This window comes from Vicia villosa, unplaced genomic scaffold, assembly GCF_029867415.1.
Source record: "Vicia villosa cultivar HV-30 ecotype Madison, WI unplaced genomic scaffold, Vvil1.0 ctg.000359F_1_1, whole genome shotgun sequence".
Classification (NCBI taxonomy): Eukaryota; Viridiplantae; Streptophyta; class Magnoliopsida; order Fabales; family Fabaceae; genus Vicia; species Vicia villosa.
In genome coordinates this window covers 811319-883407 of record NW_026705162.1, presented here as the reverse complement: position 1 = coordinate 883407, position 72089 = coordinate 811319, and the positions used below count along the sequence as shown (strand labels likewise).

At 34.2% G+C, this 72089-nt stretch overlaps 3 protein-coding genes across 6 annotated transcripts; all 3 read right to left on the bottom strand.

The window, feature by feature from the left end:
- Positions 1-17100: 17100 nt before the first annotated feature.
- LOC131627353 (uncharacterized) lies at positions 17101-19309 on the bottom strand. Its single transcript, XM_058898197.1, has 3 exons — positions 18175-19309; positions 17565-17793; positions 17101-17466 (listed from the first exon to the last, which is right to left on the bottom strand). Exons 1-3 carry the CDS (start codon positions 19068-19070, stop codon positions 17302-17304), a joined length of 1290 nt encoding a protein of 429 aa, XP_058754180.1. The 5' UTR covers positions 19071-19309; the 3' UTR covers positions 17101-17301.
- Positions 19310-37862: 18553 nt separating this feature from the next.
- On the bottom strand, positions 37863-53366 carry LOC131627388 (uncharacterized). 4 transcript variants are annotated; one of them, XR_009291436.1, is made up of 3 exons: positions 53211-53366; positions 51347-52603; positions 40574-46448 (listed from the first exon to the last, which is right to left on the bottom strand). XR_009291436.1 is itself a non-coding variant. In XM_058898245.1 (2 exons), the coding sequence occupies exons 1-2, from the start codon at positions 53247-53249 to the stop codon at positions 38285-38287; spliced, it is 1188 nt and encodes a 395-aa protein (XP_058754228.1). In that variant the 5' UTR covers positions 53250-53349; the 3' UTR covers positions 37863-38284. The 4 variants fall into 4 exon arrangements, 3 of the variants coding, with proteins under 3 accessions (XP_058754228.1, XP_058754226.1, XP_058754227.1); XM_058898245.1 differs by lacking the exons at positions 40574-46448; positions 51347-52603 and adding an exon at positions 37863-39433 and having other exon boundaries at positions 53211-53349; XM_058898243.1 differs by lacking the exons at positions 40574-46448; positions 51347-52603; positions 53211-53366 and adding exons at positions 37863-39433; positions 39810-40065.
- A 14969-nt stretch (positions 53367-68335) lies between these two features.
- Positions 68336-70142, bottom strand: LOC131627352 (protein NODULATION SIGNALING PATHWAY 2-like). The gene has a single exon (XM_058898196.1). The coding sequence runs from the start codon at positions 70061-70063 to the stop codon at positions 68528-68530; it is 1536 nt and encodes a 511-aa protein (XP_058754179.1). The 5' UTR covers positions 70064-70142; the 3' UTR covers positions 68336-68527.
- Between the last annotated feature and the right edge of the window lie 1947 nt (positions 70143-72089).

The following is a 72089-nucleotide window of genomic DNA, read 5'->3' as shown; positions in this document are numbered from 1 at the left end:
CCATTGAATCTTAGGTTGAGATTTTTTAACTTCAGATTAGGTTTATATTGTTGTCGGAACCCTTATTTAAGGAGTTTCAATCTCATACCTCTCGAGGTAGTCTTTACTAAATCTCTGGCCAGTGGTTTAGTAAATGGATAAGCCAAATTATAGATCAATCATATATATGTGAGTGAAATGATTATATCTTTAATCCATTTTCTCACGAAAGAATGTCTAAGTCTTATGTGCCTAGACTTTCCATTTACATTTATCTGAATTCTCTAGCTAAATTAGCCTGACTACCACATTGTGTTAACACCTTTGAAACATTGTCTTTAGCCAATGGAACTTCCAACAGAAGGTCCCTCAACCATTCATCTCCTTTGACCAATGGAAGCGAGATCCACACACTCTGGCTCCATGGTCTAGAGAGTCATTCATGTTTGTTTCTTGCTTTTCCAAGAAATCTCACCCATAGCTAGTGTAAATATCCACTCAGTTGTAAATTTATGATCTTCAACACTCGATATCCAACTCATATTAGTATATCCTTCTAATATGGTAGGATACCTACCATGATTGAGGTCAAGATGTTATTTTCTTTTAAAGATAATCGAAAATTCTTGTGATGGCCTTCCAATGCACACTATTTGGATTGCTAGTAAATTTGCTCATTTATTAAGTGCAAATGCTATGTTGGGTCTAGTACATTACATTAGACAATCAATTACACTCATATATTCTAATTTATCCACAACTCTTCCATCATTATTTTGACACTAAGATCAAATTGAATATTCATTTTCTTGAAACGTGACTTTTTGAACTTATAAAGAACTTTCTCAATAAAGTGTGTTTGACTAAGTTCATAACCCACACTATTTTGCATTACTTTGATCCCAAAATGGTGACAATTATTCCAAGATCTTTTATTTTGAATGTAGAAGTTAGAAACCTCTTTGTTTCTAAAATCCATTCATCTCATTGTTAATGATCAACATATCATACACATAGAGACAAAGGAATGTCACAATTTTTCTCACACACCTTTATGTGAAAACACTTGTCACAAGAATTAGGAAACAAATTCGTTTGAAATGAGTATTAGTTTAGAATTGAATCTTGAAGCATTGCAATGAGTTACACACATTTTGGCTTTTAACACCGACATTCAAATACCACCTTATTATAGTCGATTACAACTTTTTTCAAAAATCAATTTTGCAACTTTTATACATGGTATTCAAACACCACATTGCTTTCATCCCTTAAAAATATATTTTTAATGGAAAGGATTCATGTATGTTTATGCATGATGATGCAAGAAGATTTTGGATGAAGTGAGAGATGAAATTATGAGCAATTTAAAGTAGTATAGTATAAATTGCATTGAGTACCTTGGTTATGTTCACTTCTTTCAAATCTTCACTTGAATTTCTATGTTTTACCTTCTTGATCAACTTCATCATTGATGTGCATGACACTTTTGATTCTTTTCTTCTTTGATAATGTTTGTCTTCATCCAAACTAGATATAAGATGTATTCTTCACAATATCCCCCTTTTTGATGATGACAAAATCTTTGAATTCATGTTTTGATAATTATTAAAAGTCCCCCCCCTAAGTAATGTGTTTCACCTTAATTGGTGAATCTTGTAAACACAAAGTCAAATTTTTAATATCATAGTTTCGGTGCTTGTTTTAATCTATACATAGGATTTAACAAGCTTGCACACCTTTTGTTCATTACTAGGGAGCACATAACCTTTCAATTGTTTCATGTAAATCTCCTCATCGAGATTTCCATTTAGGAAATAAGTTTTGACATCTATTTGATGAACTATAAGGTTTTGCAAAGTAACTATTGCAAATAATACTTCTAATTGTCGTCGTCCTTGCTTGAGGTGCATATGTGTTAAAATAATCAACACATTCATTTTGTCTAAAACCCTTGTTTACTAATTTATCCTTACAAGTTTTTAGTGTACCATTACTATGATACTTCATTCTAAACACCCACTTGCATCCAACGGGTCTTGATCCTATAGGTAGATCGACAAGTTCCCAGGTATGGTTTGACATTATCGAATTCATTTCGTCTTGGATAATATCATGCCAAAAGGATAAGTTTTTTGAAGTTATTCCTTGTAAATCTTAGGATCATCTTTCCCTTGAAAAATAATAGTAATATTACGAACAAAGCTCTCACTATTTCCTTTTACACAAGATATATAGGCCGAAAAGTGATTTTGTTCGGTCCTAGATCCTTAGAGTTCTGGACTCTCTAGCTTGTCCTTAGTTCAGATATGTTTCAACAATCCGTGAAGAACTTTAAATTTATGTTTTAACCATACGTGGAGAACCTTCCTCACGAGGTTCTTCATTTGTGGAAAACTCGAATTCCTTATCCTCCGCAACAAAGTTCTCAAAATTCTACATCTCAGGATTCAATAGTTACATTATACTCCAAATTTAGAGATGAATCATGATCAATCTTCGATTGATCTTTATATACCTTATAATAAGTCTTATTCAACACAAATACTATTTTTACAGCATCAGAAACATACTTCAATCGCATATTTGTGGAACTATGAGAGATCCAAATAGAAATTAATATAAATGTTAAGGAGAAATTAACAAGCAAATGCATAAGCAATTATGTTTCCATTTATATATTATATTGCTTCTGCGTCTTACTGCAGTTTTCATAGAATGTATGTAAACAATTTTTTTTTAGATAAAACTTTCTGGCCTTTTATGAATTCAATTAAGTTCTGCTGCCATTATGATTTCAATTATATAAAGGTATTGAAAATTATAATTTTATTAGGATATAATATATGGCATAATTTATTTTGACAAATTCAGTCCTGACAATCTTTTTCAAATCAATAGATGTCAAATACATTGTTCAACACTGTTTGTTAGTATAATTCGTTAACATTCTACTACTACTACTACTACCGTTTCAACTATATATATATATATATATATATATATATATATATATATATATATATATATATATAATTCCTCTCACACATAAACCACGTCACCTAATTGTATTTAATATATTACCGTTAGTTTTCAATATATTAAACAGTGTAGGAGAGGATGTTATATATTGAAAACTAACGGTAATATATTAAATACAATTAGGTGACGTGGTTTATGTGTGAGAGGATTTATATATATATATATATATATATATATATATATATATATTCTGGCTTTTAATGCCTTGATTAATGAGAGATATTATTTCCATTCTAGAATGTGTGGCATTAGCATTTCCACATTATGATGGTATCAGATGCATATCTCTGATATTCAATTTCTTTTATGTTTTTCAATACCCTTATCTCCCATTTTCTCTATGCTTTATCTCTCTCCTTGTGTCAAATTGTTTTCCACATGTTACTTACTTGGAGCCTTTCCCAGATTTCCTTCAGAAACTTGTCTTTCACAAGAAACACAAAAACTCCCATATTACTTCAATTTTTCGTTATTTTCTTTCTCTACACATTCTTGCTTCATCGTTTTTCTTCTTCCAAGAATCACAAAATTCTTGCTATTATCCTGAAATTTCCATCAACACACCAGATTCATCGTTCTCCAAATCACCAATCTTCAACACAATCTACAATCTTCAACATAAATTCAAAAATTCAACAATTTTAATCTTCATCAACCTCTGTCAAATTCAAATCAACAAGATTCTACAAATTCAAACCCTCGTTTTTTTTCTCTTCACCGTCTCTCCCCTTTTATATACCTTCAATCCTTGCTCTCAAAACCCTAAAACTATGGCGGACACAAATTTCACCGATTTTTCAACCAATCCTTCAAACCCGTACTATATTCATCCTAATGAAAACCCTACACTGATTCTTGTTACTCCTCCTCTTGACAACAAGAATTATATCTCTTGGGCTCGATCAATGAAAGTGGCTCTTATTTCCAAAAAAAAATTACGCTTCATTGATGGTACTTTTCCCAAACCTCCCAACAATAATCTTCTTCATGATATGTGGATTCGCTGCAACAATTTAGTGTTATCTTGGTTACAGAGATCGCTTTCTGATTCAATTGCTCAGTCTATTCTATGGATCGACAACACTCACACTGTATGGGAAAATTTGCGCACTCGTTTCTCTGAGGGAGATATCTTCCGCATCTCTGATTTACAAGATAATTTGGTTCGTCTCCAGCAAGGTACACTGGATGTCGCCAATTAATTTACACAATTAACATCTATTTGGGAGCAAATAGACACCTTTCGACCAACAAGGGACTGCACTTGTGCCATCCCATGCACCTGCGGCGCCGTCTCCGACCTTCGAAAATTTCGTGAACAAGATAAGGTTTTAAAATTCTTGAAAGGTCTGAATGAGCAATACTGTCATATTCGATCTCAAATCATGATCCTTGAACCCTTGCTTAACATAGAAAAGGCTTTTTCCCTTGTTCTCGGTCAAGAGAAGCAACTTACCCTTCCAAACCCCACCACTGAACACCAACCCCTTGTCTCTCAAGTCTAATCATATCATGGGGGTGCTCGCGGTTTCCAACAAACTTCTTCCAGAGGACGTGGTCGGAACCAAAATAGCACGGGTCGTGGACACTCTCAAGTTTCTCGTCGAGTCTGCACACAATGTGGCAGAACAAATCATACCGATGAACACTGCTTTGTCAAACATGGTTACCCTCCTGGATTCCAACAACGTCCCAAATATCCCTCTGCTAATTCCATTTTTGTAGAGACATCTTCTAATCAAACTCCCTCCAATAACTGCACCAATGGGAATCTTCAGGATCAGTATCATCAACTTATCAATCTCCTTTAACAACACTTAACAACAAACAATCCTCAAGCTTCCACACCACTTGACTCTGAGATCAATTTCGTCATATCTTCGGCTGGTAATGTCAATACCATTTCTTCTCCTTTAGGTAAGTCTTCTATACCTTGGATCATAGATAATGGTGCAACGCACCATATAACTTACTCTCTATCTAATTTTATTCACTATAAGAATATTCCACCTTTTTCCATGAATATTGTAACACCCTTCTAAACCCCGCGGCAATTTAAATAATTATATCAGAGTAACATGAAACAAGGGTGCCACAATTCAAATTGAAAAATAAACGTAGTATGTCATTTTCATGCATTCATCGAGGAAAATTCATCGTAATTCATAATATCTCATATTCGTACAACGGAATTTAACTCATATAGATAAGCTCAACATCCTTGAAGCTATATCCCACAAATAATTCAAAACAACAAACAGAATTATAAACTTAAAACTTAAAACTCGCGTCCCCCAGTGTTACAATATTAGAGCATGACACCTGACGCTAACTAACACACCGACTCATGAGCTAATCCTCACCTAGTCGAAAGCCGCTATCCTCAATCTGAAAATGACGACATGTAAGGGTGAGTTTCATTCACGATTAACAAATATTATAGTATCATAAACAATAACACCTCATAGTTATATTATCCACCCAATTTCATCATATTCAGATTATCAGGAAACATCCATCATTTACACAAACGTCAACAGAATACATCATTCAAACATACAATCATACTCATCATACAAGTCACACTAATCATGCATATGTATGAACTGACACTATGCATGTGGTACCAATCCTCATCAATGGGAATAACCCACCGACCGATCTATCATCATCCAGATACGGCCCTGCCAGCACAAATTCCGCACAATGGGAATTATGCCCTTCACTGAATCCACACCTCATTCGTATTCAGCCCGCAAACATATGATTATGAATGAATGCAAACATAGATGAAACATACTTATATCATCGTCAAGTCTATGAGTAATCTCATCTAATACTCAAATCATCATCATCATCACCATTATCATCAAGCATGTTAACATATGTTAACATCATTCAAATACCATCCAATCATCTTCATACAACACACAGATCATCACATGATTATCGCTTCAAACATAGCATGTATTAACACATCTCATCACATATATGTACAATACATCCTTCAACAAGCAATTAAATCATAATTTAAAATAATTAAGTTACACCTCATTTCATCATCTAAAAAGATAGATTATTTCACAAGGTGCGTCACACTTGAAACGGCACTAAAAACGGGTTTACAGTTTGAAAATTATGCATCTTTAAAATTTTTCCAAAACAGCTATCACTAACAGCACGCGGTGCAAACAAGGTTCGCGGCGCGAACTGAGCGAATCAAATTTCCTTGACCTTTCTGTCAAGCAGTTCGCGACGCCAACCCTTGGACGCGGCGTAAACTGGCGATTTCACAACACCCCCAATCGCATAAAACAGCATACGAATTTTATCCCAATTCCACCAAACCCTGACCAAACTGATTCCAATCGACAAGATTTTACATACAGCCACACAACACATATTATAACACACATTTAGTATACAATTTGCATCTATTATCATCATAGCATCATCAAGTCATGCAAGTTTATCAAATCATACAATTTTCATAAAACCATCCCCCAAACCCCAATCTAACCTATGATCAATTGACCTAAACAATGCATCTAATCAGCCCTATTATCTATAACATGATAAGAGATACTAACTGGAAGAATCCACCCTTACCTTATCCAAAAGTTCTTGATAGGTCTCTTCCTCTTCTGTTCCTCTTTCACGTTCCTTGAGTTCCTAACTTCTCAGCTCTCCTTTGACGTTCTGGACTTCCTTCTCTAATTCCTTATTATTTTATTAAAAATAAAATTATAATTAGTAATGAGCTTACTAACATAACACCCCCTTCTTACTAACACCACATTTGGCTCAATGCCATAATCCATCAGTTTCCAATTATTTTCATAAAACCAAAATAATTCTAATTATTAATTCAATTTCCAATTAAATTAAAAATTAAAATATACGGGTGTTACAAATATGCCCAACGGCACTGCCTCCAATGCCACCATTTCTGGCACTGTGATTGTTTCTTACCATATAACCTTAGATAATGTTTATTACATACCTACCTTTAATGTAAATTTAATTTATGTCACCCAATTAATTGTGGCTTCCTCCTATTTTTTTTTGTTTTTCACAATGATAAATGTCTTATATTGCAGAATTTTTCCCAGCAAATGATTGGTTTAGCTGAAAGATTTGGTGACCTATATGTTTTACATGCCCAACCTCAATCCTGTTTTTCCCTTCCTGATTCTACTTGTAACACTACCTTTAGTTTAGAAAATAATGCCAAGTATGGCACCATTAGGTTAAGTCATATTTCTGATCATATTCACAAATGTATCTCTATTAAATTCCCCTTTATACCTTTTAATAAAAATGGGCCTTGTGATATTTGCCATTTTTCAAAGCATAAAAATCTTCCTTACCCTGTTAGTACTACTTTATCTTCTAAAATATTTGATCTTGTTCATGCTGACATTTGGGGTCCCTATTCTATCCCTTCTATTGATGGTCATAAATATTTTCTTACACTTGTAGATGATTATAGTAGATTTACTTGGATAATATTAATGAAAATGAAAAGTGAAACAAGGAAACACATCTCTACTTTCATATCCTTCATTGAAAACCAATTTTGTATGTCTTTGAAATATCTAAGAAGTAATAACTGCCCTGAATTTTTAATGAATGATTTATTTAACTCAAAAGGAATTTTGCATCAACGTTCTTGCGTTGAATGCCCTCAACAAAATGGCTTGGTTGAACGAAAACATCAGCACATTTTAAATGTTGCTAGAGCTCTTTCCTTTCAAGCTCACATCCCTAAATTTTTTTGGCATTTTTTCTATTCAGCATGTTGTGCATCTTATAAACCGTATTCCCTCTCCCTTATTAAAGAATAGGTCCCCATTTCAACATCTTTACAACAAACCTCCCACATTATTGCATTTAAAATGTTTTGGTTGTCTTACTTTTGCCTCTACTATCCATGCTCATAGAACTAAGTTTGACCCTCGTGCTAGAAAAAGTGTTTTTTTAGGATACAGGCATGGCACTAAAGGGTACTTATTATATGACTTACAATATCATGAATTTTATGTTTCTAGAAATGCAGTATTTTATGAAAATGTTTTCCCCTTTAACAAACCTATCACTAATAAGACCAATACCTCACACCTCCCCCCTGAAACCTATGAATCAGATTTAGAACCACTTCAATCTTTACAACCCATTACACCATATATACCACCACAGTCCCCTCCTCCATCCACTCCCCCTTCCTCTGCCTTTGAAACTTTCATACCACCTAATACTTCCCTACACCCTAATCCTTCCCCATCCACACCTCCCCCTCTTCCTTTACGGTAGTCCACCCGGACTAGCCGACCTCCAAGTTACCTAAATGATTATCATTGCAACCTTCTTCAGCAACATCCTACCACCAATGTTACTTCTCACGGTACTCCCTTTCTTTTATCTTTCGTCTTACAATATGATAGTTGTTCTCCTAAATATAAAGATTTTTGCCTTTCCATCTCTTCTCAAACTGAACCAACCACTTATAATCAAGCTTGTAAACTTGAATGTTGGAATAATGCTATGAAAATTGAATTAGATGCTTTAATTTCCACTAACACATGGTCCATAGTTGATTTACCCAATAATAAGAAGCCCAAAGGTTGTAAATGGGTGTACAAAATAAAATACAATGCAGATGGTTCTATTGAGTGTTACAAAGCTCGTCTTGTGGCCAAAGGATACACTCAAATTGAAGGTATTGATTATTTTGACATGTTCTCTCTCGTTGTCAAACTCGCCACGGTAAGATCTCTCCTTGCTTTAGCTTCTATAAAAGGTTGGTTTTTAGAACAATTAGACGTTAATAATGCGTTTTTACATGGTGATTTACATGAAGAGGTATACATGACTTTACCCAAAGGGTTACTTCTTAATGATTTGGTTTCTTCTACTACCAAAGTTTGCAAGCTTCAAAAGTCCATTTATGGACTTAAACAAGCTAGCAGACAATGGTACTCCAAACTTTCTGATTCTTTAATTTCCATTGGATATAAACATTCTCTTACTGATTACTCTTTATTTACTAAACATACCACATCTTCTTTTACTGCCTTATTGATATACGTTGATGATATTGTTTTATCTGGAAATAATATTGATGAAATTAAATTTATGAAAACCTTTCTCCATGATTGTTTTAAATTTAAGGACTTGGGAAATCTTCAATTATTTCTAGGCATCTAGGTAGCCAGATCTTCAAAAGGGATAATCATTAATCAAAGAAAGTACACTTTAGAACTTTTGGAAGATTCTGGCCACCTTGCTACCAAGCCCTCTAAAACACCTTATGATCCCTCCATTAAGCTCGACTCTCCTGATTCTCCTCCCTTTGAGGATGCATCTCAATATAGGAGACTTATTGGGTGACTTCTTTATTTAAATACTACTCGACCAGATATAACCTTTGTTGTCCAACAACTTAGTCAATATATTTCTAATCCGAAACTGGTTCATTTTAAAGCTGCTATTCGTGTGCTGTAATATTTAAAATCTGCCCCTGGTACAGGTTTATTTTATTCTGCCACTACTAATATGATGTTATTTGGTTTTGCAAATTCCGATTGGGCTACTTGCCCCACTTCGAGGAAATCTGTGACAGGATATGCAGTATTTCTCGGAACTTCCTTAATCTCATGGAAATCCAAGAAGCAAAGTACAGTCTCTAGGAGCAGCTCGGAGGCGGAATACCGAGCATTAGCAACTTTAGCTTGTGAACTCCAATGGCTTCATTACCTTTTTCAAGATCTTGACAGCCCTCTTTCAAATCCTACTTCAGTATACTGCGACAATAACTCAACAATTTATCTAGCACACAATCCATCTTTTCATGAAAGATCAAAACATATTGAGATCGATTGCCATGTTATCCGTGAGAAGATTGAATCCGGCCTCATTAAACTTTTTCCCATCAACACTCAAACTCAAATAGCAGACTTTTTAACAAAGCAGTTATACAAACCTGCCTTTGATTTTCATATTTCCAAGCTTGGACTTTTCAACATATACAGTCCAGCTTGCGGGGGGTCTCACACATAGACCACATCACCTAATTGTATTTAATATATTACCGTTAGTTTTCAATATATAACATCCTCTCCTATTATTTAGGCATAGTCTTTATACATTGTATATATATATTCTGGCTTTTAATGCCTTGATTAATGAGAGATATTATTTCCATTCTAGAATGTGTGGCATTAGCATTTCCACATTATGAATTCCTTTTCCATTCATGAATTATATATTTATTTCATTTTTATTAATTCCAATCAGAAATTTTTTTACTTTTTCTAATAGGCAGTGAGACTAACAAGGAAGTATAAGGGATACTCCGCCCGAAATACAACGCGGAAAGCTTCTACTATTCAAAACAAGGGAGAGGTAGAATATTTCAAACATGAAAATTACTAGAGTCTTATAAAATCTGCAACTTAATTATTAGTAAAATTGTATGTTTGTATCTTTTGATATTATTGCACTCTATTTTTTATGAAAAACAATAAAATGTACCCGAATATGTGATGTCGATTTTTAGAAAGTACTTGATGTGTTCACGGTATAATAATTCATCATTTAATTCTTGAAACGGAAACCTCGGTTGCTACTTTTGAAATACTATAAGATTGTTATAAAAATTAATTTAAATCTATGATTGCATGTATCTCGCAATTTATTTCTCGCTCTTATATAGTATTTGGTTCAATGACCTAAGTTCTTTATAGAAACGACTCTTCTAGTTTATTTTGATAAACATCAATTTATTAACTAATTTTAATTCATCGTCATCACTGTCATCATAATAATCATCAGTGTCATTTAAAATAATAATGATGAATCCGAATTAGTCAATAAATTAATGCTTTTCAAAATAAACTAGAAAAAAAAGAATCGTTTCTATGAAAAACTTAGGTCATTGAACCAAATTATATATGTTAATGAGCGAGAGATGAATTACGAGATACATGTAATTCGAAAAATAGTGGTTCGTTTAAGTGATTTTTCAAGAATATTTATCAGATTATTATATCTTCCACATCAATTTGAATGGTTGTATATGTTTAGTGAGCGGTAGGGAAAAACGAGCAATCTGCATATTTTATAATAAACTCTTGTATACATACCACAACGGTTATCTTTTATAACTGTGGTGAGATATTAATTTTATTCTAATTATATTACTTCTGATGAGTTTTGAATTCATGACCTTTATATGTATCACAATAGTTGTTTAAGATAACTGTTGTAATAGGTAGCACGCTACCTAGTTTATCATCACAGTCACACGTCCATCTTGAAAAGCAACATACTTACAATCACACGTTACTTAACAACAGACATATAGATTCTACACTAATTCTATTGGAGCATTAACGTGGAATACACGACATAAAACACCCACTCCAAAAATCTTCAATGATTACTTGACTGCCTGAATTCCGAAGCTAGTAGTGTCTTTCTAATATAGTAATTCTTCTGAGCTTTTCTTCATGGATTATAGATGTGATTTCGTTCAGATATATTGCAAATTCTGTTAGATATTTGATTTGATCATTGAATATCTTCAACAAAAAGATATGATTGAGTTTGTTACAAATTCAAATTTAAATCTCTTTATATTTGATTTGATCTTCACAGTTGTCCAACAAATCATATAGTCATATTGTTAACTTAAGAATTATAAAATCTAATCCAATCTTCGATAAGAGATTCTTCCAAAACGCAGTAGCTAAAGTCAGATGATGGAAATATATATATCAAATTTCCTACATTTTTTTTGATAATATATATATATATATATATATATATATATATATATATATATATATATATATATATATATATATATATATAAAACAGAGTACAAATAGTACTCAATTCAGTTACAGTATGAGGACTTTTCATCCAAACCAACAACCCAAGACAAATAAACTTACATGAAATCTAAAGGTCTATGATTTCATTCATAGAAATTACAAGACACTTTATGTTTTGTGCCCATAGCTAACCACCATCAAGAATACATCTTCACACTATGGACTATTTCCTCAATATCTCCTACAATATTATTGAAAATAATTCCATTGCGTTATTTCCAAATGCTCCAGCATGTGGCCACCCACACGGCAGCAACCCTCCTTGGTGAACAAAAGCTCCTCATAGTTTCCATCATCTGCATAAAATGGGCGCAATAGTTTGTACCAGATAAAGATTCAATACCTAGTCAAACCATGATTTTCTCCCACACCCCTCTTAATATTGGACAATTTAGAAACAGATGCTTAGAATCTTCAATTTGCCCACAGCCAAAGACACATAAACTCATATCATTATTCTCTATAATGCCTCTTTTGACCAACTGTTCTTTCGTTGCTAATCTATCCTTCAACAGTCTCCAGCTGAAGATTTTCACTTTTGATGGCATCGACGAACGTCAGAACTTTCAAAGCTTCCTTTTTCAGCGGGTTGTCCCTCCTTCACATTACTCTCCATTAATAGTTTAATATAGTACTCACTCACCACAAACACCCCCGCACCACCAACTGGTCAAGAAAACCTATCCAAACCATTCCTATTTGGTGTTACTTCTGATAAGATACACTGAAGCTCTTCTAACTCCCCACCTGCCTCTTGATCCTAAATTGTACATGTCGAGCAACATGCTGGGACATCATGTCCAACATGAGTATCTTTTGCACCTCCATACAACTTTAGCAACATAGATTAACTTAAATACTTTGAACACTTTTTCCATGTTATTTGTAAAATGCAGTCAATCCAAAAGATCATTTTAAAAAATAAAACTTCAGTGTCTACTAAATTGAAATCACTCTATTTCTTTTTCACCATTCATCGATTTATTTAATTTTTTTTAATTTAATAAGTGAACTCGAATGTTGAATAATCAACTTTGAATAAAATAAAATGAATACTTTAACCAATACGAGTCGTTTTATTTGGATTTGCTAATATCCAAACATGAAAATTTCAAATAATTTAATTGAATTGTATATCTTGTCCATAGTCAATAGTTTGAATTTTACCCTCTAGACATAAAGTATTTCTTTGAAGAAAGGTGTAAAAGAATCATACCATGTGGCCACCAAATAGCATTTCTTGAACTAACCCAAGAAATCTTTAAAATAAAATACTAACGGTGCACTATGTTAATGCAAAAAAATATACATAAGTTGTGTAGTTTCATAATGGATCTGTCTTGATGCATGAACAGAATATATCAATGTGATTTTTAATTACCACTTTCTTTGAACTTCAAAGTAACCTTTTTATCTACTTTTCTTTTGAAAATCACTTTAACAATCCTTTATTTTATGTTTCTCTCTCTCTCTTTTTTTTTTTTTATAGTATCAAATAATTACTTAATATAGACTCTACAATGGGAGAAAACAAAAGAAAATATTTTACATGCAACTTCAATCTTAAGTTCACAAAAAAGAGTGCAAACTGGTCAACAAAGTACTCTTTGACCTATACAAGTCAATTAGGTTTGGACAAAATTATGAACAAGTACAAACTGTTGTACTGAGCAACTGATTCATCAATTAATGTCTTTTGAATGTTTGATTTTATGACACAATATAATGAATATATCTGAAAGTAGTTGTTGACATGAACTGGATCAGAAATTGTTACTAGTATAAATTATTTTTAATTAAATCCTTGTGATGTGGTTTAAAATTTTAAATACTCATGTGGAGGAAAAATAGTTTATATTTATATAAATGATACTTAACGTGACAAATCAGAACGGATAGAAATGACAACTTGACAAGTATTATGTTTTGGATTAATGTGACAGACCCCAATCACTAGAAATTTACATTGTGTAGAGTTCAAGTAATGATTTGCATAAAAAAATAAATCAGTGATGTTTTCCTCACATGCATATAGATATAACTATACTACAAGCAGACAGAATAGTTGAATAAAAATAAAATAAAATTTTATAATTAAAAGATGAATCTAAATATAATCAGTTGTTGTACCTACAATTTCATTTAAGTATGAATTAATGTTATTTTTTATTATGCACATTACTATGAATTATTTTATATTTTTCAATTATTTTAGTTTCTGTTTTTAATATCATTAAAAAATATAGTAAATAATAACTTCTTTTTCATATATAAAATTAACATGTTTTTGGCTTGTGTGTCACTAGGGGTGGGAATAGGCTAGACTAGGCTTTATAAGGCCTGGGTCTGGGCCTGGCCTACGATAAACTTATAAGACCTGAGCCTGGCCTATGGCCTACTATAGGCTCGTTTTTTCAGCCTGGCCTGGCCTTTTTAAAAGCCTGGCCTGGCCTGAAAGCCTATTTAAAAGCCTATTTCTTATTAATGTTTTCAATTAATTCATATTACTTAAGAAGCCTTATAGGTCGCATATATATGATCATTTAGACTGACCTATTTAGCATTTTTTCTAATACATATGCATATATAGACCAATCTATATAACACATTTTCTAATATATATGCATATAAAGGCCAACCTATTTAGACTAATTTTAATATATATGAAAATATAGGCCGGCCTACAAGGCTTTATAGGCTTTTTTAATAGCCTAGGCCTGGCCTATTTTATTAAATAGGCTTTTAAAAAAGCCCAAGTCTGGCCTTTTTATCAAATAGGTCTGGCCTGGCCTGACCTTAAGTAGGCTAGGCTATAGGCCCCTGTAGGCCGGTCCTGTAGGCCGGTCTGGCCTATTCCCACCCCTATGTGTCACTCAAACTCAATTCAAAAAATCATGGATAAGTTAGTTAATATATTGATAAGTTAGTTGACATATACTGAATTTATATAACAAAATTAATTTATATATCATAAATTAATAAATTAAATGTATAGTGTTTAGTATAGTTAGTTTCTAAACTATAAAACAACCTACAAAATGGGTTTTCTAAATATAATTCTTACTAAAATGACACCATTTATATTTTGGTTTCGTTGATAAAGTTTAATTAATAAACTTATGATTTTTTTTGTTTATTTATTCATATTTACAAAGTGAATTTTTTTTCTATTGAACTACTAAATATAAAAAAATATACATATTTTGAGAATGAAAAAAAATATATATTATAACAAATTGAAATAAAATACTAACTAAAGAGATGATTAACTTATCCATTCAAAATTTGGTGGGATTGCTAATATCCAAGCATAGTTTGCATGATAATTTAGCATTAGTAAACGAGTTGCTAGTAGTATACAATTGCAATACTCCAAAAATGAAATACTAAAATAATTGGAAACATTAATGAGGGGACAATGACACCGGAAAATGTTGGAACAATATACATAATGAATGCAAACCAAACATGCTTCCCGCTCAGAACTTTACTTCTAATAAAATAAAATTGATTTTAAAATAGGAAGTGGATAGTTTAGAAACTTTCAACAAACCATTGAAAATTTTTATTTCAAAATATTTTCTCTTTGTGACATGATGATGAGTTTCTCATTTGGGTGATAAGCTACTTGAAAGAATATTTGAATTTGAAATTATAATTATAAAGTTTGGAAGGTTTGGTTAGAAATAAATGACTTGCCCAAATTGAAACACTAGAATGGCATATTAAAGTTTTTTTTTATAAATTGAATATTCTTTGTAATAAAGATTAATTTTTTAGTTACGACGATAAAACTCTCTCTCAAAATACTGTGTGTATAATAATGGATCGAACTCCAAACATCCGATTAAATAGAAAGATGAAGAAAATACAAACTATTATCATCTTATTCAATTGTTGAGTAATCACGCTATTGAATAATATAAGATGGTTGTGACCAACAAATATTATTACAAAATGAATAAATTATTTGAAACTATATTATGACTTTCTTGCTCTAATAATATTAAACATGATTGTTTTCGACCATAAGATAAGCTTGGATTTAGACCCAAAAATAATCTCAACCTACATACTAACCCACCCACCCCCCACCCACCCTTTCTTGGTTGGACTTTTGTGAGTTGCATGTGGAGTCATTCAACAACATAGCTTAAACAAGAAAAGATATGAATCCAGTGGTAAGATACAAAGTGAAGCTATTGACATGAAAAATGAAAAATAATCCTACATTTCTTAATGAAAATTAGGCAAGAAAAAGTAGTAAGAAAAATAAAATTATTAAATGGTTGCCTTTTTAGAATGTGTGAAGTTGAGATTGTAGATCCAGCATGCTAGAAAAGTCATGCTCTTTTTCCTTTTATATTTTGTGAAAAAGGATAAAGATCTTACCCACCCTACATCATGTGCTTCTGTTTATTCAAATTAATAATGATAAAATTAATAATAATGGAAAGAGAAATCCTGTCATTGTCCTACTCCTACATGAGTAGAGCGTCACATGGATTCTTATTACAAAAAAACATAATTCTATATAGTTTATAACATCATACATTTGTTTCCTTCTCTTTCAATTTTATTCCATCTTAATGGAGGTTTCCCTCATCATCATGTCTACAACAAAATGTTACCATCATCTTAGCCATGATTTTAAATTGCGGCCACAAGTTACTTACCGCCGCAACTAAGTTACTTGTGGCTGCAACTAATTGCTTCCAAATGTTGTTGCGGCCGCAGCAACTATAATTATTTACCTGTAAATCGGCCGCAACTACATTTCCGAGTTCAATGTAGTTAAAATTACAATTACAATTCGCAATTTAAAACCATCTTTTAGAGGAGTATGGGGCATAGTCATTATTCCTAGTGCATTTAAAAGGGTCAATCTTACAAGCATATATGCTTTTTCACATACTGATATATCTTTTCTACATACTGAGATATCTTTTCCTGTTTGAATAACATAGATAACGTTATACACGAATCTTAAATGTATCTTACCTTTCAAGGTTGTTGCTTGTGAGAATGTTTTTTATCATGATACAAACACATGATATCATTAAAGAACACAGTCCCAACTTTTTTACACATGACAAGTTTATGGCAAAATGTAACCCTTGCATGTTACTTAAAGAAAAGAAATTTTGACATAAGAAAAAAAAAAATTTCATCAAGAAAGAAATGCAGAAAATTGAACTTTCATTGATATACATGGTTTATATACAAGTTATGGTGTTGGTAAAAAAAAAAAAACATCAAAGCATACTCTTTTTTCAACCTCCAATCAGCTTTTAGCTTATCAGGGTGTTATCATCTTCCAAGTAACTCAAAATTAGTAAAAATTTACAATTGCAAACAAATGCTAATTAACATTTGAGTTATCTCAGACAAAAGTTTCACAAAATTTTCCATCCATTCTGTTCTGCACAGCCTTCACAGCAGCAACTCTAGCAGCAGTCGCAGCCTTGTTTGCAGCGATCACTGCATTGTTAACATGATCATCGACGGACTTAAGGTTTATCGCATCGGCAGCTGTTTTCCTAGCAGCCTGCAATTTAACCCATCAAAGAAAAACACACATGTAAGTATTAGAAAAACACCAACAAGTAAAGGTAAAAAATCAACAAGAATGTTAATAACGCGCACCTCAATCGCTCGAAGGACAACATCAGTTAGTGGCGGAAGAGAATGCTTAAGGTTGCCAGCATCCCATTCGCCACATCTTCGATCACCGGTTCGAAAAGTATACGAGCCAATACCTTGTCTACGACCGTCGTGCCACGCTCCTTCATAACAATGTCCATTAGCAAAATGGTAGACCCCAAATCCATGAATTTTGTCTCCAAAATACTCTCCTGCATATCTATCTCCATTTCTGCAACCAAACATACCATAACTTAGAAAAAACAGGTTCCAAAACTACATCCAAAACCAATTACTAGACCATATATAGTAAAACCCTATTCAACACACTACCATTAATTCAACAAGACACAATCACATTCACACACATAGCAAAAAATTGCCGCGACAAAATGACATCGATAAGTGCCAATACCGATATTAAGCACAAATTGTGATTAATTCACACTGCAACAACCATGATCATTGTCGCAACAACTGTACCGTCCGAAATCACGAAAGCCTTTACGCGATCGCTAGTTAAAACCTTTGAGCCTAACATCTAAAAACTAAACAAATCCCATGCAACATATCAAAATCAAATCTAGAATAACAAAAAAAAAAATTAACTTACCTAAAATGGTAACAACCAAGACCATGTTTAACACCATGTTTGAATTGACCAACATAAGTGCTAGCATCAGAGCAAGTCTGAAGACCCATACCATGACTCTGACCATTACACCATTCACCGGAAAAAGAATCTCCAGTATAGAATCTATAAACTCCATAACCATGTCTCATTCCCTTCCTATACTGACCCTTATACCGACTCCCTCTCGCCCAGCTCTCAATTCCATAACCATCGTATCTTCCATCAACCCAATCCCCTTCATATCTTCCATTCACAAAGTAATTGTAAACACCACTCCCATTACTCCTTCCTTTATGAAACTCCCCTTCGTAAAAATCACCATTGCTGTAAAACTCAACCCCTTCCCTCACACTCTTCTTCTTCGTCGTTGTTACGCCTTTTGTCGTTGAACCGCCTATGAACCACTGAACCGGTTTCGATTCTGTCTTCGTCAACCCGAACCGCTTCACGTTCCCGTCGTACCACTGCTTCACAACCGAAACTCCATGGTTGATCAAGCCTTTGTTCCTCGACGCGAAGTAAAGCGCGACGGCGATGAAAATCAAAGCCAGTAACAGATTCTCCGACGTCGGCACCTCGTCGCTCCCAAGGAAGGAGAAGTAGAAGATGAAAGAACAAACGCCGAGAAAACTGAACGAAACAACCGCGATAACCGGAGCGGTTATTCGGGTCGACCCGGATCGCGGTGATGAATTGTTGTAATAAGACGATTTCTTGATTTTCTTCTTGTTGTTCTTGTCGTCTTCTTCGTCGTTGTAATCGTTGATGGAGGAAAGGCTCTGAAACGACGATCGGATTGTTGGTGAAGAAGAACTGAGATTGAGAAGTGACGATTGCGTTCTTGTTAGCTTCACTTGACTCTTCTGAGTTTCCATTTCCGATTCTAACTAACTAACTGGATCTTGTTCTCCGGTGCCTGAAATTCTTGTTACGTTTCCGGTGGGTAACATTTCACGGTGGCGAGGTGGAACTGAATTTTGAACTAAACGAACGGTTCTTTTATTTATTTATTTATTATTTAATTTTTTTTGGAGAAAGAAAGAAAAAAGAAAAAGAAGAAGAGTTGAGTTGGTTGAAGTTGGAAGTGAAGGTGGAAACAAAGCGTGAAGTAGGTACCGGTTTTTGAGTATTTAAAGACCGAGTAATGAGGGAGATAGATTCAATGCTGACCGTAGGATGGAAAGTTGAAACATGGAGCGTTGGATTGGTGATTTTGCGTTTACTGTAGAGGGCGGCACGTGCTGTTACGGTTTTACCATGTGACTCGTTCGCCTCAGGTTAATTTTGGCACATAGATTGGTTTATCAGGTTTCGTGATGAATTGTGATGGATGTGTGGGTATTATCTGCATGTGATGCGGTTCATTGGAGGTAGCATGTAGGATGTAGCATACTAGAAGGATGTTAAAAAGAGGGTGATTGGGATGATGTTTTGTTGTACGGGTGGGAGTTGGAAATGTGATTTAACATGGTTCACGTGATTCGTTCTATTTACTCTAGATGTAGATTATATATTATTATATTAATTAAAGTTTCCGTCTAACTAAAAAATTCATAAAAAATATAATATTTTTAACAATTATATATTATTTCATTTTTTCTTTACCCACCTTCCTATGGGGTCACCCCCAACGAAAATCCCATTTTACCCCTGCTTCGGAAATGCATTTCCGAAATTTTTTTTTTTCTAAATTTTTTCAGACTTCGGAAGTGCATTTCCGAAAACATCCCAAAAATTGGAATTTTGATTAATTCGGAGATACATCTCCGAAAAAACAAAAAAAATCTAAAAATTTCAAAAATTAATTTTAGGATATGAATTAATTTATATATTATAAATTTGATATAATTTATGAGTAATAAATAATAATTATATATTTTGATATAATTTATTAGTTATGAATAATAATTATTATATATTTCTATTCTGATTTATATTTTAAAATTTAAAATAATTTTAATTAAAAAAATTAAAATAATTTCACTTACAAAATGAGTTATAATTTTTTATTTATATATTAATATATTTATAATAATCATTATGTATTTACAAAAAAAATTAAAAAAATGAGTGTTTTAATTTATATATTTATATAATAATTATAATAATTATTATATGTTTATAAAAATTATTATATATTTATATAATAATTATTATATATTAATTATAAATATATTTATATATTTATATAATAATTATAAAAATTAAAAAAATTGAGTGTTTTAATTTATAATAATTATTATATATTTATATATTTATATATTAATTATTATATATTTATATATTATATATTTATATATTTCACTTACAAAATTAATAATTATTATTATATATTTATATATTTATATATTTATATATTAATTATTATATATTTATATATTTCACTTACAAAATTAATAATTATTATTATATATTTATATATTTCTATTCTGATTCATAATTAAAAATGAGATAATTTTTTATTTAGTTTAAAAATATTAAAAAAAGATTTTGTCTTAATTTTATTTAATGAATAAATTTTATATTTAATTCTATATAATTCAAAATTTACTTATGGAATTAAAATGTTTTTGATTTATAAAAGTTAGTAAAATAATTTTTAACTTTCAAATAGTTTAGGATGTTTTGATTCACCTTGATTTTATTGATTCACCTTCATTTTATACCTATTAATTGTATTGATTCACCTTGATTTTAATTTTTTTTAATAATTATTAATTATTTCGGAAGTGTATATCCGAAACATTCCAAGACCAATTTGGTCTTGGAATATTTCGGAAGTTCATTTCCGAATTCCTCCAAGGGGGGTGCGTTCGGAGATGAACTTCCGAAAACACCACATTTTCTGAAAAGTAACTTTATTTCGGAGATGCATCTCCGAAATCAATATTTTATATTAAAAAAAACACGTTTTCGGAGATACATTTCCGAAAACACTTTTTTTAACAAAAAAAAGTACCTTTTCGGAAATAAACTTCCGAAACAAGGGGTAGTGTGGTAAATTCACCAGGGGTGGACAAGAAGGTTAGGAGGTGGGTGAAGAAATTTTCTATTATTTTTAGAGAAAATGGGTGATGCACTGACAGTGTAAAATATTTTTACACTGTCAACCAATCACCACCCATGTATCCAATTAAACTATTTTTTTATTTAAAAAAAACTTAATGACATGGCACATTTATGATTTTCTATTGGATGACAGTGTAAAATTATTTTACACTGTCAGTGCACTACCTTTTAACTCTTATTTTTAGGTTCGTAAAATTCAACGTCTTCATTAAAATTGTAATGATAAATTATGTGGATAAATTTTTAGTTATTATTGTAACTTCGTAAATGTTTTTGCAGTTCATAAGATTCAAGATAGAAGCTTCAATAATAAAGAAATAATATTTGTGCAAAAAGAGTAGACCTTAATTCTCTTTGAAGTAGAAAATTTTGCTTTTGGAAGCACTAATAATCATTCAAATCAATCAGACGGCTGATCTAATATGTGTCTCACTTCACGTTTTATGTTTCAAAATGTCTCTATTACTCAAGAGGGAAAGTGTGTGATTCTTTGGTATTTAAATTCATCCCCATTCTCATATCGCTTTCCATTCTTTCACTAATTTTTGGACATTAGAGTGTTAACCTTGTAAGTCAGCCCTCATTTTCACTATTTCGGAAGCTCAAGTCCATTGTAGCAAGGACTACTTCATCAGTTCACCGAACAATTCTGGTTCCAACACTAAATAATGGCACTATCTATGGAAATCGAAATTTGATTCTCGCGAATTTTCACGTTCAGATCTCCTCGATCCAGATATCCAGAGATTCTATCTTAGAACTTCAAATTTCTATTTCTCGATCTTGCTCCTTGAATTTTGACCTACTTTCGAATAGATCTTCTTCAAATTCATCAACCATTGTAGCATTCAAATCCACTCGATTTGTCATCCTTTGGCTAGCCACTGTCGTAGATGTTGAAGTTGTTAAAGATTTGACTCCTCTTCCTTAAACAGAGGACAATCCCATCTTAGTAGAATCTCCTTCAAATCCCTAACAAAATATCATGATCCACCGAGATTCGTTCAAGGAGTATTCAAGAATCTTCCATTCTTCAGATCCTCGCAACAATTTCATTAACGTGAACCTTCACATCGACCTCCACCATTAACCGTGGTATTTGGACAGGAAATGCTCCCCAAATTTTAGCTGTTACAGGCTAACCTTGGTGAGCATGAAGAAAATGATCTGCTGAACAACATTTCTAATATGGTGCAATAGTATAATTCATAATTCCTGGCAAAAAGGTTATTCAGGATTGAAGAGGGCCTACAACACGCCAATCCAAAGAATAATATTGTGCAGGAGGTGGCCTCCTAAAGAAACCAAATCGCATTCTTAAGTCGACTTCCATCAGGATAACAACGCCACAAGGAGAAATCCTGAGCTCACCTAGTCTCGACCATCACCAAAGACACATGACTCCTAATCCCTATTCTGAAGGGGGAAGAAGTCATACTCCCCTAGAAGTTCATCGTCCTCGAATAAGGGAAGGGTATGAAGAAGACGCTCTGGTCTCGGAGCGGAAAACAAATCCTTTATCCGCTCACATCAAATAGTAAAATTCCGAGATAACTAGAAAAACTGCTCAAACTTTAAAGTTATGATGGAACCAAAAACCTGGATGAACATATCGAGCACATTGGCAACTAGTTATACTATTATCACTCCTTGGGAGCAGTGAAGTGCAAGCAATTTGCCATTACTTTGATTGGATCTACCTTGATTTGGTTCAAGACCCTCACAGACGGGAGCATTTATTTTTGGAAATTTCTCTAAGAAGCCTTCACCACTCAAAAGCGGAAGCCCACGACAATGGCCGTGCTCAGTGGGATCACTTAGAAGAAGAAAGTGACCCCGCGATAGTACATTGATCGTTTCACTAAACTAAGAGCAGTCGTGGGGGGCACAAATGATAAATTGAAATGCTGGATATTTTAAAGGGGGTTGAGACAGGACTCCATATTTTGAGAGAAGACGAGGCTCAAGGAAGCCCATAATTTAAAAGATCTATTGAGCAGGGCACATCATTACATCAATTATGAAGAAAAAACTCTAACCGGGGAGAAGGCTAAGGAATGGGGAATCTTGGATTCAACTGGGCATCAAAGAAAGACGGTGGCCATCATATAGAAAAAGGATAATATGGTCCATGCTCCAAGTTCAATGCTTACACTCCCCAGAATACTTCGAGGGATAAATTTTGTTAAGAGCGTGCAAATATTTGAGGTGAAGACTATTTTCTTGTAACTTTTGTAACAATTTTCTGAGTACAATGAATTGGAGAGCTGCTATCTCCCCCAGACGTAAATCTTTTGATCAAACTAGGTAAACAAATTTTTCGTCTTTCTCGCCTTATTTTCTTTTGTGATATTTTCTACTTATTGGTTATTATTATTAAAAGTCATTTAATTTGGTTGTTATTGTTCTTTGTCCCCACACATTGAATTTCTTAATATGATTGAACCGTGAACGATTTCTTCTTATTAATTATTCTATCAATTTCACAATATTATTATATTTAAATTATAATATTAATTATTTTGACTTTCCGTTGATATTTACAAATACTATAATAACTATTAAATTAGTAACATCAAATTTGCATAAAAAACTAATTGAAAAATATCATCATGTTTCTTTAATTAAAGAAAAGTAAAACTTGCAATTACAATAATCTATTTAAAGTACAAGAAGTATCCATAATATACAAAAGTCACCTCATAATAAAATATAAAATAGCTAGATAATAAAAGTAAAAAAAAATATATAATGAAAATAGTATGTTTGTTTCAATGTTTAAAATTACATTTTTAAATATGTGACACTGAAGTAAATTTGTTAAGTTTAAAAAATTGTCTATTTTAAGTTTTAAAATATTTTTTATTTTTTAAAATTTTTTTTATACATGATTTTTTTCATAATTATTCTTATGTTTAAAGAATGAGAATTTAACAATTTTTATAAGAATAAAGTTCAACTAATTAACTACAACTTTTCATCATTACTCTTATTTATTTTTATAATTTTTTAATTAAATAAATTTTATAATTATTTTTAATGAATTTATTTTTTTACAAAAAACATGGGTTAGGATATTATTCGTAAAAATAATAATTCTGAAAGGCATTTGTTTCACATACTAAATTCAATTTGGGTTTCTTTCTTTCCTTTACTAAATTTAAATTGAGTTTCTTCTTTCGTTTTACTAAATTCGAATAAAAGGTTCTCGATATCTTGTGGTATCGCTTAAGGTTTTCTTTTGCATATTCCCTTTTGCTTGGTATGGATTTAAGACCCTCACCCCTGGCTTGATTCATTTAAAATAGTCTCCCAAATTGTTTACGGACTTCACGAAATCTCTCAAGAATTCCAAATTCATGTATATCATCGTTGAGCCCCTTAGTTTTAGCACTCACTATAACATGTGTCATTTTAAAGAAGGGATGAAGAATATTGTCTGCAATCAGTTGTTTCCTCGCTGCTAGAGTGAATATTAATTTGGTAAAATAGAGGCATACTAGGTTTTTAAGATAGCGGTCTTTTCCGAGTCCCAAAGGAAATGTGCCAAAACTATTAGAGTACTCGTTAATGGTTTTGATTAGACTTCTTATACTAATCAAAAATATATATATGTGTGGTCTCTGGTTACAGCCCACAGTTGGGAAAACAATTTCTGAATTATTTTATGCTTTTACCAATTATTTAGAATTTTGGTGTTTCTAGTTTCTTTTATAGGTTGTTAAGTTTATTATTTTGTTAAAGAAAATATGGGTACTGATGATAAGTTTAGGGCTACAAAAAAACTAAGGGTCGGTTGTTGGCCTACGCTATACTGTAAAGAAGAAACCGATTCATAGTACTCTTTTGATTAAAGATTTTCAGTCAAGCTTCCCTATCTTTTGATGAGGACAGAGCTTTTGATATCAAGAAGAGAAAGATGAAACTCAAGATAAAGCATTATGTTCAAGGGTTTGGAATCAATGAAGTTAAATTTCAAGAAGGTATAATGACAATACTTACCTTAACTAAAGTTTTAGATGCTCAAAATATTTTATACATTTTTATCTCTAAAATTCTCAAATTATCATGTATAAAATCTTTAATTCAAATGCATAAAAATTTTTTTTTTTAAAAGCTGTCGACACTTTTAAGTTAGGTATGGTTAACTGACTTACCAAATCCCAATGTTGTTTGAAATTTAAGTAATTATTTGAAATTCAAAAATAGTTATGCATTTGTTAACTAAGGTATTAGTTAAAACCGACTTAACAAGTCTTCTACGAATTTAAAAAAAAACAATAACTTTTTTAACACCTCTTCATGAAACCTTTTTATTTTATATTGACATTTGTTTATGATATTTTTCCATGACTTCACAATGATTCATAAAGGTGTTATGATCATATAAATACATGAAATTTCAAATTACAATTTGCCCCTATTTAATTATCTTTAGCGAGGTATCTTGAATGACTTAGTCATCAAGATATTAGTGGCAGAAGGTAATTAAATACTAAAATACCTTAAACTGTCCCCTTGATGCAGTGCTATACTAAGCTATGAATGTATGGACCTTTTTTTGTTTTTGTGTGATATGACATGAGACAGACTCAGACCTCTATGGGGAATATAGCGCCACGAGAGACATATTGTTGCTGGAGAAACTTGGAAAAGGAACAATAACTTCATAGAGGAATAACAAAAAAGAATGAGTAACAGACTCGAATGAACTAAATAGCTGGGGAAACAAGATACCTCTGGTTATCTATCAAAGTGACAAGGAATTTCCAGGAATACTTGAAAAGAAAAGGATAAAAACCTAGGGTAAAAGGTGGTAGGAACATCTAAGAGTGGCAGTAGATGAAAGGAATCATCAGAGACATTTAAGAATGGCATTGAATGAGGTGAAAAACTTTTTACTGGGGATTATGACATTCGATTACTGACTTTGGATGAAAATAACGACCCATATCAACAAATGTACTGATGAAGGTAAAGGAGAACATCGACTTCAGCTAATGTACTGAAGAAGGCAAAGAAGAACATCAACATCAGCTAATATACTAATGAAGGAAATGAGATATATTATCAGCTAATATACTGACAAAAGACAAAAAGGGATACATAACTCCAACTAATGTACTGAAGAAGTGACAAAAGGATGATATCATCAGCTATTGTACTAAAGATGTGAAATAAATCGACCTACGTCAGCTAATGTACTGACGAGGGAAACAAGAAGGATGATATCATCAGCTAATGTACTGAAGATATGAAACAAATTGACCTGCATCAGCTAATATATTAAAGAGGGAAATGAGAGGAAACTGTCATTAGCTAATGTAATGATGAAGAGAAATCCTATATCAACTAATGTACTGATAAAGAGCACATAAGAAGATCGACATTAGTTAATATGTTGAGGAAGAGAAATCACATACCAGCTAATGTACTAATAAGGAGAAAACAAACATGACCAATCATCAGCTAATGTACTGATGAAAGAAAACAAGAGACAACCAATTACCAACTAATGTACTGATAAAGGGACACAAATGAGGGGCATGCACCAGCTAATGTACCAATGAGGGGAAACAAAAGTGAATATCGTCAGTTAATGTACTAATGATAGCAACAAAGGATAAACAACATCAGCTATTGTACTGATGAACATAAATAGAGAGTGGACATTATCAGCTAACATACTGATGAATGTAAGAAAAAACTATTTTGGTAAATGCCAACAGAGTTGAACACTGATCTCAAGGTAAGATGTTGATAGCAATAGGGCCTCGGAAAATGCACATGAGCATGAATTTTGCTTTTATGCATGATATTGAATTTTTCTATGCATAATAAATGATCAATACAATGCAATTCTTTATGACAACTGAGATAGACTCTTTTGCAAGGGAATATTGGAACTCTAATTCCTCAACACAGGAACTCTGCCAACTCTTATTGGGAAGAAAATGCTGAACATTTTTGTCATGCTGGTAACTGTATCATGACTGATGATCCTTTGAGAAGGACTGGTAAACTGCTTGGAGATTACTAAAGAAGATTGCCCTTGGTTGACTGATTGTTATGAGTTAACTGATCATTGCTTCAATTGAAATGTGTTGGGGATGAACTGATCATGGCTTCAATTCTTGAAATGATTCTTGTAGATAAACTGATAGCTGTTTCAGTTCTTGAAACGAATGTTGGGAAATCTTGCGACAATATGAGTATTGAAATTGATTAATTAATCTTGAACTGAACATCTTGAACAACAAGACCCTGACGCAGCATGCCCTTGATAGGATCATTGATCAAGTTTCTCAACTACTTGAACTTCCTGAAAGATGAGTGCTTACTTGCAAATAAAATATTCATTCAAAAATGGAAATTTTAATGCAATGCTCAAAGAATATTTTTGAAATCAAAATCATTATTGGAATGATGTTATAAATGTAAGGCAAATGGAATCACTGGTCAAAAGACAATGGTTAAGACATTCAAAGTGAAAGATAAAGCAAAAATATAATATCAAAACAAATTATTGGCAAATCTCATGGGAGTCAGCTTACGCAACCTTGTTGTAGTATGCTTTCGAAATAAACCTTGATTCAATTAGGTCTTTTGAAGGTTGTAATATGGTCTGGTTTACAGTTTCAGAAATAAAGGATATAAGGATGAGCAAGTTGCCATGGGTAACTATGAAGAAACTAGAATGCTTAAATCAGTGACAAAGGCTGAAGAAAAAGATTTGGACACAGTGTTCATCATACATAAAATGGTGGATAGAAAAGAGATATTCACAATCAAAGTGTCCTTCTATTATTAGGAAAGTATGATAAAGAGGAAGTGTTTGTATCACAAGAAGATAAGCCTAGAAAGAAATTTTTCCAAGGAAGTTTTGAAATTTGAAAAAGTTATGCATTTGTTGAAGAAAGTTTATGTGACACACAAGAAGAACCTCGTCATCAACAAGGAATAAATCGGCGTGATCTTATCATCAAATGAAGTTGAATACATAGTTGCAGGGAGCAGTGGTTGGAAGTTACTCAGGATAAAGCAAATGTTGAAGGAGTATAATGTGGGATAAGATGTCATGACATTGGTATGGGATTCTTTCTCTAAAGTTTATGATGCAAATCATTTTGAAGAACTAAGGTGTGCCCTTGGTATTTGCATCTGTAAGGGTCTATAACAACCAATGCTAGGGAGTTATGTCAAAAGAGAAAAATTGTTTCTCTCCCCTAAGACCACTTTGGCATGAAAAATAAGGAGGACTCTTTTATTATCTCAAGTGTGGTATAATTGGGTTGTTGTTACAAGCAAGAAAATAGACATCTTACCTTATCCTGCTCACAAATTACAAATCTCTCTCTGATTCTTCCAAATCATCCGGACAACATGAATAAATATTCTGAAGATTCGTCTAAGCAATCAAGTTGGAACTTACTTGTCAAAAAAATTGAGGTTCCTAAGGATGTTGCTCATATGTTGGAGTCTTGGTTAAATAAGGCAAAGGAAGCTGGAGATGTTAGGAATAACATCACCATAGTTGAACCTTCTGGTGGAACATAGAGAAATAAGAAGCTTATGATCACAAATGTGAATCTTGATAAGATAAGAAAGATAAAAGTTGTTGTTGCAGAGTTAATGGAATCCAGTGATTCTAGTGATTCTGAGTCAGATGAGGACAACTTGAATTGGCTTTTGATCTGAAGATGTTGGAGTGTGGAGTCATCTACATGAAAATTAAAGGCTAGGTTGCAGTTGTTTTCAGCTCAGTTTATTGGGCAATTTTTATTCTATAAAGGCTTCATAGCTTCTTAATAAGTTTGTATAACTGAAACAATACTCGTGCATATTTTAATGTTGATTCTAAATATTCTACTCATGATATGGTTTTGTATGTACTAACATACTAACTTCTGCATGACTAACCTTTATCTGTTATTTTGGAGTACTAACTCTTTTCCAGTTTGTGGAAAAAAAAAGGGAGTAATGGTGTGATCTTTGTTAGTGCGACTAACTAACAGGTGCCCACATGCTGGAGCATCGCGTAAGACAGCTGGCCCTTTTAGTGAGCTTTTGTGTTAGTAGTATTTTGCATATTCTGATAGTAACTACTAACTATTTGTGTTATGCCTGACTAAGTATATGAATGATTGCATGTTGATAAATGTTAGTTGGTAGGATTGTATGTTACTAATCATATGTTGACCAGGTACATGCATGACTAAGTCTGTGAATAATTTCATGATTAATTATCTTTTTGGTTTGGAGAAACTAAATGGATGATGTTTAAGCATTTGATTGTTGATGCTACTGCCTTCTAGTGCTGCCGTTGGTGCTTAACTCTGACGATTGGCAAATGGCTACTGCTACTGATTGTATGCTCTGATAGTCCAGTGCTTTTACTTATTGTCACTTATTCTGGTCTAAATAAGTGATATATCTTAAAGAGTTTTTTTGCCATAATTTGCCAAAGGGGAAGATTGAAGTTCCTTGTGAATTGACTCTTAGAATTGGCTGCATTTTGCAAAACAGCAACATGGAGAAATGTTCAAAGGGTTCAAGATTTTTCTAGTTTGCTTAAGTTGTATGGAGATGAAGAAGGGACACATGTTGGACACGATATCGCAACATGTTGGTATGACATCTGAGCCTTGCGCAATAGGTCAATGCTGCAGTGATTTGGAAGATTCTCTAGGCAAAGAATGGATCAAATTTTATTGTTATTGGCTTAGCAATATGATTACGTGATTCTTTTTTTACAGTTGGAAGAAGATTGATTCATATTTAAATGGAGATTTAAATTTGAAATTAAATTAAAACAAATCATATTTTGTTAGAGAGATTTATGGAACAAATAATATCCATCAAATTATGCATTATTTTTGGACGAAATGAAATAAAATATCCATGAAGAAAAGCCCAGAATTATTATGCTATATAAGGAGCTCTAACATGCATTAGAATTAAAGTATTCATATTGAAAATTTTAGAGTGTTAGGTTTACAAGAGTCCTTTCTTCACCACACTATATTTCAGTAACTTGGCATAATTGTAGGTTTGTCTAGTTGAGTTGTAAATTCAACATCACTCATCTTATTGATTGAAGTTGATCAGTAGAATTTAGTGGTTAAAACCCAAACACTAAGGAGTTAGTGTTTGAGAAAAAAAAGGTGAGAGGATGTCTCATATTTATGGGGGGTCATAAATAGAAAGTCATAGGATAGTGTTAGGAAGAGGCATTGAACAACATAGAATTTGTTATTTCTTGTAAAACTAATTTTACTAAACTACTAATAATGAATTTGCTTTCTTGGGCTGGAAGCCAACCCTCTAGTCGTAGGTGCAGGTTTCATCGATCTGGGTTACCAATTGATTGTGTTATTTATTGCTTTTATGCACCATCATCTTGTACAGTTTGTGGTGATTCTGGTTTATCTTGTCGAACAAATTGTCAAGACATCGCGTGCGACATCTGTCCCTTAAGGAACTGAATTTCAAATACTATTGGAATTAAATTTTATTTCTTGGGTTGGAAGCCCCTCAGACGTAGCTGACGTTGCACTAAACTGAGTTACTAATTCCTTTGTGTTCTTTATTGCCTTTTGATTTAATTCTTAGTATCTCTCAATCTATTTTAATCTGTTACACATGTTGTCCCAAACATCGTGTCCAACATTTCTCATGCGAAGAACATAATTTCAAGAGGTGTTGCATTTGCGGCTTCAGAACTATATAAGGAGTAACTAAGACCATAGCCTCCCCAGCCGTTGGGCGGAGTGGAGCCTCCCTCATTCGATCTATAACGTTGGTTACAACAGCTGGCATGACAATGGCGTTGCATTTCAATGGACGAACAATTTTCTTTCGATGCCACCATGCGGCAGGGATGGATCGATGACTTATGCGAGGAAGAGATTGGAACTCTGAAAGAGAGAAGATCAAGGATCTGAGATCGTGGCAAAGAGATGGCGACTCTTTGTGAAAATTGATGAAATTAAGAAGTCAAATCCCATAGACGGCACCAATGTTTTGTACGGGAACCAGAGATAGGTGAAGATCGCGTGAACTTGAGTTCTGATGCAGTGGAGTGAGCTTCTGATTATGGCGGGAATGGAACTGCATGGTTAACACTCTAACGTTCAAGATAGAAAATGAATGAAATAGTACATTGAGTTTATGAATAAATAGATACCTTAAATGACGCACTTTGTGCTTTATATATGACGAGCAGTTATAACCGTCTCCATTATATCTGATGCCTTGTGTGGATGACCACTCGATCCAATTTAATGGAAAAAGGTGTGATGGAAATCAGGCTCACACGCCCTTAACTAGGACACAATCTCATCTATTATATGTCTTTTCCCGTGTGATGTTTGTTATTGTGCGTTTTGTCCTAGCGGCATAGAATGCTATTAAAGATTAAACTTATCCTTAGAATTCTTTTCTTGAATTAGAGTCTTGTTGTTTTGTATTGATACACTTCATATTTTAACTTTAAAAGATGAATGATGTGTTTCTAAAAGAAATATCAATATCAATAAGTATCATTTGAATTATTCGTTGCATATCGTGGCATTATTTCTTCTAACACACAAATTATCAAATTGTATTGACCATATATCTTATTCATGTGAGTGTAGTTGGCGATGCAACTGAATTAGTCAAAATACGGTGTTTATAAATATTGTTGACTTTTTTATAAAGAAAAACATTGTTTACTTCTTCAAAAGAATATCTTTCAATAAAAAATTGAAAAAATACAATTAAGTATACCAAGCTGGTTTTAACTATTAATTTTGTGTAGTTGATTCAATATTCTTTTATTCATGGTAAGGTACATACTAAAGTACTAATGACATAAATAGATTTATATTTCTTAACATCTTATGTATGAATCTCTATGTTTTTTTTTAGACAATATTCTTATTCTTAAATTCTTGATGCTGTTATTGTCAAGACTTTTTCTTTTTTAGTAAAAAAAGAAAAGCAGATACATTTGAATTTGAATTTGAATTTGAATATGTCATCAAAATTAAAGGTAAGGAGATGTTAAACACCAACTTGTTACATGCATTGAAGAGTCATATAATGTGTATGTACAACCGAAATGGATACTTCATAATTCATATTCTTGACTTTGAATTTTGAACAAGTTTCACTTTTCTACTGTATTATTCAACCAAGGTAAAGACTAAAGATAGAATGTTTTAGTTCAACATCTACATCATAAGTGTATGTTGGAAGCATTGAACATGACTACTTGTTTTTTTTTTTTTTAATTGAGGTGAAATTTTTTAGGGACATTTAATAATACAAATTCAGTGGTTAAATCAATTTTTTGGTAAAAAAAAGACCAAATACAGGGCCGGCCCAATGAATCATGAGGCCCTGTACTAATCTGAAAAAATAGCCTAAATTTAATAAAATATAATTAAAATTAACATATTAAATAAAAAAATATTTTAATTAAATGAAATACCAAAAATAAAATAGACCTACATTAAATTATTATATTAGTAGAATCAAAACTCAATTTTATTAAATAAAACAATTTTGAAATTAGTAATAAAAAGAACATTGCCAATTAGAATTCAAAATTAAGAATTAGAAATTAGCTTAAAAAAACTAAAGTAAACAAAATTATAAAATAACAATATTGATTTAAAGAGAGAAGACAAATCAGCATCACATAAACAAAGTTGGCAATATAATATACAAATAATACTATTATGTAAGATGTACTACTAGTCTACTGTACAAAAGCCTAAAGCCTAAAGCAACATCACGTGAACACCGCCAATAATATATATTATTTTATTTGTAAGTTGCAGTGTTGTACATAAAATTACAGACTAAAGTCACATTTCATCTTACTCTCACTTTCTTTTTCTTCTTCAATTCTATATCTATTTCAATTCATTTACCATTGCTGAAAAAATCAACTCTTTCATTTCCTTTTCTTCATATTTTTCTTTTTAATGATGAAAAAAAATGGGCCCCCCAAATTCCGAGGCCCAGTTCGGTAGCGCAGCCTGCGCCTGTGCAGGGCCGGCACTGACCAAATATATTAATTTTTTTTTTTGTCTAGTGGCTTAAATTTCACCATTTAAAAATGAATAAATATATTTAAATACTTTATAGATACTACTTAGTCCTTACACTACATGTCCTAAGATCAAGGAACAATAAATTGCATCGGTTGATTTTTATGATGATTTTTTTTGAACTCAAGATCAATTGTTAGAAATGACCATCAAGTTTGATGGCTAACCTTTTGGTTTTGTTTTTACCTTAAAGATTGGGGAATATGGTTGTTGATAGCACCACCCTACATGAGACATTTCATTGCATGTTTCAACTACAAATCGGCCCAAGGCTTCATCTACTCATAGAGACCAACCTCAGTAGGCTCTCACCACGAACAACATTATTGAGTTTTAACATTATTGAGACCAACCTTAACAAACTTTTGAGGTGGCACTTGTACTGAATTTGTAGTCATTTTAACTAAATCTTGTACTAATCTCATCACGAGGTCTCTTGAGGACTAATTTGTTAGCACAAATTAATTCGCAGTGAAAAATTTTGTTGACTAGGCATCCAATGTGTAGTGCAACATGACATTGATGAAAAAACTGTTTTTACAATTTGTATTATATTGTTTAGAGCGGGCTAATGACCAATAAAATCGGTTCAATATGAAGATTTAGTGATGAAAAAACTGTTTTTACAATTTGTATTATATTGTTTAGAGCGGGCTAATGACCAATAAAATCGGTTCAATATGAAGATTTAGTCCAAACATAGGCACCTATTTAGTCGATGAATAGGTAGATGTCTATATTGATGCACCACATTAGAGTAGATCATTGTCTTCATCTCAACCTTTGATGTATATCTAATAGTGTCCCGCATCTAGTGTTGTATCTATCGGTGGTGGTTCTAACTACCATCCCTATATAAATGTAATATTCTGTCACACCAATGTAAGATTCATTCACACACTTGTAAGTTCTATCTCTCTCTCATTTGTTGACTTGAGCGTTGAAGCGTTAACCTTGAAGGTACCCTTCTTCAGTCACTAGAGAGATTTACGACTGTGCCGAAATCCTTTTCAGGGTGGTCATCAACGACTTACTACTTACTTTGTGTTCTATATTCGAATAGTCGCGTCGTTTGAGGGAATCACCTTGTGATTCTCACGAATTCCCATAACACTCTCTCAATCTCTTTCGTGGGTCATTACGTTACCAAGTTTGGATCATTCTTAAACCTCTCTGAAACTATTTCTTGAGATTATCTCTAATAGTAGGATCCAAGGGAACTCAATCTACCATTCACCGCAATGTCATTCCCGCACCTAAGGTCAGATCAATGATCCAAATGCTCCAAGATATTACTGCGCTTGCTTGGACTCATACGAAAAAAGAGTTTCCATAATAGAAAGACGTCTCGATCTTGATCACTTCATCGGTGGTACCACGCCAATTCAAGCAAAAATTTACGTTTCACCTCTTATAACAATCTCATCCTCCATCACAATTCCACTCCTGTGAGCCAGATCTGCCACAGAACCTCCAACAAATCCAAATGGTATTCCAAATGAAGGTTCGAACAAGCTCGTAACGAACTTCTACAACTTAGTGAAACAACAAAATACAAATCTCATCAGTGAAATATTTCTCTATTTAGAAGAAAATCAGCAGAAAAAATTCTAAAATCGCAATTCAACAAGAGATGTTACAACATGGTCATGCCGTTGACACTTTAAGGGACTCTTTTGTAGATATTGTTTTACAACCAAAAAGAGCGCCATGGTTTCCAGAATGATGTCAACGCCTCCATCAAGGCTAATATTCTCCTTCTCGTGACTCAAAGAGAGGCAATAAAATCTACAACTGCCTGAGGATCGACATCCCAAGAAAACTTCCTCTCGTGGATCCCCTCATCATGCCTCTTCTCATCATAGAAAGAATCCACTTACCAAGCGTATTATTGACTACAAGATCCATAAATCACTATATAAACCATCAAAGTTGGATAATTACGAAGGAACCAAGGTCCTAGACAAACACGTTGAGCATGTTGACACTATATTTTATTATCACCATGTCAAGAGTATAGTGAAGTGCAAGTTGTTTGTTTTGACTCTTAAAAGAGATGCTATGAGGTGGTTTTAAACTTTGGAGGACGGATTCATTGAATCTTGGAAAAAGCTGTACAATGAGTTCACATCATAGTTTACTGCATGAAAATGTCAACCTAAGACGGTGGCAGATCTTAGTTGAATCCACCATAAGAAAAATGAAACCATCATAGATTATATTGGCATATTCATGAAGGTGGATGAAAAGGTAAGAAGAGCGAATGATAGTTTAAGTGTTGGATCTTTGAGAAAGGTTTGAGGTTGGACTGCATGCTCTTGGAGATGTTGGGTTCAAAAAGCGTGGTAAGCTTTCACGACTTCCTCACTTGATCTAAACCATACCTTAACTACAAGGAGAAAATGCTAACTGAAGACCTCGAAAGGAACAAGGCCTCAAGAAGTGGTGCACCTAGGAAGTAAAGGATAACATACGTCACGAGGACAGAGATAAACATAAAAGGGCCACATACTATTTTTTTAGTATATCCTGCTGAAAATTTTGAGGGAAATAATTCTATAAGAGTGTGCTAACAACAAGTTCAAAGAGGTCGGAGTGAAGTATCCCCATCTTGTGAAAAAGTCATCAGATATCGACAGGTCTAAATTCTTCTGATTCTACAAGAGCTACGAGCACGTCATTTGTCAATGCATTCATTTGAAGGATGAGGCCGAGGAATTGATTAAAAAGGGAAAACTTGGTAGATGTGCCAAGAACGAAGGAAGGAAAGATGACTACATGAGGCTCGGTGATTCCCCTTAAAATCCAAGAAAGTGGAGCAATCCCACAGAAGAAAATGTTATCCCTTCTAGAGTGAGAGACCCTCCAGGAAAATAATTGAGATCGCTGAAGGCACCCGTAATGAGAAAAATATCAAAGAAGAAAAATGGGAAATCTTGAGGGAAAGTTATTGTTCATAACATCAATCTTTAGGGGCTATCACTATATTTATTCCATCATAATGGGGTTCTCGTGCCCCAAGACACAATCCAAGGGCACCATGAAGGAAAAGATTGGAGAATTGACAGCGGAAGATAACAAGGGAGACAACCTAAGAGATGAGAAGTTGAAGTGACTCATTCTTGAATTCAAAGACAATGAGAAGGCGGCTGACATTCCTAATAAGATCTTTTCACTGCTATCTACAAAAATTTCCTCTTAAATTTTTTACTAATAATGAGTCTTGAGCTATTAAGACTCGACTTAGATCCTTTTACACCAATGTGAGATTTTATTTAATGATGAATTTTATTTCAAAGACCCAGATTAATAGTTAGAAATGACCATCAAGTTTGATGGTTAACTTTTGGGTTTATTTTTTACTTTAGGATCGGGGAATATGGTTGTTGATAGCACCCTACATGAGACATTTCATGGCATGTTTCAACAATAAACTCGGCCCAAGGCTTCATCCACTCATAGAGACCAACCTCTAAAGGTTCACCACTGTCCATGAACAACATTATTGAGTGCCGATTATTGAGCTCTAACATTATTGAGACCAACCTTTACCAACTTTTGAGGTGGCAATTTTACTGAATATGCAGTGATTTTAACTTAATCTCACATCAATCTCATCACAAGTCTCTTGAGGACTAATTTGTTAGCACTAATTTATTTTTAAGATTAATTTCATAGCCAAATTAATTTGTAGTGAGCTTTCTACGATATGTAATCAATGTGCAATATAATGGAAACACCGTTTTAAATAATACTTTACAATTTTTATGATAAAGATTTAATATTAATACCTAGCATGCAACAAGTTAATTTTTTTTTTTAGAGAACACTTTGATCTCTAGGATGAAAATTGAATTTGATAGAATTAATAATTGAATTTGATAGAATTAATTTTAAGATAAGTAATTTTAAAAATTACAACTTATTTTCATTAGTTCACTTGAAAAGATACAAATGATCCCCGAATCAATAGCATGGATCTCTTACGCACTACAGAAATTTTCATTTTTACTCCCTCTTCAATAAATGCACAACCAGAAGCACCCTATATTTTGAAAAAATTTGATTCCTTCCGTCGATGTATCTTTGGAAGCGTATAAAACCCTATATTTTAAAAAAATTTGATTCCTTCCGTCGATGTATCTTCGGAAGCGTATAAAACACAGTGAAAACAATCTATTGTCAAACCCTATCAAATCTTTCCATAAATATAACTACAAAAGATTTTTCTCAATTAATTGAGAATTTGAAATTTTCTCAATTCCGGAGATCCATCTACGGAAGCACGAGGGCAAATTTGTCAATTTGGTGATGCGCCTAAATGCTAAATGCTATAAGGTGGGGTGGGAAATTTTCTTATTTAAATTTCATACTATTTAATTCAATTGTTGCATAAAGTGAAATAATTGAGAGTAAGAAAAAAAAATACTTCCTAAAGAAAAATACAAGCATATTTTACATACAAACAAAAACATAACCGACAAACAAAATAATATATAAAATAATAGTTCAGCAAAAGAGTAGAATCAATTTGGTTGACAGGATAAACTACAAATATGAGCTTCAGGTCAAATCAATTTGCCATTTTAAGCCAAACACATATGTTACCATCAAAATGATCTTTATTGCCACAAACTGGATGCTAAATGATACATTTGTCCTGGGTGTTTTCTCATGATTGCATTCGAAATATACCCCTTCAAACTATTATTCATTGAAAACAACATAGCCATCATAACATTAAGTTTCAGGGGAAAAATCGTAATCGTAGCGGATAAGTTGTTGCTAATGACTGCGACGGCTGAGCTAATCAATAGCAAGTTATTACAAACCTACCTACATTTGAGTTTCTGGAAAAGTAAATTTCTTCCAAATAACCAACTACAACACATGACATTGACATGATCATAAAATAAAGATCATTTTCTAAGCTTTTCCTTCATCTTCTCAACAGCAGCCCTAAGAGTTCCTTCATCCTTGCAGAAAGTAAACCGGACTAGATTCTTTCCCTCTTCTGGATTCAAGTAAAACACACTGGTAGGAATTGCCGCCACTCCCACCTCCTTAACAAGATATTCGCAAAATGCAACATCATTTTCATGTCCAAAAGTGGTGTGATCTACAATCACAAAGTATGTTCCATTAGACGGGAATACCTTGAAGCCAACAGCCTTCAACCCTTCAACCAAAATAGCTCTCTTTGCCATATAATCCCTCTTCAGTTCAGTGTAATACGACTCTGGTGCTCTTAGAGCTACTGCAGCAGCCCGCTGCATTGGATTTGTGGTTGCGAAAGTGAGGTAAGCATGCGCCTGTCGCAGTCCCCATGATAAGTGTGGAGGTGCTATGGCCCAGCCGACTTTCCATCCAGTCAAAGAGAATGTCTTTCCTAACGAGTTCATTGTCACCGTCCGCTCAAACATTCCAGGCAAAGAAGCAATAGAAATGTGTTCCAAATCAAATGCCAACTTATCATAAACTTCATCACTGAACACCAAAACATCATTCTCGACGCAAACAGATGCAATGGCATTGAGCTCCTCTCGAGTGAACATCTTTCCAGTAGGATTGTGAGGGGTATTTAAAAGAATGGCACGGGTATTCTTTGAGACGGCAGACTTCAACTCTTCAATCGGGAGAGCAAAATCTGGAGGGCTCAAAGTAATTCCTTTCACTTTCGCACCAGCCATGGATAAAGTGGCTTCATAAGAATCATAAAAAGGAGAAAACACTATAACCTCATCACCGGGATTTATCAATCCTAAAATAGTTGCAGCAATTGCTTCTGTGCAACCAGACGTAACAGTAACTTCCTTTTCAGGGTCCACAACCAGTCCAGTATCTTTCTTGAACCTCTCAGCAATGGCAATGTTGAGGTCTGGAACTCCATAACCCCTTGCATACTGATTATTCCCATCTCTGATTGCCTGAATTGCTGCTTCCTTTACAAAATCCGGACCGTCGAAATTGGGAAAACCCTGACCAAGGTTTATGGCTCCATGTTTGATGGCAAGCATACTCATTTGGGTGAAAATTGTTGTTTTGAACTTTTCTAACCGCTTTGCAACCTAACAAACAAAATGACAGCAAACAGCATCTATTAGCAAATAGACCCTAAATTGGGGTTTTTTCCTCCCTATCTCATTCCTTCCATTTTCTTTCCTTTCTCCCCTAACTCCAAAACAAACCCTAAGTAATTAAGAAGTTAATATGAATAATCTCAAAGCAAATAAGTGAATTAAACAAACTAATGGAAGCTAAAAAAATCATTGCAGTGAAAAATCTCATCTATAAGAAGAACGAAACCCAAAAAATTGAGATGAACAGAAAATAAACAGTTACAACAAAAAGCGATTAAATATAATACAAAACAAGAGTCAATAATTTAACATGCAAACGAAATAATCGAGGGATCTGGAATGGATAAGAGAGAAATGGGCGAACCTGCAAAGGCGGAGTCTCGGTGGAAACGGTGGACATGGCGGCGGCAATGAGAGGTTTGGAGAAAGAGGGGGTGTTGAAATGATTAGAAAAGCGTAACAATTTGGGGGAGGGTATGAATCTGAAGAGGGAGTGTGTGGAGCAAGGGATGTTGTTATAGAGCTGCATAATACTATAGTATTAATAATTGGAATTTGATTCCTTTCTGACTAAATGTTTGGCCTTTACAGTGCCGTTTATGGTAAGGAAGCAGAGTATGAAACATAAAAATGTACTTTATGTTTTAACTAAATAAATTCATTTTCAATTTGATAATGTCAGATATTTTTATATTTTATTTAGTGGTGTTTTGGGGGAAGATATATGAAGGAATTAAATATTGTCAATTTGGTTTTATAATATGTTTTCAAAAAATTTGAATTAAATAGATATATAAGGAGTTGTTTGGAGGAGAAAATTCACTATGTGTATGAATCCAATAGATTTTTAAAGCATCATTACGCGTGAGTATTCAATTGAACTTATATTGAGTTTGATGAGAGAAGTCTATTTTAAAAGAGTTTATGTTTAACCAATTGTTAGTTGGTTTAGTGGTGATTGACGCTAGATTTGATAGGAAGAACCACGGTTTGATCCCCCACAACTGCGATCGAGAGGGAGATGTGTGAGTATTTCAGATGACTTTGTTTTGGCTACTTGTCTTTTCCTTCTAGCGATTTATTTCTTTGGATCCATCTTTAACATTTAGCTAACAACATACCTATATCAAAATTTTGTTAGGTAATACGATCAAATACATGAAAATGCATCCTATTTGCTTTCATTATGCATGATGAATGATAAAAATCTATGGTTTAGCATGCTTTTTACTATAGTCTCATAAGCCCTAGATATTTTTAACATCATACAATCAATAGTTAAGCTCTTACAAATTTCTATTTTCAAACCTAATGCTTATCCTATTGTAGTAGTTCAAGTAAACATGCATTTTCTCAACATAAGAGTATCAACAATAAAGCAATCATGTTATCTCTATTTGATTTCTAAGATAGGAACATAATGAAATTCATAAAAAAAGTTCTTATTGTTATATATAGAAAAATCATATAGAGATTCTGAAGTGGATTGACATACTTGAGTTATTCTATTTTAAGGTCACCGATCTTTTGAACAACCGTTAATGGAATCAAGTTCACACTAGCACCCAAGTCTATAAGTGCATTTCCAACTTTTATATCACCTATAGAAATAGGTAATATGACTACACTAGGATCTGCTTCATTTTATGGAAGAGTCTATTAGATATCCTCAAAGCTTTCCTCTTTCTTCATTTCCTCTTGAGGTTCTTTTATTTATTGACCTTTGGCAGCAACAATTTCATCTTTGTCAACACTGAATGAATGATAATACTCTTTTGAAAACATCTTTATGTTGATTAGCCAATTGCTTTGCCATTTGACCAATTTGTGTTCCAAGGTTTTTAATAGAAGCCTTGGTATTCTTCTAGTTGGTAACCGACATCTTCACAAACTGGTTAAATATATCCTCCAGCTTTGTTGATTTTTCTTGTGGAGGTGCTACAGTGTAGTTATGATTCAATTGCTTACTTGAAGGAGCAGTTTTTGACCTCCATCCTTGCTTGAAAATGTTCCTTTTGTAGTTATTCTTTGATATTTCCCAAGCCTTTGTTGATTTCCAACATAGTTGACTTCTTTATCAGTTGGAGGGGAAAACCCAGGAGGGTGATTGTCGCTACATAGCTCACATAATGAAATCTGCATGTGCTTTAATGTCTCATGCATTTCCTTCAATTAATGCTGGAGCTTTGACTAATACTTTATCAAATCATCTACTTTTTTTAACTTATTATGTGATAGAATTGCATAATTTGTGTTTAATTCAATGATGTTATTCTTTTGTTGATCAGGGTTCCTATTGTACTGACCTTGATCACTGAGTGACATTCGTTCAATTATCAAAATTACATCTTCTGCGCTTTTTGACATTAGAGAATCCCCAACAGTAGCATCTGGAAATAACTTATGGAGAGAATACCTTGATTGTTGTTTTAGTTTCCATAAACTTATAATGAGGAAAGAATTTATCCAAGAACTTTTTCTCCAGTGTGTTCAAGTTGGTCATCACTTGTGTTGGTTGTCACTTTGCCGATCAATGAATATAGAAACAACCTCATGAATACTGCATCTTCCTTAACTTCTAGATGTTCATCACTTATATTGGTTGATCAAAGTACCATTCTTTCGCTTTACCGATCAATGAATATGGAAACAACCTTATGAATACCGCCTCTTTCTCACCTTCTAGAGCTATGAATGTATAAGATAACTCATAGAATTGTGTAAGATGTGTCTATGGGCCTTCATGATCTAGTCCTGCAAAAGGATTAGCATCTCATGTTGGTGGACATTCCTTTATGATCTAGTTATGTGATCTAGTCATCTCGAATTGTTGTGGCACGACATTCTACTGTGAGTGCACTATCCTATTAGAGATATTTTGTATGATATCAAAACTAGGAAAACTTTAGCATTTGTGTATATTGGATTCTATCTCTGAGTCTTAATATGCATCTTAATATTAGGAAGCTTAAAATGCATTTAGAATAGGTTTTATGCATTAAAAACATATTTTTATATGAAAACAAGTCTATGTGTTGACACATACGATTTATGAGTCGACACATGTGCATGCATTTTAAAGCCTGTAGGCTCTATTTGCATGTGTCAACACATACTGTAGATTCTGTGTGCATGTGTCGACACATGTACTTGCTTTTAAAGCCTGTAACTTCTGCTTGCATAAGTAGACTAATAAGGCTCTTAAGGTTGACATATAGCAGAAAATTTATTGATATGAGTCAACTCATGACAAACACGTGCCAAAATGAGTCAGAACATGACTTACATGTGTCAACACATGTGTAAATTATTATTTTTTTTTTGAAATTTTGCATTCTTTTCTAAACCTCTAGTTTTCCTTTTGCCTCCAACTTGCACACATATAAATACCTCATACATACATCATTTCAAAATGATGAAACCATAAACATAGAAAGAGTTCTCTTCATCTTCAACCTCACATCTATGCATACACAAAAATAAATTACACATAATCATTCTTTGTTTGGGTGCCATCTAAATTAGGTTGATAACGTCCAACTTAGGTTGTTGAATTGTAAATTGGGTTGAGAATATTTTGGGGTCTCATTGGGAAAAACTGTGAGGGTTTGTCCTCAAATATCAAGGTGTTGATTTGGGGTTTCGCACAAGACTTCGCAATTCGGATTCAGCTGAGTGAAAGCTTCGAAAAAGGTGGTTCTGTCAAGGAGTAGCGGTAATTGGAGGATCGTTTGGGAGTCACGATAATTCACACTTGGATTCTTTCGAGTGAAAGCTTTGAAGAAAGTGGTTCTGTCGAAAAAGTAGCGATAACTGGTGGATTAATTGGTATCATCGGGTTCTTGATCGAGCTCAAGATCAAGGGAAGAGAATGAGTTAGGATCAACAACAAACATAGGGTTTGTAGGGTTGAATTTCTACATTTCTCTTGTAAATAAATTTTGCAATTTACTATCACAATTCTGTTTGGAATTGGGGGCAACGTAGCCATAGCGAGGACGATTGATGAAATGCCTAAACAAGTCCTTGTGTCCCCTCTCTCTATCTATCTCTCTCATTTACTTTCAACAGAAAATTGTTGAATTCGGTAATTGTGATTTCAATTTTGATTAGATAGATTCTTTATCATTTCAAAACTGTTTTGTTGTGTTCATTACAATCCTTGTGATTGTAATTGGATTTCAAATCAACAGAACTATAAGAAAATTCTGATCAAAATTGATTGCAAATTAAGTGTTCGATAAATTGCTTCTCTAAGTTTTTGTTTAATCATTTCATTAGAAATAAATTACTTGCGTGTTTAAATTCAAACATATTTTGGTGATTGTTGAAATATATTGATTCAATTGCTTTTCATTATCAATGCAATCTTAATGGTTTTAACGCATATCCGAGTTTTTTGATAGCGGTTTGGATTAGACAAATTGTTTTGTGCATTTTCCGCTATCCATAGTTAAAACGTTTTAAAACAGTATTTTCACCAAGTATTTTTAATTGCGGATCTATTCACCCCTTCTAGATAAGTTGCCTTCGTCTAACATCTTCAATGTTTGATGTTATCATTTCCAAGGTCTGACATGGTTTCTAGTTTGAAATAGAAGACTCTTCTAGGTCTTATCTTTAGGCTAATAATTTTTCTTTTCTTGTTTTGTTGTTGTTTCTATGTGTGGTTTGTTCTATTTTAGGATCAAACAAAAGTTGCTCTTCAAAAGCCTTTCTTCACATAAAAAAAATATATCAACAGACTAGCATGTTAGTAGACTAGTGACTATAAACAAAATATGCACAAATATATAGTTATAAGCAAAATAATTAAAATAATATAACCAATTGCAATGTCTTTAAAAACTAACACCATTCCTCGACAATGTCACCATTTTGTTGCAAGTGTAGAAGCAAGTACAACTTTCATCATCTCCATAGGGGATGGATGTGTTTCAAAGGCATTCAATATTTTCTATAATTTTAAGGATGATTTATCAAATGTTGATTGTTTGTGAAATTTTGAAATGGCTTAAAGTAAAATAAAAGAAAGTAAATTGAACTTTGGTGTTTAATAGTTGAGAAAACTTCTTGGTGTTTAATAGTTATACTAACTCACTTACAAGTTGTCTTTGTCGCCTTTCGTTGATTGGTGCGCCTCTAAAGCTTGTTTAGCAAGCAAACCCTTCCTTGTCCTTGAAGTAACTTATTCTTAAAGTCACACCTGCCTTACCTTGTGTAGTGCGCTTGATACTACGCTAAGCAAGTTTTTTGCTTAGCTTTAAAGTTACTTGCCTCTTTAAGTCTTCTTTTACGCCATAGAACGCTTAGCGAGCTTTGGTTGTTGGAATAATGTGCTTTTTGGCTGATTTTGATGTTTTCTTGATTGTTTTTACTCGTACTTAGTGAATACACAGCTAAAAATTTCATACAGACGTTTTATTGATAAATTGAGGGTTTTTTCTTTGATTACTTGCAAAATAAGTTAATAAATGCTTATTTATTAACGTATTTTCGGCACTTATCAATAATGAGCATGAGTAGGGGTTTGAAATTGTTGATTAAAACAATGATAACAAACTGAAGCAGTGTGGCCAAAATTATAATAAACCTAACACTGATGAAGCGTCTCCCTTCACGTCCTTGACCTTCTCTTATTCCTCTTCTATGAGAGAAGCCTTCTCCATAGGAGTTTTTAAAAGGTACAATTGATTCATCAGAGGTAGAAGCAAGGATATTAGAATGAGAAGAATCATTGGAGGAGAGAATATCAACTTGTGGTTTAGACTGTGTAAGATTAATGGATGCTACATCAAGTTGCACCTTCTTGTTGAACTTTGAGAGGCGCATATCATGCACAATTAGTAGAGCTTCAACTTTTTGAGTTGAATTATCTCAAATTTTCTCTCTATGACATAGAGGACATATCCATAGTCCAAAAAAAGACCTTCGAGAATGATGTCAATGTGTTGCTAAGATGGAATAGGATCTCCAACTGAGGCTAGAGAAAAATGTTTGACTCACCGATATATATTCATTGATACTACGATCATCTAAGGTTGTAGCACACAATCATGAGCTTAGTTGATGTACACGAGCACGAGTCAATTTCCAAAAATGATCATGAATACAAGATCACAGTTGAGATGCGTGAACACATCCAAGAATACGAGTCATCAGTGAATTGGAAATTGTTGACTGAAGTCATGACAATAGACATTAATCTTGCTGTGTCCAAGCTTGAAAACAAGAAATTTCAACAAGCGTACTAGTGATTGCATCATTGGAGAGACGATATGAAATTTCACATTAAAGAAGAAAATCTTGGAGATTATGAATATTAAATATTGGCCGAATTCGTTGACACCAAACAAGGACGTTTGTTTTTATCAAACTTCTCTGAGAACTTCAACTGAAACATGACGATATTTGCTTTGGAAGATGATTCTGAAGGCCGTGGTGGCGGAAGTGGCAGTGGAGGAGGAAACTAAGACAATTCTATCATGATCGAAACCGGGGTTCTATGATACCATTTTAAAAATGATGAAAGAGAGAGAATTGTTCACCTCCTAATTGCAACGGTAATGTTTTCGTTTATTGTGACAAACAATTAAATGAGTTAGAAAGCTACCAGCAGATTTTTTTCTTACATTTGCAATGACTAGTTGAGATGTAACCGAACTTACTTATAGCTTTGAAGGCTAAAAGGAATGATCATCCAATATTCACACAATCAATTATCTCTCTGTAACAAATCCGATCCTTTCCTCTAGTACCTCTTCATTGAATGGCTTTCTGGTATTATTGCGACTCGGGGGTTAGAACTGTGGAATTATCAGAGCTTGAAAAACGTTCACTAACTGGCTCTAAATAATATATAAACTCTATTTCCATAGTAATCCTGTAATACATGCTAAGTACAACATTCAATTATAAGTGCAATACAACAGCAAAGCAATAAGAAAGGAGCTAGAACTATAGAAAAACAAGTTCAAACTATTGATGATGCACTGAGTTTGTACTCCTATGTTGTGAAAAACGATACCAATAACAAAGTATAATAGGGAATTAGGGAAGAGAATAAGAACACAAGAATTGGTTATAACTGCTATTCTTTCACTTTCTCTTAAAACAAGATTACAAGTTTACAAGAATAACAAATAACCTCTCTCACTCTAAATTAGGATTTGCAGCTTAGCAATGATGAGAGACTAGTATGCTATTTATAATAAAACCTAACATACTAACTAATGGGCTTTTTCCACAAGGCCCATTACACAAGTCAACTTAATAAACAAGCTAACTTAACAAATTAGGGTTTAAACACTAAAACCTAATTTAACATGCTAACAACCCTAGCATCTTCGACACAAGCATGTGAACAACCTTCGACTTCATGCTTAACCCTGTCGAACCAAGAAGCTACCCTTCGGCCATACTAGAGTTCGATCCAAAATCTCACAAATCTCCACCTTGGATCTAACTCTACAACATCAAGGGAACAAACTAGCTTTCTTCATGCAGCTTTATCAACTGCATACAGTGGAAAAACTTGCAACTCGACAATGTCTTGGTGATCATATCAGCAGCATTGTCTTCAGTCGAAACCTTCAGCACTTGGACTTTTCCACGCTCGATTACTCCTCTGACGAAATGCAGCCTCACATCAATGTGCTTAGTTCGCTCATGATAGGCTGAATTCTTCGACAGGTGTATTGCACTTTGACTATCACATTTAACAGTGATACCTCGACCTTGAAGTTTCAGCTCCTTCGCAAAACCTTCAAGCCACAATGCTTCTTTCACAGCTTCAGTTAATGCAATGTACTCCGCTTCAGTGGTTGATAGAGCAACAACCTTCTGAAGTGTTGCTTTCCAACTAATTGCTGTGCCAAACATAGTGAAAACATATTCAGAAATAGATTTCCTGGAATCCATACAACCTGCATAATCAGAGTCGACATATCCTTCGATTACTGCTTTACCATCTTCACCCAAGGCTCCACCATAAATTAGGACTCTATTCAGAGACCCATTTATGTACCTTAAAATCCACTTCAATGCTTGCCAGTGAGCCTTTCCAGGACTCGCCATGTACCTGCTTACAAGACTTACTGCGTATGCTATGTCGGGTCTAGTACAAACCATAGCATACATCAAAGAACCAACTATATTAGCATATGGGATGCTATTCATATAGGCTCTTTCCACATCAGTACTGGGACACTGATCAATACTCAGCTTGAATTGAGGGTTTGTTGGAGTCACAACTGGCTTCGAATTCGACATACCAAACTTTTCAAGAATCTTCCGTAGATATGCCTCTTGAGATAGGCATAACTTCGACTTCTTTCTATCTCTTCGAATGTCAATTCCAAGAATCCTGGAAGCAGCTCCTAGATCCTTCATATCGAACTCCTTATTGAGTTCAGCCTTCACCCTCATCACAACTTCGACACTGTTGCTTGCTATGAGAATATCATCCACATAAAGCAACAAAATAACAAATGAATTACCAGGTCGAAATCTGAAGTAAACGCAGTGGTCGAACTGACTTCTAATGAAACTTATGCGTGCCATGAACTTGTCGAATCTCCTATTCCACTGTCGAGGAGATTGTTTCAGACCATACAAAGATCTCTTTAACTTGCACATATAATCTTCCTTCCCCTTTTCGACATACCCTTCAGGTTGCCTCATCAGGATCGTTTCATCTAGATCACCATACAAGAACGCAGTCTTCACATCCATCTGTTCTAGTTCAAGATCGAACTGTGCCACCATGGCAAGCAACATTCGAATGGACCTATGCTTCACAACAGGAGAAAACACATCATTGAAGTCGACACCTTCTTTCTGAGTGAAACCCCTTGCAACTAACCTTGCCTTGTATCTTTTCGACGTCACTCCTTCAATTCCTTCCTTAACTTTGAAAATCCATTTACAGCTGACTAACCTTGCCCCAACAGGTTTCTTGATCAGTTCCCAAGTATGATTATCATGAAGAGATTTCATCTCATCATCCATGGCCTTCAGCCATTCAGTCTTATTTCGACTCCTCATAACTTCCTTATAGTCTCTAGGTTCTTCGTCTAGAACCTCACTTGCAGAGATTAAGGCATAAGCTATAAGATCTGCATATCCAAGTCTCTGAGGTGGCTTGATGACTCTTCTCGACCTATCTCTCGACAATAGGTAGTCATCGTCAGTTTCCTCAACTTCAGCATCTTCTGCTTCTTCTTCGACTTCATCTGGGATATGCAATTCAGCATCAACATGCTCCACCTCAACAGGAATCTCTACCTGTTCCAGCTCTTCGTCAGATGTTTTTGTACTTCGACCAACATCATCAGTTTTCTTAAAAGCCATTTCAACTTCATTGAAAACTACATCTCGACTGGTGATACACCTCCTGTGACCTGGCTCTAGGCACCATAGCCTATAAGCTTTGACTCCTTCAGGGTATCCCATGAACATGCATTTCAGAGCTCTAGGTTCGACCTTGTCTTGCCTAATGTGAGCATAGGCTACGCAGCCAAATACTCTCAGTTTGTCGAGATCTGGTGGATGTCCCGACCAAACTTCTTTAGGTGTCTTCATATCTAACGCTGTCGAAGGACATCTGTTTATCAGATATGTTGCTGTCGAAACAGCCTCAGCCTAGAACACCTTTGTTAACCCCGCACTAGTCAACATGCATCTGACTCTCTCCAAAATAGTTCGATTAAACCTTTCAGCCAAACCATTTTGCTGTGGAGTACCTGCAGTAATTCTATGCCTTGCAATACCAGAGGCAGCACAAAAACTGTCGAATGCCTCATTGCAAAATTCAAGGCCATTGTCGGTTCTCAACCTCTTGACCTTTCTGCCAGTCTGATTTTCAACCAGAGTCTTCCAACTTTTGAAATTCTCAAAAGTTTCATCCTTAGTCTTCTGGATGAATACCCATAATTTTCTGGAATAATCATCTACTATGGATAGAAAATACCTTGCTCCTGAATGTGATGGACACCTTGCAGGCCCCCAAAGATCAGCATGGATGTAATCAAGGGATCCATGTGTTCTTTGTTTGCCTTTGTTGAACTTCACTCTGCAAGATTTTCCAAGTACACAGGGTTCACAAAACTTCAGCTTTTCGACTTTGTCTCCACCAAGCAGATTTTGTTTCCCTAATTCGACCAGACCCCTTTCACTGACATGGCCCAATCTCATGTGCCAGATTTCTGTTTTCGACAAAGGTTTCGTGGATGCAACATTTGTCGAACCACTTCCTCAAGGGTATACAAGCCTTGTTTCTTCACGCCTCTCAAGACTTCCTTCGAACCCTTCATGACTCTTAGGATACTTTTCTCTCCTTGGAAAACATATCCTTTCTTGTCGAATTCACCAAGAGAAAGCAGATTTCTCTTCAAATCAGGAACATACCTGACTTCAGTCAACAACCTTATTGACTCATCATGGAGCTTGAATCTCACAGATCCAACACCTGCAATCTTGCAAGCCTTGTTGTTTCCCAGCAATACTGATCCACCATCTTGATCACATAATTCCTCGAACAAGTCTTTGTTTGGAGTCATGTGCCAAGTGCAACCTGAATCCATAATCCACTCCTTCTTAGAGTCACTGCTTGAAACCACAAGAACATCAGATGATTCGAAATCATCTTGAACAATGGCAGCGTTGCCATTATCCTTTCCTCCATGATATTTCAAGCGTTCAGGGCACACCTTTCTTGTGTGACCCTCCTTCTTACAATGGTAGCATCGAATGCCAGATGCTTCGCCACTATAAGTCTTCGACTGGCTTTTGCCTTTCTTCTTGTCGAACTTACCATCCTTTCGTAAGAGTTTTCCTTTAACGGCCAAACCTTCGCCAACAGTCGAAGGTTTATGCTCCTTTCGTTCATTCAAGTCCTTAGAGTACAAGGCTGATTGAACTTCTTCAAACGTCAGGGACTCCCTTCCATACAAGAGAGTTTCTTTGAAGTGAGCATGTGATCGAGGCAAAGAACACAATAGTAACAGCGCTTGATCTTCATCATCGATCTTCACATCAATATTTTCAAGATCAAGAATCAGCTTGTTGAACATATCCAACTGCTCAGCCAATACTTTGTCTTCAATCATCTTGAATGAATACAAAGCTTGCTTCAGGTAGAGTCGATTTACCAACGATTTGGTCATATACAAACTTTCAAGTTTCACCCATAACCCTGATGCCGTCGTCTCCTTTGATACCTGCCGGAGAACCTTATCACCAAGGCTCAACAGAATTGCGCTGTGTGCTTTCTCGATCATAGTTGTCTTCTCCGCTGCCGTTAATGCAGCATTCATGGCTGCCTCTCCCTTCAACGCTTCCAAACAACCCTGCTGAACCAGTAGGGCTTTCATCTTCAAGCGCCACAGACCGAAATCATTCACTCCGGTGAACTTTTCAATCTCATACTTTGTTGAAGGCATCTTCTCCACGCTCACCGCACCAATTTGTTGTGAAAAACGATACCAATAACAAAGTATAATAGGGAATTAGGGAAGAGAATAAGAACACAAGAATTGGTTATAACTGCTATTCTTTCACTTTCTCTTAAAACAAGATTACAAGTTTACAAGAATAACAAATAACCTCTCTCACCCTAAATTAGGATTTGCAGCTTTTCAATGATGAGAGACTAGTATGCTATTTATAATAAAACCTAACATACTAACTAATGGGCTTTTTCCACAAGGCCCATTACACAAGTCAACTTAATAAACAAGCTAACTTAACAAATTAGGGTTTAAACACTAAAACCTAATTTAACATGCTAACAACCCTAGCATCTTCGACACAAGCATGTGAACAACTTTCGACTTCATGCTTAACCCTGTCGAACCAAGAAGCTACCCTTCGGCCATACTAGAGTTCGATCCAAAATCTCACATCCTACATAACAAAACAACAGCACATACCCATCAAGGCTTTTGGGAATTTTGAAAGGAAAATGTCCTTATTTAGATATGTATCACATGACCCGATCACGCATAAAGATTATTTTTTAAGCCTCTCCTTCATCCTCTCAACAGCGGTCTTAAGAGTTTCCTCGTCCTTGCAGAAAGTGAATCTGACTAAATTCTTCCCCTCTTCTTGATTCAAGTAAAACACACTGCAAGGTATCGCCGCCACCCCAATCTCCTTAATTAGATATTCACAAAACGCAACATCATTTTCAAATCCAAAAGGGGTGTGATCTACAAGCACGAAGAAGGTTCCATTGGATGGGAAAACCTTGAATCCAACACTCTTCAAACCTTCCACCAAAATAGTTCTCTTTGCTATATAATCCCTCTTTAGATCCGCATAATAAGAATCGGGCGCTCGAAGAGCTGCTACAGCACCACACTGCAAAGGATTTGCAATTGAGAAGTTAATAAACGTGTGCGCCTGTCGCACTCCCCAAGTTAAGTGTTCCGGTGCTATGGCCCATCCAACCTTCCATCCTGTCAACGAGAATGTCTTCCCCAACGAGTTCATTGTCACCGTCCGATCAAACATTCCAGGCAAAGAAGCAATCGAAACATGTTCCGTATCAAATGCCAACTTATGATAAACTTCATCAGTAAAAACCAAGACATCATTCTCAATGCAAAGAGATGCAATGGTATAAAGCTCCTCTCTAGTGAACACCTTTCCTGTAGGATTGTGAGGAGTATTTATAACAACTGCACGAGTGTTCTTTGAGATGACGGACTTCAACTCTTCAATCGGGACAGCAAAATCCGGAGGGCGCAGCGTTATGCTTTTAATATTCGCACCAGCCATGGATAAAGTGGCAATATAAGAATCATAAAAAGGAGCAAACAGAATAACCTCATCACCAGGATCTATTAAACCTAATACAGTTGCAGCAATTGCTTCTGTGCAACCAGATGTAACGGTAACTTCCTTTTCAGGGTCTACTACGAGTCCAGAATCTTTCTTGAACCTCTCAGCGATGGCAATATTGAGATCTGGAATTCCATAACCCCTGGCATACTGATTTTTCCCATCCCTGATTGCTTGAATTGCTGCTTCCTTTACAAAATCTGGACCATCAAAGTTGGGAAAACCCTGACCTAGGTTAACAGCTCCATGTTTGATTGCGAGGATACTTATTTGGGTGAAAATTGTTGGTTTGAACTTCTCTAACCGCTTTGCAATCTAACAAACAAATGACCAAAAAAACATCGAGTAAACCACCAAATTAGTCATTGACTTCGTAGAGAATTCTTAAATAGGTTGTTGATATCATCATGAATATTTCAGAGGTATCTGACTCTACAAATAGGTTGTGGATCCCAAACACAAGGACTCAAGATACTAAGGAACCACCTCTCTGACAAAAGATGAGAAACCATCAAAAGAGCACCAACAAAAACCAAAATCCAGAACCTATCTTAAAATCAAGATCAAGATGAACACTCGATCCGCTATAGAAATAAAACAATTAATATTAAACTCACTTTTGACTAAAAATCACTTTTGTCAAAAGAGAACCAAACATATACTAGGAACAATAAAGTTCTTTGTCTGCAGTTATTTTGGTCAATGATATATCGGGTAAACATTAGAACTAATTTTTCTTCCTTCCATAAATCCTCCCTCTTATAAGATTCAACAAGATAAAAGAATTAAGCTAGCATCATCAAATAGACCTTAAGGTAATAAGCAAATAGACCGTAATGGAAATGAACAAAATGTATAGAAAACAATAGACAATTACAATTATAAAGAGAAATAGAGGGATGTGAAAGGGGAGAAGATGAACCTGCAAAGGATGGGTTGGAGTGTGATTGTGAGTGGACATGGATGCGGCAATGAAAGAAATGAGAATTGTTGGATTTGTGTTGTAGAGATAATGCTCTGTGAAGATGAATATGAAGAGTGAATGTGAGTGTGTGCAGGATGAGGTGTAGTAGGAGTATTATAAAATATGTTTAATTTACATCTGACTTTATGTTATTCGTGTTGATGTCACAGTGCAGTCTCTTTACTCTACCTAGTAGCAGAGAGTGCAAGATTAAAATAATCTCAGCGTTTCATGACTGTTTGTCAATGTTAGTTTTTTTAGATCATGCTAATAAATGTTGTGCGGTAATTTTAATACCACGTGATTTACTAGAAAATATGATGATCTGACAAAAAATTATCTTTTGTTGCATGCTTAATTTCATATGGGAAAATTAAAAAAAAAACTTTGGAGACATGCATTTTAAAATTAAGAATGAAGACAGATATGGGTCAACGTCAGGGTTAAGGAAAGTTAAATCCAATTATGATTAGATTCGATCAGTTTAAGAATAAGCATTGCATGTCTAATACTCCAATCTACTTAATGTAAATTCAAGGGTGTAATGTAGAAGTTAAAGGTATCACATCTAGCAGCGAAAGAGGATACTAAGGTATCTGAAAGAAACTCTCGACTATGGCATTTTGTTTCCTGCAGGTAATAAAGGAAATGAATGCAAGTTAGTAGATTACACCGACTCAAGTTGGTGTAGTGATTTTGAGGATTAAAAAATTCACAGCTGGTTATGTGTTTATGCTAGGTGGTGCACCAGTTGCTTGGAGTTCGAAAAAAGAACTAGTAATGGTAGTCTTATCATGTGAAGCAGAGTACATAACTGCTTCTCTTTGTGCATGTCAAGCAACATGGATGGTGAAATCTGGTCGGAGAGATTACAACAAAAGATCATGGGGCAATTACCATGAAGATCGACAACATGTCAACTATCAATCTGGCGAAGAACCGATAGCACATGACAAAAGCAAGCACATCGAAATGAGGTTTCATTGTCTTCCAAAGCAGGTAGCTAAAGGAAAGATGAATTTGGAATATTGTAGAACTGAGAATCATATTCCAGATATCACGACGATGGGTGTGCAGGACAAAGTGTTCATAAGACTAAGAGCTATGATGAATGTAGATAGGTTAGACATAATGAATTAGGTAGTGTGTTGAGATTGTAATTCCTTGTGTCGAAGCAGGTTGCTCGACAAAAGGAAGGTTGTGTCGAAATAGTCTAGCCTAGTGTGTGTCGAAATGTTGAATGAGTTACCTCGATCGGTATTTTGACTTAGGCTAATTTTGTAGTGTTAGCAGAATTAGGTATTTTGGGCTTTGGCTTAGGGAGAAAGCCACCTAAAACTATAAATAGATGGAGTGACCCTATTTTGTATGCACTTATATTCACAGAATTTTGCAGTTGCAAAGCGAATAATATTTTCCACAGTTTGTGGACAGAGAGAAACTCTGCAGAAAATATTCTTCTTCCTCCTCTTTTTTTTTTTTCAAACCCTATTTCACCTTTCTTTCCAATTTTTTTCTTGTTTCTTTCATTGGCATTGTGAAGCGATAAGGAATTATTCAAAGTTTTGGGTTTAATTCCAACAAATCATTTCATTTATACATTTCAAACACCTTTTAATAAAAGGTTCAACCACATCTTATTCCTCACACACATAATATAATGTCAAAGAAGTCGTGAAAATCCAAAATTTGTTCCTCATTAAACATTATCGTGACTATCATGACCATTTCAAAAAAAAAAAACAAAGAACAAATTTCATAGAAAAAATGGTTCCATAAATGACCAAATTGAAGCAAAGTTTACTGGAAGCATAATACGGCAAAATTGTGGTAGAATAAACTGACTCCAAATAAACTTGCTAATCATCTTCAAAGAATATCATGCTCTCGCGTCATCATCTTTTTACACTTAGAATGTCTTAACCTGCATTATATTCTTTGTTGGAACAAGATTTATTCAGACCCTTATAAGGTTTTGATGATAATAAATTTTTTAAAGAACAATAGGGTTTTACTAGTGGTTGTTCAAGTGTGCAGGATCAAAAGACATTAGCCTTGATATAAATCAAGATAAACACTTAGAACAATCATTAAGAGAGTTGTGATGCTGTTATGAATCTGAAGGGTCAGAACCAAGCTTTCATGCTCTGAAGAAGTCAAACTCAAGTCTCTCAGATGTTGTTCTGAAGCCTACTTGGAAATCTAAACACCAACAATTTTTGAAGACTAGAGTCATTTGTGTAAGTACAAGCCTATACTCATCAAGGAGTTTTCGATTCATGGCAAACATCATAAGTGAACAAATACAAAAGCACAAGTGAATGACTCAAAGAAAAGCAAGTTTTGGCTATCTAAGACAATGTAGGTCGACCTACCATGTGCCCAGGTCAACGTGTAAAGCTCCAGTTACTCAGCATATGGTTTTGCATCAGTTAGGTCGACCCAGCTAATCATTAGGTCGACTCAAATTAAAGCAAACAAAGAAGATTCACTCATGTTACTGTTAGGTCGACTCACCCACGTTCCTAGGTCGACCTAAACTGAAGAGATTCACTCATGTTACCGTTAGGTCGACTCACCCACGTTCCTAGGTCGACCTAAATTGAAGAAAAATCCCAAGAACTTGTTTCAACTGATCTTAGGTCGACCCAAACCCCCAACAGGTCGATCCAACTGGTAACAATTATAACTTGGCTTAATTTGCTCCATTTAGGTCGACCTAATCAATGAAGTAGGTCAACCTATCTCCTCAAGAATTGCCAAATTGTATGTTTGCTCTGCATCAACATACCAGCTCCTATATATATCCTTTTCTGTTAATTATTCATTTTGAACAGCAACAACTGAAAGAGACACAAAGGCTTCTCATCTTCGTTCTTCTTCTCAACTCCAACACAACTACACGCAATCATTTTTGCGTTGAGGGTTTGCGATCAAGATCGATAACGTCCATGGAACGGAATTGAAGATTCCTAGTGGGTGAAGGTTTATGGGGTTGTTGGTGAATAAAATCTGCGGATTTTGTCCTCCAAGATTGGTGAATTTTGGGGGTTTTTATCAAGAGACTTCATCAAAGATTCAGCTGAGTGTGAATATTGAAGAACAAGGGTTCGAGCAATTCAAAACACTGCAGAAAGGGAATCAAAGTGAAGCTCTTGGAAGATACTTGATCTGGCTCAAGATCAAGGGGAAGAAGATTCAAAGGATCAACATATTCGGTTTATCATTATCGCTTTGTTATCTTCTTTGTATAAACTATTTTCAATCATAATGAAAGACATCCCAATTGCCGTTTGGAATTGGGGGCAGATGTAGTCGTAGCGAGGACGATCGACGAACTGCCTGAACAAATATCGTGTTCTTATTGCTTTTATCTTTTCATTTACGTTTCGCTTAATTCTGGTCATAATTGCAAATTGATCAAAGGTTCAACTGTTAAACTTGTGTGATAAGATTCTGCATAAACATCACAAGTCACCATACATTGAATCATAATCAATTTGGACATTATTACCAAGTGTTTGATATATTGCTTCAACCATTCTCAAGTCATTGCAAACAAAGTTAATCAAGCAAGTAGTTAAACGATTTACATTAGCTTAACTGATTGATTCTCTAAGTGGTCTTTTCATCGTTAACTCTTAACTATTTCGTGGTTTAATCACATATCCGATTCTTTCAATAGTGGTTCGGAATAGACGCGAGTCGATCTCGAAACGCTTTCGCCTAAATTTGAAATAAATCCGAGAAATCCTGAGGCATCTATTCACCCCCTCTAGATCCTTAAGCCTAGCGTCTAACAAATTGAAGCAAGAAGATGTTGTCAACAGGAATGACTCTGCAACTTCTGAACAAACTTCATCAACAATTTTGAAGTCTCCGCTTCAAAGGATTATTGTCTATATTAAGTCAACAACTCTAAAAGTATTCATCCAGATTAGTTATGATCAAGGCTATGATGCGTTGGTTTTTGTGAGGTTATTATGTTCTGGTTTGTATTAGGTGTTTTTGCGTTGACTGTTGTTGGTTGTTCTCCGACCTTTGTCTATTTTGAGGAAAATAGTGAAAAAAGACACATATCTATTCTAGGATAATGTTTTAATCCTTGTTTGTGTGCTATTTGATGTACATTCTTAAATAAGTGTTTAAGCAATGTTTTTCCTAAAAAATAGCTAATGAGGGAGATTGTTGTTACAAGTGATTGACATTATTTTATAAGAAACAATGTCAAGCAAGATGTCTCAAAAGATGTTGAACACATCTTGCCTTCGTGTTTCTCTGGTGCGCTATTTTTGAAAAGTTTAATTTTGACTCATTTGATCATATGTTTGATTCGAGAGTTTATTATAAAATTTGATTTGTCCAAGATTTTGCTGAAGTTGGTTTAGAAATATTTTGATTGGAAAATATTTTATTAAATAAACCTTCCATGAAGAGATATTATTGAATTTGATTTAATTACAAGATTTAAATTTGCATTTAATGAGAAGATCTCCAACTTTTATTTAAAATTATTTATATTGCATTTTCTGTTTTGGAAGAGAATTTATTATAAATCATTTACTTGAGAGTTTGGAATTCTTATTTATATCAAATGAAGATATTATTGGATTTTTTTATTCAAAATTGGCTTTATGAAATATACGTGAAAAGCAACGTGTTAGTAAAATGTTTCACATTGTGTGAGACATCTTGTCTTTGTTTGTTTGCTTGAAGAGCAACGTCGATTGAAATATATGTGGTAAAATATGAGATATGTTTTTTTTTGTCCAATATGAGATATTATTGTTAAAATTCGTTTTTGGACTAGGAAAAGATTTATCATAAAATTTATTTTTAGAAAGACTCCTTTTGATATTTTGATTTGTTCAAGTTCAATCAATGATCTCAATCAACATTATGAAGATTTGATCGTGTGTGCTTTTGAGGTTCCAGACGTATTCTTGACAAAATTATAGTGGAATTTTTTGCTGGATGGTGTTGCTATTTAAGGGCAGGTTCTACCTCTTGTGAAAGTAGATCTAAAGAGAATATATACTTTGTAAGAGAGTTTTGTTTTTGTTGAGTCTTTGTTTTTTTTTAAGTATTTTGTACATTACATTTTTTAGTATAAATTTTAAATTTTTTAAAAAGTTTTTTGAGTTGTATTGGAGTTTTTTCTTTCATCTTCGTAACTAAATAAACACTTTGGAGAGTGCTCAGTGAAAGTTAGTGGTGTCTCCGATTTAGGGGGAGTTTAGATTGTAATTCTAACTACTAAGAGTGGGTTTCCTTTTATTGTGTTAATTCAGTAAATTAATTGTAATTTATGCATTCATCCTTCCTATTACGCATATTGTCGTACACATTATTCCAACCTTATTATGTCTGATATTTTATTGTAATTAGAACAAAATTTCATTTATGCATAACAATATAATAGTTCTTAAAAGAATTGATTTTCCCTTAAAAAAGAAAAAAGAAATAGTAGTGTGTTGTTTGTTTGCTTCTAATCTTATTCCTATTCTTGTAAAAAAAATTCTTAATTAATTGAAAAAAATATTGAGAAAAAAAATTCATATTCATTTCTTCATTCATTCAAACTCAATACAAGAAAACAATGCCAAGCACGCCGGTGAGGAAGCCACACACCAACACCTCCGATCTACTCACTTGGTTGGAAGTTCCTCCGTCTCACTCCTCCGCCCCCGTCTCCTCCACTCGCTCTCATCAGCCTTCTGATAGAATTAGCAAGGTTCTCAATAGCGACCAGCTCTCTGAAGAAGAAGCTCTCACTCTCGCCAAAAGCAAGCCATGCTCAGGTTATAAAATGAAAAAGATGAGTGGAAATGGTGTATTTTCTGACAATTCTAATGATTCTTATCTTTTTTGAATAAAATTGTTGGTGTTGCCTACCAACTGGAGCTCCCTACTACAACTGTTATTCATAAAGTTTTTTTTATGTCTTGACCATAGTCACACAATTCGCAATTCGTTTCGGTAGGTGGTACGAATTTGGATACGCGGTACGCGACTCTTAAAAAATTAAGTTCGCGAGGGGTATACATAGTCGGTACGTTATTTGGGTACGCGGTACGTTTAAATATAATAATCGGTACGCTATAATTAAAATAGTTTAGTTTTTTAAGATAAAAAGATTAATTGAGTGTTAGAATAGTGAGAGATAACATAATAGTCAAACATATAAAAAAAGACAATAACTCTGAGTCCCACATCGGATATGTCTTTAACTTTAAGAATCAATACAGCTATAAATAAAAGACAAAGCTCTTGATAGAATGAGTCATAAGGGTAAAGACGTTATGGTTTCTGAGCATTCAAACTAAGATGGGAAATGGGTTGAGAGAGATTTTATGAGTTTGAGTGAAACAAGAGAGAATTCTTCAAAGAGATATGTTGAAGAAAAAGATGTTGAAGGAGAATGAGGGAGTGTTAGGGATAAGAAACTGAAGATTGAGACATTGAATCTCTCTTGCTTTACATGTTGTGTCAATGAATCCTTTAGAAAAACAGAATCTTTCTCATCTAGGATGATGGCTAAGGGGGTTTGACCGTTTGAATCTGCATTGAACATTTAGTACTTGGAAAATATTGCAGTTTTGAACTATTAAAAATGTGCAGGCAAAATTGGGGAAGAAGATGAAGATCATTAATCTAAATCCAGAAAATATTTAAGTGATGGATTTTTCCGTCGCTAAGCCACGTGGAATTCCACATCAGCGCCACATGATGTTATAGATTGACTTTGACTAACAGAATGGACGGAAAGGACAAACGTGGTCCTGATTGCAGAGTTAAAGGATTGAATTGAACTTTTTAAAAGTTAAGGGACCATAATGGACCCCGAGGCAAAGTTAAGGGACGAAAAATGGTATTTTCCCTATATTATATTATAGGTATCCGTAAAAAATACTTATAATAGATAGAGTAAAAATATGTAAAATGAGTATGGATACGGACACAGATAATTATCAATTAAAATAAGTGGGTATGAATACGAGCACGATTATTTTACTACCAACTCTGCCCCATACCCAAACTATATATTTATATAATATCATTTATATTATTATATGAAAATACATAATTATCAATTTTTAAAAAATATATTACTATTAAATTATTAAACATTTCAATAAAAGTGTTTATTTATTTCTTAATTCAACAATAAATTCATAATTTTTTTCAATATTTTTAAAAACTTAAAATTATATGATATTTTGTAATTAATCTATTTAATTTTACTACAAACGCGGATAAACAGTTACGAGTACGGGCATTGAAGTATCCATAGAATACGAGTACGAGTATGAACATTGGTGCCTACGCGGATATGGACTCGAGTACGGAGATTTTTTTAAACCATGGATATGGGGACGGATACTATATTACCCTGTCCAAACACTGCCCATTATCATCCCTATGTATCCCTCACCTCCATTAGTTACTTCTCCACCTCTCTTTTAAAACTTCATTTTTGGTATTTGTTCATCTATTTGCAAATAAAAATTGAATGCTTTGTTTTCTATCTAATGCTTCCTATTACTCTTCTTCACCTCCCTTTTTAATGTTTGTTTTTTTGGTAGGAAAGAGGGCCGAAGCCCACAATGCTTTGTTCTTGGTTTTTTCTTTATTTTTTTTCATGTTTCCTTTATAGTACATCAATGTGTTTTTTAAAATGTTATTACTTTATATCCTTTTTTTCGATTTACAACTTTGTTCTTGGCTCTTGGTTTTTTCTTCATTTTTTTCTCTATGGTACATAAAATTTGTTGTTTCCGAAAAATGTTAGTAATAGAAATTTGATTCTCGATTTACTATGTGTTGGTTTTTAACCAATAGAAATTTGGTTTATATATAATGAAGACTGTTTTTTATTATTCTTAAAATGAATATTTAAGAATATCATTTGGATTATAAATATCTCTTTATCTACTATTTAACAATTACTAATATTTTTTTTCTGTTATCAGATTACTTAATCTTGATATGAGTATTTACTAATATATACATTTTTTATGTGAATATCAGTTAACTTATATAATATAAATTTATATAAAAAAGTTGTTGAAGTTTTATTTTGACATGAGCATCTGCATATTCATTTACAATGTTTCTTTTTGTTATACTCATAAATATATTTGTGTGACTCTTACTTGTAAATTGTAGTTTTGCAGTTTGATTGACTTCAAAATCATTTCGTGGCTCAGAGATAGCTGAGGAATCGAAGGTTCATATTTTTAACACTAAATTGCCATGACATATGATAACTTCTTGAGGGTCATAGTTGTTATAAATTATAATTATCTGATAATATGTGAGTGTTGGTTTCTAGAATGTTTTTATAACGTTTGCTATATTTGTGCAATATAAAATTGAAAGATAATGACTCAAACTCAAACATTTTCACTTCATTCCATGCTGCATTACTACAAATTAAGATTCAACGTACAATTGCAGCTAGCTGATCAAAATTACATCAATATGTTGAAACTACATGAACATGTGTGTTATCTACAGCCAGCTATATCAGGTTTTTAAACCTAGCTCATATAAATTTACTTTTTAAATCTCATGCTTTAACAAAGTATATGTCTATGGTAACACCCGAAGCCAACAAGGGCGGCGTAGAGTGGTTGTCGATGCATGAGGCGTGACAATGAGACACTCCCGAGACCAAAAAGGGTGATGAGTGCTCGTCAAATTCACATTGGAATGAGAGAGATCTTGAGGTCGTGAAGGTATGAGAATAGAGTTGTCAAATAAGCCTTATAACTAAAAGCCTTAATAATTTGACCCCATTAAAACCCTAATATATTGAACCCCCAATTATTGAAATTTATTTTAGGCCCTAAAATTTTAGACCCTTTACAAAATGCATTTTTTTGGGCCCCATTGAGGGGGCCTTATTTTATTCCCAAATTCTAGAAAGACTTTAATTTATTGGAGCTCGGAGACTCCATTTTTATCAATTCCGCACAGCTTCATCTTCACCGCCACAGCCACCGCCACCGTCAACCCATTACACCGCCGTCAAATTTTCTCCATTGCAAAACATAGATACTATTCTCTCTCCATATCTCTTTAATCTCCGGCTTTCCTAAAATCAACTTTGATTTTTCATCTCATTTGAATTCAGATGATATAAATCTTCATGTTATAGGAATGAATCAATAGGATTATAAATGGATTCTTTTTCATCTTAATTGAATTCACATGAGTCATCCTTTATGTTTATAATATTGCTTAAGATGTGCAATCACAAGCTGTTTGTGAAAATGCCTCAACAGCTTTATACATGTTATTGTTTGACAACTGGAAATCCATTTTAAGTTGATTAATTTTGCTGTGATACAGCTTGTTGCATCTGCAGATTGTGCTGGAGCACTATATGTAATTGACGATTTGCAACATTTACTGGTATACTTTAACTGTTTTATGAAAATCCTATTAATATTAGGGTCTATTTACATCCTTTAGGAATGCAAATGTAAATATTAATTGATGAGAGATTGGGGGGGGGGGGGGGAGAGATAGATATAAGGAAGGTTTGATTGGATAAACTAGTTGAATGTCTTACCAAGTGTTTTCAATTGGTTCAACTTGGGTTGAACCTTACTTTAGTGTTCTTAGTTTACTTGCTTGAAGTCATATATTAGCATGTTTTTACGTGGCAAAACAAACTTCTTATAATGTTTAGTGATTGTAAATAGTGTGTAAGTTGTAAATGTAATGTGCAGTAATGGTAACTAGTGTGAGTTGCAAGTGTAATATAGAAAAATATATACTTTGTAGTTTCTGTTTCTTGTTGTGTTTTCAATAGAGGTATATGCACCTTGATGGTAACTGATAAGATGCTAAAATAAAAAGATACTAAAATAATAAAGTAAAAGAAGTTACAATTGAATATGACATCAATTTAGACATTGAACAAAATAATATTGAGTAGGGGAATGTAGCAAAAAGAATCTTCAATTTTGACATTATATTAGTGCATATGGATAAGTGATGCTTTTAGTTACTCTTTTCTGACTTTGCTGACACAAAGCATCTAAAAGAATAGTGCATGAATTATACTATGGGGCTGCAATAATGTTACCAGACCTTATTATGGATGGGTGATGCCTATGTAAAACTGCTGAGTTATTATTCTTATTAATGTGTGTGATGATATCAATCAGTTTTTGCTGTGTGTGTTGATGATATCAATCAATGTTTGCTGGGTGGGTGTGGGCAGCTGATATCAATCACAGTATGAATTGAGTCAGTTTCCTTTTATGTTGTAACTAACATCAATTACTTAGTGTTGAACATAACTAATTGTCTTTGAAGTCTGTTAATGACACATTATACTATTTAACGTCAATGGGATTCCTGAAGGACGAAGAGAGAATTATATGAGAATTTTAGTCTTATTTGTTTCCTGTAACTTCCATTTTTCATTTATATCTATAATAATATATGTTTTATGAAATGTATATTCTAAACTCTTGACCTCTGATGTAATTAGGTTGAGAACCAAAGTATTAAAAGGGAGATACCAACAAGCACAAAAACAGAGATAGTGACAGTGAGAGAAGAGATTTCAGAAGGTGAAGCTTCATCATTATATTTCCTTCACCCTTGTTATTATTTCAAATTAGCTAGGGTAGCTTGTCTCAAATGTTTTGGTTTTTGGAATGTGATTCTTAATATAGAACCATGACATAACACACGTTCTTTTTGTTATAGTATGGAGTCAATGGATATGAGTGAGTATGCACAAGGTCAAGATGAAACTCGTAAGGAAACATTGTCAACACTTTGGATTATTTTTACTAAAATCGGCAAAGGAAAAGATGGAGTTGAAAGAGCTGCATGCAATTTTTGTAGTACTGCTTTTGCCATTGGAAAAAACCCAACGTCTGGTCAAAGTTATGGAACTTCACATCTAAGTCGTCTTGTGTTTATTTGTAAAAGTTTCCAGTTGAGCCTTCTTAGTCTAGAGGAATCGTCAAGCCTAACACCAGTCAACCAAAACACACACCGTGAATTACTTGGAGAAGCCATTATTGCACATGATCTTCCTTTTAGCTTTGTCGAGTATGAAAAAAATCGAGTTTGGGTGAAATATTTGAATCCATGTATTGAAATGGTCTCTAGGAATACCATGGTGTCTGATATTGAAAAGATATATGATAAAGAAAGGATCAAGCTTAAGGAAATCATGAGTAGGATTCCAAATAAAATTCGTCTAAGATCAGATGTTTGGACCGCATCTACTAGTGAAGGTTATATTTGTTTGACTTCTCACTTTGTTGATGAAAATTGGAAGTTAGTTAGTTGTCTTCTTAACTTTCTTCGAATGAAGCCTCCCCACACGGGTATTGCATTGGAAGCTACTTTATTTGATTGCTTAAAACAATGGGGAATAGATAAGAAAATATTTATTATTATGTTGGATAATGGCTCTGCCAATGGAAGTTGTTTTCTTATTTTTAGTATTTCTTTAACAAATTTTTTTAATTATATTTAAATTTTTTTTTTTTAAAAAAAAGCTATTTTTTAGTTTATAATTTTTAACATATTTTTTAATTTTTATTTAAAGTTATTATTTTTTGAATTTTTATTATTTTATTTTTTAAAGTAAGTTTTTTATTTTATTTTATTAGGGGCTTAATGGCCCATTTTAAATTTTAGGGCCTTCTAACTTTGGGCCCTATGTATTTTGGGGCTTACTTTTCTTTGATATTTTTAGGCCCCTTTATTATAAGGCTAGGGCTCAAATTAATTGGCCCTTTAAATTGACACCTCTATATGAGACTGCATGGTTGAAGGAAGACTTATAAGGATTTATTGGTATTACCTATTACCAACAAGATGCGTCTTCTTTTCGGTAGTCTAATAAATAAGAATTCCACAGTTAAGTGTGCTCGACTTGGAGAAGTATTTGGATGGGTAAACTTCTGAGAAGTTTCTTGGAAAGCAGTCTAGGGCGTTACAAATGGTTTCAAAGCAGACATCTCCTAGTACGATGTGGTTCGAAGACGAACCAAGCGGAAGCTGGTAGAAATGTAACACTTGAGGCAGGGAATGGTTCTCAGTGCACGAGGCATGACAATGAGACACTCCCGAGACCGAAAAGGGCGATGAGTGGTTGCCGAATTCACATTAGAATGAGAGGGATCCTGAGGCCGTGTAGATATGAGACTGCATGATTGAAAGAAGGCTTATAAGGATCAATTTATACTACCTATAATAATAAGATGCATCTTCTTTTCGCTAGCCTAATAAATAAGAACTCCACAATTAAGCGTGCTTGACTTGGAGTAGTATTTGGATGGGTGACTTACTGGAAGTTTCCCGAAAACCGTGTGAGTGAGGATAAAACATGCTTAAAAGACACGTGTTGGTTTATGGTTAGTAGGTAATCCTGAAGTCTGGGGGTGTTACAAATGGTATTAGAGCAGACCTCTCCCATTACGATATGGTTCAGGAACGAACTAAGTAGAAGCTGGTGGAGATGTAACACCCGAGGCCAACAAGAGCAAGGAGTGGTGACAATGATAGGGTAACATGTCTGGGATGGAGAGGTAACATTTAATATTTGTAACATTTATTATTTGTTCATTGGAAATTTATTTGTTATTAAATTTGTTTTCATTGAAATTTTTCAGGATAGGTCGGCCCATAAATTCTATAACCATGCATGGAAGATATTAGCTTTGGAGCACCCACAGGAGGCGTGGTTCCAGGATGTCCTCACAGCCTCTGGTCTGAAGGACCTTTGTGAGGTCGGGTACTCCGTGATCCACAACGGGATACCTTGATCCCACTCAAAGGGAACCAGGTGGTGGAGCCTTACAGAGTATATCTGGACCGCATGGTTGTCGTGGACTCCCACTACGACTGCTACGCTGCTCACCGTGAGACGCGCCTGTTTGATGATATTGCACTATTCTCTGAATGGCTGTCATGCAGTTCGACCATCACAGTTCCATATCTTCTGGAGTGCGTCATGCGGCAGTTCGGCTACTCTCAGACGATACCCTACCACCCTTCTGTCTCCGCTCCTTTCGTCTTGACCTGCAGGCAGATGGATGGGGCTCGGGCGAGGCTCGAGCACATTGTTCCGAACAAGGCTCGTGCGACCAGAGAAGAGCGAGACTGGAGTTGCATTAATGGGTACATCATGTGGTTCTTCACTGTATCACACCCCTACATGGTCCCCTGTAGAGGAGTCAACGCCTAGACCAACTCATTAGGAGATATTATAGGAGCAATAGTCTCAGTCGGACCATACTCAGGATGTGTTATCTCGGTGTCCTCAGATAGTTGAGATATGACGAGCAGGCATTGAGGGAGGTTTCTTCCCTTAGGGGTTTGGTGCCAAGCGTATACTGAATAAAATTATGGAGGTGGCACAGGGGGCACTGGTGTACTGCAAACATCACGCCAAGAAATGTGGGATATTAGATGCTAGAGACAGAGGAGCCGACAGAGGAGGTGGTGGACGTAGAGGAGGCGCTAGAAGTAGAGGAGGAGATGCAGATGTTGTCCGGCACACATAGTAGTGACAATGCTGATTATTTTGATGTCTGTATTTTAATTACATTTATGTATTATTTTTTTGATTATGTATATGACATATGACTATTTGGATGATGTATATGACGTATTATTTTGATGTACTATATAACATTGATGTATATGACTATTTTGATGTGCTATATTTTGATGTATTATTTTGTTGCACAAAAGGAGTTTTGGATTGAAAGTTTAAAATATAACAGAAGGTTCCGTAGGTACATCTACGGAACATTATGTTTTCAGGATATTTCGTAGATGCTCCTATGGAAGTTTCCCAACGTTTACCGTTTTAAACTACTTTCGGGGATGTAGCTCCTTAGAAAAGCAAATTTTGAATAAAAAATGTGCTTCCTGATATGTATCTCCAGAAGCAGGGGGCGTTAACGTAATTGCGTCAGGTGCCTAAGAGTATCAAGGGGGTGGATTGAGATATTTCCAAATTTCCAAGTTCTTTGTACAATAATCTATTGTCATAGACAAACATGTTTTTAACTTAGAATTTTTTTTCAGGTTTTCTTTTACTACAATCTATTGTCATAGTAAACATTCCATTGTCATGTTGCATATGCCTAAATGATTTTCCAAAAGCAAGCTTACAACAATCAATTGTACCTCAAGAACAATCTATTGTCTCATGTTCAATTTGAATTTTTTTACTGTTGCAATGAAACCACCAATCGATTGTCTGCTTAGAACAATCTATTATCACTGAAGCATCGTGCATCGTGACTTTTTATGAAACTTTGACACACCTTTTCACTTCCTTTTTTATAATATCAATTCCCTAATCATCGCATCATATTTATGATCTTTCTCTAAAGCATTGCCATGATTTTTCAAAAGGTATCTTGTGTCGTATAAATAGTAGTCAGTTTCATATTCAAAACTCACCTCTTTCAAATAATTTTAAAACGTAACTCAATACATTGTTTCAATATTATCTTCAAGAACTTTCTGCATAAATTTTCATATCTATCAGAACATAGTTCTTGAACACTTAAGTTGCAATCTATACTTACACTGTCATGTGATAATATCCTTATTCGAATATTACGCTCTTATATCTACAATAGGTTTGAAGACATCCATGTAGATATGATAAGTTTTTGACGGTACATATATTTTTAGAATTTTCTTCGATTACATCTTAAAATATTTTTCAAATTAAAATTTTCAAAAAATAAATTAAATAAATCATACATTTAATTAGAATCAAACTCTAAATATTAACCATATCATATTTAATAATCAACAGAATTTTTCAAATAATCATAAACATAAACTATTTTTTTTATATAATCATACATTTACTTATTTCAACTAAAATCAATTTATGCCGGTTTTTCAAGTGATTTGTTGAGAGATCTAGTAATTACTTGGATTCTAATAATATAGTTTTTTTCAAGGAAAAAAGAAACTCTAGTTCAAAACCAGCATACAAAAGAAATTAAACTCAACTTTATAAAATTAATTTCATATATATATAATAATTTTTACAAACCAAGGCGCGATCACAAAGTTGTCAACAAAATTTTAGATCCTTCAACTATCAAAAACTACCATAAGTGGAAATTAACATGACACATTCTAATTCTATATTTCCATTTTTGGAGGGTCAGTAGTAAATCAAAGAAATCAGAAAGACACATCCATGAATGATCAACTGTTTAGCAAATAGATTAGCACTAATCATCATCATTTGCAACCTATAAATCAGAATCTGAAGAAAAACTCCAAACAGATGCAGAAAGCAAACGCCGTGATTTCCAATCCAACACCAACTTATTACTACCGACACCCACCTCTTCAACCTTATACCCATCATTGAAAAGACCCAACAACAGCTTCGCTTGGCAATGGTTTGCAAAGCTTACCGGAACACCTCTAAACCCCGCCGCAGTTAACCACTCCCCCCATGACGTTCTCTCCTCCTCTCCGTCTCCGCCTGTTCTATATATCCGGCCCAATGAACCCGCGATTCGGGGCCCAAAAAACACTCGCTCCACCAAAGCCCTGGCACGATTCTGCATCGGAAAACCAGCCTCTAACGAATCAAACACCGCTGAGTAATGATGAAGCGTGTCCATGAACCGCTCCACGAATCCGCCGATGACAGATCCATTTTCCTCCTCGACTAATGTCACAAGCTTCGGGTTTAAAGATTTTGCTCCGTTTAAAAACGAAGCAACTGAGTCGGGTGCACGATAACTAAGATGAGGAAGATTCAGCATGCAGTTGAAAACCAAAGCCTCTCCTCGAACAAGCTTTAAAGAAGAAGGACGGAAGGTTTCGTCGGAGTCTAACCTGCAGTGGTGAAAAGAAAACGGCTGGCCGAGGGAAGCGGCGAAGGAGGTTAAACGGCGGCCGGTTTCTTGTACGGTGGCGATTGACCTCCTTCCTGTTCCGGTTCGTGATAATGCGGTGATCCGGAGATGCGGGCTGTTGTTGTTGGAAGCTAGGGCTTGGATTAGTGAAGCCCATTGGACCCCTTCCATAATGTCGTAGTCGACGACATGGACGCGGCGTTCGTGGGCCACGGACTCGAGTATGGCTTGATTGGCCGTGAAGTGGCCGAACTTGACGTAAGGAGACATGTCTTGGAGTAGTTGGAAAGCAGCGAGTGTGTCGTTTTGGTTGTCGTGGGGTCCGCTGGTGGTGAGGTAATGTTTGTTGTTGTGGTTGTTGTGCGCACCCCCGGCGCCTTCTAGTAGGCCGTGAAGAGCTTCGGTGAAATAAGCGGCGAGTCTTTCCATGTTGGAGCCGTTGGCGTGTTGTGAAACCATTTCCTTGAGCCGAACCAATATCACTCGGGCTAAGTCGCGGCTCTTGGTGGAGCCGGTTAAGGCTTCTGCGCCAGCCATCAATAGGTGCACTAGTTTTAGCCCCTTTAAATCATTTCCATCGCCAACTGTTTGTGTTGTTTCCGTTGTTGATATTGTTGTTGTGTTCGTGGTAGTGGTTGTGGTTGTTTCGGCTTCTTCTTCCTCCTCGGTGGTTGTGGTTGTGGTGGTGGTGGTTGGGCTGAACTGGTCGAGGATAGTGGTTCTGTCCTCGATGATAGTATCCATGAGGTGGTGAAAGTCATCTGGGGCACCTGTGAAGGTGTCCCAGTTGACTATCGGGGACCAGTGGTTCCAGTTGCAACCGTAACCATCGTCAGAAGAAGGGGTGTTGGTGAGGGTGCTGCTGATTCCGGAGAAGTCGAGGTGGTGGATAGCATCCATGTCTATTTCCATGTCCATGGTGTTTGTTTGAGAGAGAATAGAATATAATACTCCTTTATGGTTGGTTGAGTGGAAAGAAATTGTAATAAAAGGGAAGGATATGTGTAGTGTGGTGAGGGAGAAAGAATGGTATGGGAAGAGGTTTATAAAGAGGTTGAGAGTTGATGGAGAGAGAGAAGAAAAGGTTGGAGTATGAGACAGTGGAAGTCCAAAAACTGATTGGTGAGTTGAGAGAATATTGTTATGTGCGCTGTTGTCACTAACAACATGACTGCCTACCTGATGTGAATGATCATTTTTAAATTATGTATATGTTTTTTAAATGATTTATATTTATATTATATTTACTGTTTTCGTAAATAATTATGACTGCCGTTTTTTTTTATACTCCAACTTTGTCTGGCTCTTGAATATTTTTGTTTTATATTTGAGTTATTACTATGTTAAAGATAATAAATTTTTATTGTAGAACTTAAGAAGCACACAAGGTTGGGGTTTTTTTAACCGAGTTTTCTCATTACACCCGATCATTTGCTTAGAGAATTTAAATATATTGTTATCCGGATGAATATGTTGTTTGTATTTTTATTTTATTAATGAATTAATAACACTATGCTTATGTAATATTTTCAATTGCTCATAACTCATTTGCATGGAGTTTTCATCTATCTCACTTCTCACCCACCATGTATTTGGTTTGATGTTTATCCATTTGACTTTGCTATTATGTTTGTATAGTGGAGATATTAATTGATTTGATTTTGTTTTATATTAGTTTTATTAGAAAAACTTAATATGAATTTCAATTTTATTTTGTTATAGAAGTCTCATCATGAACTGCAGGAGACTCAATCATTTTAGTCGATTTATAAATTATTATTTAAGAAGTTCATAAAAACTTAAGTTGAAGTATTATGGAGTATCAATAGTTTTTCATTAAAAGAATAAAAATACATTTAATAAGTATTTCAAGCTATTTAGTCCAGATATAGGCAGAGATTTAATAGAACAGAGTTTTGATGTAGTATAGCGGAGCGAATACCCATCCCAAAAGGTTGGGTAGTGTACCTTCAACAAATCATAAGATGTCATTTAATTATAACACATTTAATTAATTATAAAATAACACAATTATTTGTTATTTCCAAGATATTTTACATTGAAGGTAATTTTACCCAACTTTTTGAGTTGGGTAGATAAGAATTCACCTTAAATTAATGGATAATTGAGAAAATAATTTTAAATTGTGAATGAAAGAATATTGAAAATATAGAAAAGAGGATTTGTTCTGACTGTGTAAATTATTTTTACATTGTCAACCACTGACAACTATGCATCTTATCAAGTTAACCTTTAAATTTTAAATTTATCGGTATGATTTAATACTTCAAAATAATCTGATTGGATGTCTGTCTGTGTAATACTTTTTTACACTGACAGTACACTATCATTAAAACTCTTGGAAATAACGTGTTCCCCTTTATATAGTATGAGTGATAAAACCATCTATGCAAGATACAACATCTGTGCACATCTGATTAGATTCAACTGTAAAAATTGTAAAAGTTGTGCTAGAGTTCGGAATCCAACTAGATAAAACCTCTCCGATTTCACACATATTTTTAGACGATGCTTGGTGTCAACCTTCAAGGTAAATCTTACGAACGACACATAACAATGAGAGAGAGTCACGATATATTGATAATATAATAAGAAGAAAGAAATAGAGAAAAATTTGATAATTCTCTCTACTACAATTTTTTTTTCAAATATGAAAAAAATAGATTTTTTCAACTATAACTTTTATAAAAAAAAAATACAATTTCTATACACACAACTATCTAAATTTATCAAAAAATAAATCTAAATCTTATTATATTTTCAAAAAAATAGTGTTATTATAGTAAATAAAATTCAAACAAACCTTTTATATTTAAAACTTTTCAATTTAGTTTTTCTTCGCACCACTTTATGAGAGATTTGGATACGTAGTAACTTTAACACAACACTATCACCACTTGAGATCCTAAAAAATGAAGAACTT

What these genes read in the sequence shown, in the direction of transcription:
- LOC131627352 (XM_058898196.1), bottom strand. Translation starts at nt 70,063, where the DNA reads ATGGACATGGAAATAGACATGGATGCTATCCACCACCTCGACTTCTCC.
- LOC131627388 (XM_058898243.1), bottom strand. Translation starts at nt 39,974, where the DNA reads ATGCAGCTCTATAACAACATCCCTTGCTCCACACACTCCCTCTTCAGA. An exon ending in CCGAGACTCCGCCTTTGCAG is followed by an intron (nt 39,434 to 39,809) that starts GTTCGCCCATTT and finishes TTTGTTTGTTAG; the next exon opens with GTTGCAAAGCGGTTAGAAAA.
- LOC131627353 (XM_058898197.1), bottom strand. Translation starts at nt 19,070, where the DNA reads ATGGAAACTCAGAAGAGTCAAGTGAAGCTAACAAGAACGCAATCGTCA. An exon ending in CTTGGTTGTTACCATTTTAG is followed by an intron (nt 17,794 to 18,174) that starts GTAAGTTAATTT and finishes GTTTGGTTGCAG; the next exon opens with AAATGGAGATAGATATGCAG. An exon ending in TTGTCCTTCGAGCGATTGAG is followed by an intron (nt 17,467 to 17,564) that starts GTGCGCGTTATT and finishes GTTAAATTGCAG; the next exon opens with GCTGCTAGGAAAACAGCTGC.